General features: G+C 40.7%; 2 protein-coding genes across 32 annotated transcripts; both read left to right on the plus strand.

Moving 5' to 3' along the window:
- Positions 1-428: 428 nt before the first annotated feature.
- LOC104630423 (interleukin-1 receptor type 1) lies at positions 429-25,569 on the plus strand. Of its 30 annotated transcripts, none has more exons than XM_075738507.1 (14): positions 430-564; positions 2,016-2,097; positions 2,470-2,508; positions 3,641-3,910; positions 4,785-4,923; positions 6,616-6,847; positions 8,873-9,062; positions 10,099-10,273; positions 11,435-11,500; positions 15,464-15,584; positions 18,597-18,742; positions 20,306-20,449; positions 21,477-21,641; positions 22,722-25,569. In XM_075738507.1, exons 5-14 carry the CDS (start codon positions 4,836-4,838, stop codon positions 23,096-23,098), a joined length of 1,704 nt encoding a protein of 567 aa, XP_075594622.1. In that variant the 5' UTR covers positions 430-564; positions 2,016-2,097; positions 2,470-2,508; positions 3,641-3,910; positions 4,785-4,835; the 3' UTR covers positions 23,099-25,569. The 30 variants fall into 30 exon arrangements, with proteins under 30 accessions (XP_075594762.1, XP_075594622.1, XP_075594718.1 ...); XM_075738603.1 differs by lacking the exon at positions 2,470-2,508 and having other exon boundaries at positions 3,641-3,724; positions 3,825-3,910; positions 4,857-4,923; XM_075738500.1 differs by having other exon boundaries at positions 561-837.
- A 17,060-nt stretch (positions 25,570-42,629) lies between these two features.
- On the plus strand, positions 42,630-60,388 carry LOC104636595 (interleukin-1 receptor-like 2). 2 transcript variants are annotated; one of them, XM_075738660.1, is made up of 12 exons: positions 42,631-43,292; positions 43,734-43,920; positions 46,672-46,741; positions 50,015-50,258; positions 50,581-50,767; positions 51,575-51,737; positions 53,723-53,788; positions 54,363-54,483; positions 57,189-57,337; positions 57,783-57,926; positions 59,312-59,473; positions 59,964-60,388. In XM_075738660.1, the coding sequence occupies exons 2-12, from the start codon at positions 43,873-43,875 to the stop codon at positions 60,353-60,355; spliced, it is 1,746 nt and encodes a 581-aa protein (XP_075594775.1). In that variant the 5' UTR covers positions 42,631-43,292; positions 43,734-43,872; the 3' UTR covers positions 60,356-60,388. The 2 variants fall into 2 exon arrangements, with proteins under 2 accessions (XP_075594784.1, XP_075594775.1); XM_075738669.1 differs by lacking the exons at positions 54,363-54,483; positions 57,189-57,337; positions 57,783-57,926 and having other exon boundaries at positions 42,630-43,292; positions 43,734-46,085.
- The last annotated feature ends 10,839 nt before the right edge of the window (positions 60,389-71,227 follow it).

A 71,227-nucleotide genomic window follows, 5' to 3' on the forward strand; every position in this document is an offset into this window, starting at 1 on the left:
CTGGCAAGCTGAGGGGGCTGCAGGGCTCTTGTGCCTTCTGAGGCCAGCCTGGTCAGGGCTTGCCATGAGCCCTGAGGGCAGCCTGAGGGAAAACTGGTGTCTGCACTGAAGCCAACCCGGCCGCCTTGGCATCGCAGCCTGAAGGGGAACTAAACCCACGCGTGGCAGCTAAAGGAAGCGGGCTGGTGCCAGAGAAAACAGGGTGACCTCAAACTTTGGGGAGATGCCCCAAAGGAGGCCACACAGGGCACACAGGCCACCCTGAGGGCCAGCTCGCCTGCGTCAGGTGCTCGCACACCCTCGGGGATCGGTGGGGGCCGGCCGGCTCGCCGGGCTCCCCACAGCCATTCAGCCCACCCTGAAGCAGCCGGCCGGACTCCCACCGGCTGCCAGCAGACAGCTGGCCGCCATGCGGGCAGTGCAGGCGGTGGGGCGGCCGCTGGGAGGGGCGAGTCGCCGGCCGCGACCTCGGCTCTCCGGGGGAGGCGGGGCTTGCTGCCCGCCCCCCCGCCCGCTCTGTGGCGCGGGCCGTAGCGGCCGGCGTAGCACGGGGAGCGGACGGAGGTGAGGAAGGGCGGTGCAGGGGCAGCTACATCGCTCCCTCCCGGGACTCGGCTCGGCTTCCAGCGCCGGCGGCGGGACGGAGGAGGGCAGCGGGGCGCCCGGTCGCGGCGGGGACCGAGGGCGCAGCTGGGCTTTTTCCTTCCTCGCGTGTCTCCCGCTGCCCGTTTGCCTCCTGTTTGGCGGCGTGGGGAGCGGGCGGTGGCGGGAGGGCCCCCTCCGGCCGGTCAGGGTGTCCGCGGGTTGCGGCGAAGGCGGGGATCGGCTCCTCGGCAGGTAGACTCGAGTGCTGATGGTTCTCAAAAAATGAACCGCAACCCCCCGGTTTCTGTGAATGTCAGCCGTGTTTTGAGCCCGTTTGGACGCGCGGTGTGTTCGCACAGTCCCGCTACCTCGGCGTGGGGCTGCCGGTTTTCCTGCTGTTACGGCACCGAATCGCTTCCTTGGAAGGCGTTTTTTTTTTATTTTGCATTTGCGCCTGCTTCCTCGTTGTGTAGCGCCTTATACAAACCCAGGTGGGAAGGCACGGTATAAAACTGAAGACTGTAGGAGTGCCGAACGCTACCACAATTTTATTTTTTTTTATTTAAAGTACTTGCAACAGGAAGCAGGATAAAGTTTGGCGTAAATCTTCTCGACCCGGTAAAAGACTACAGAAACTATTGCATAACCGTGATCCAACAGGGGCTCCTTTTTAACTCTTCGTATGACGACAAAAGCAAAGCTTTGGGTGAAAGAGCTGCCTGGGGGACATCTCCGTCTCAAAGGTAGCGAGGAGCTAGCTGCTCCGGCGGTCCCTGTGCTGGTCCCAGCCGGCACGGTGCCGCCGGAGCTGGGGGCCCTGGGTGAGTGAGCTGCTGGTTGAAAGCTGCTCCGCTGCATCAGGGTTCCGGTTTGGTTCCAGCAGCAGCTCTTAAGTTTGGAGAGTTTTCATCGGGGGTTCGAGCAAAATGCTGGATGGGTTTTTGGTTTTCGTCTTCGTAAATTGATTCGACGCTTGTTCGAGTCGGGGTGTTTGTATGCGCTTGGATTCTCAAAAAACAGGTTGGGGTTGGTAAATGAACACGCTCACCTTTCATATAGATTGCAAAGTTGAAGTGCTGTAAAAACTGAGAAATTGGCATAAAACTCCTGCAGAAAAGTTGTTTTATAATGCAGAATCCTTAATTCAGATATTTTAAATTAATCCTGAAATGAGAAATAACCATTACTTTTTTTTTTTTTGTAAACAATATTACTGATTCTCCCACCCTTTTCCCCAAGTAACACATTAATTTTTTAATACTTTGCATCACTGTATTTTGGTACATACATTTTTATCTGCATGAGCCCTTCTGGTCCCTTTAAATGCCTCTTAACTCTACTCTGAAAATGTTAGTGGAAAAGTAATAACTTAGTTTGGACTTAAATAAGAAATATTCCACATTAAAGTCCACATTACTTTATATTGACAGGTATCAGGAGTTGAAATGACATAGAAGAGTCTTCGAAGCGCTGACTGCAAAATGAGCTCCTTCCACTTGATGCTGAAAGGAGGTAATGTTTTCAGTTGACTTGAATACTGATCAGATCACTTCTTTCAAGGTGCTCTGGATGCTCTCGTTGCCTCCAGTTTGATGTGAGGTGGAAGTGGGCAGATAGGTAGCTCTTCACTGTACTAGAATCAACCAGTGGTGGCTAGTTATGTAGAGCTACAGATATCCATCCTTTTTTTTCCCTTCCCCCCCCCTCCCCCCCGTTGCTTTGGTGAAAGTTGAGGCAGTACTTCTAACAAACACTTTGTTCAGATTCAGGGAAGTTAATACTTTGTCTCAAAGTTCAACTGGAATTTAGCTGATAAAGATTTAACTATTGCAGGCTTCTTTGTAAATATTCTTCTTTGATTTCTGTGGTTTTGTTTTGATGTAGCTTCAACAGGATGTCTTGGATAATGAGTTTTTCTTAAAGGTATGACTTTTCTGTAGTCCTGCAACTTGCAGGATTGTCTGGGAAGGAGGCACTTAAGGACTGAAGTTTGTGGTCATCACTTCAGTGTCAGAATACCACAGCTGATAACCAGACCCACTTCTAGAGGGTGCTTGTGCATCATTTTGTGTGACTCAGCATTCCTGCATGCCCCTATAAAATGATCAGCTGCATTTTGTTTAAATATTGAGAAATTTCAAGGAGCAGTAGTAAGTTGTTAACTTTGGGAAGATAAATATTAGGAAAGTAACTTGGAAATCAAACCTTTTCTTTTTTAGTAGCTCGAACTGGTGGTGTGGGGTTTTGTTTGTTTGTTGCTGCTAGGTTTTTTTCTTATTTCTTAGAAGACTTCACAAACATCTGCTTTTTAAACAAAGTTTGCTGTTTCACATTTGTGGATTTTGGGTAGTGTTTCTCTGTATATTCTGCTTAAGAAAAAGTGCAAAAACCTTGTGGGGTCACTCGAAACCGTACTGACTGAATAGAAATGCTCCGTATACTGTAAGGTATTGTACCTACAAAAGCTAGAGGCTTCTTTCCTTCCTTCCAGAGTTTTTAAGCTTTACCACCTCAGTATTTGAAGGGGAGGTGTGTGTGTGGGGGGGGTATGTGTGTGTGAATTTTGAAAGAGTAGAACTTTAAAACAGTTGAGCTTTAGTTTATAGTATCATGCTAAATACCACCCTTGGTACTGGAGACCAGTAATGGGTGCAAAATGTAAAGCTTAACCTGTTGGCTTGTTTAGTTATTCTTATCTTGCCCTAAATTTAAGTATTCTTTGTGACCTTTTAGTGGTTAAATCTGTCTTACAAAGCGAATACTTACGTCTGGTTTTGTTTTTTGCTTGACACCTGTGTAAAGTTATCTTGTTTTTGCCAGAAACTTCATTTTCCAAAGGTCTTTGGTAGAATTCTCAGTCAATCTTTACTGTAAGTTTTGTTATTGCTCTTTTGTTTTAAGTCATCTCTCAAGTGTAGGCAGAGGGATGATCTTGCTTTTACGTTTAGGATGTCTGTAGAAAATTTGGGTTTGTATGTGTATGCTGCTGTCCAAATGATATGTTTTGTAGAATCCTTTTTTCCACTTCTCCACTCCCCTTCTCCACTCTTTACAGGTAAGCTGAAACTCCAAGAATGATGATCAGCTTATTGGGAAGCTACAGGAAAGCCACGTACAAGGCAACTAAATAAAGACTATGGTATGAATGCTTTGTCAGATAAACTGTCCAAAAGAAGTATGTACTTGGAAGCTGTTACATAAAAGTGTTGAACTCTGCTCTGTGTGTCCCTTCCTACTACCCCAACACTTCTGCGAATGAAATGTTTCAAAAGTAGCAGCTCACGTGGCTTATTTGTCACTAAAGTGAACTACATGGGATATAAAAGTAAGTCAAGGCCACGTGTGTTTTTCAGGGAGTGCTATCTTCGTCCAGCCGTTTCTAGCTGGGTAGAAGGCAAATACTAGCTAGGACCTGTGCAATGGATGTTTTGCAATGGACTGCTACGTGGGAAACCAGATTGCTTTAGAGCGAGAGGGAGCAGCACGGAAAATAGTCGGGAACTGAGGAAAGGTGAGACATTAAATGCAGACCTTAACCTACAAGGAGCTGTCAGAAGGGAAAGGGGTTAAGTGTTTGCCAGCTAGCTGACACTAGAAGGCTTGGGAAGGGCTCTGATGACATCTTGCCAAGAAAAAGCAGGCACGTCTGAGAGGGGAGCAGGACTTGGTTAAGATTTAGAGGTTTCATGGAAACCACTTGCGGGCTGGGAGGGCAGTGGGTGTCTGTTCAGTCGCACCTTTGTGGGAGAAATTTGCAAAGAAGACCTGAGGTGTGAACTGAAACCACAATTCTTTAACACTTTGTTTTGGGTCTGACCACAGCAATTGACATTAGCTGTGGTTTCCACACACGTTTGACTTTCAACACTAATTTAAGTGCCAGATCACACTGGAGTTGGTGTGTGCTTGTCCTCTTGCAGAGAACTACAAGTTCATCTGCTCTTAAAAGCAGTGCTGCCTGAACTGTACAAGAACAGTTCAAAGAATGAAACCTCATACATCTGTGTGATTCTGTCTCTCGTAAACACGTAGAAAGAGGAGTAGCTTAATCAAGTTTGGCTTCTACATTGCACAGTGTAGCTTAAATCACTGTATGCTAGCATAACGTGTCTGTGCTAGAGGGTTGTTGGTTCTTTTTTGGCTTAACTATGCTTTTTTCCCTCCCCAAGATGACTAATGCTTCTCCTTATTTATTTAAGAAGTAAAGCAGGGTGCAGAGGACAGTGCAGCTTGGACACTCTGCTACACTAATGGAAAAATATTCTTTGCAGCAAAAGATGACAACTACACTTTTATTCATTGGTTGTCTTGTTCTACTGATACCTCTGCTCAGTGCTGGTAAGTTAAGTATGTTGTTGAAATTACCATTTTAAAAAAGAAAACCTGCAAGAGACAGTTTGTATGTATTTAATAGAAAAGAGTTACTGAGAACGAATAGTGGATTTGAGATTTGTTTTTACTTCAGCATATCGAAGACATGCTGAATGCCTCTTCTTGGATTGAAGTTGCACTGGGGATGGAATGGACATAAATATTTTTAAATCTAGCCACCTAATTTTAGGGTACCGAGGCTTTGATTAGCCTCTTCTTGATTCCTGTGAAGAAAGTCCAAAGAAATTGGCTTCCTTGACTTAAAGTTAACTGTTAAATGCCTTAAGAGACATGCTGTAGCTCTAGTCCTGAAAGCAGTAGGGCTTAGTTTCCTTTACAATTAATTAGTAATATTGTTAATGGTAGATCTATTTTTTCTGTGAAGTTTAGGACTACATCAATTAATGATGTTTCTCTTGCTGCTCTTGGCATAAGCAGTCTAATATTAATGCTTCAGAATTAGTTTAAGCTCCATAGGGACCTACTTGGAAGTCTTTAAATTAGATGATAGGAAGGTGGTGGGATTGGAAAGATTACTGGAGACTTTTTTTATTTTGAAATTAAATACATTAGCTTTATGTTTATACAGTCATTCAGCAAGATTTGTAAAATCAGTCAGATGTTTTGCAGTTTCACAGGAATTCAGTGTTGCATATGTATGTAAAAGTATGGAAGCTTTTAAAATTTGCTTTATAGCCAAATGGCCTGCTCTGTGCGAAACTGGTGTCCTCCAAGTAGTTTTTGCTTGCAGCTTTGGGTTCTTGATGACTTCTTGCAGTATCTGTCCTTCTTTCTCTGGTGTTTTTTTGACAGATGTTTAAAAAACTGCTCGTTAGGCTGCATGATTGTGTCTTGTCAACTTGTTACACAGCCATAATTATAAAAATTCTGTTTATACTTGCCTTTTATGTGATGTTTAGAATAATGTTCATAATTTAAAGGGCCTTCTGGATAGAGATGACAGAAATTGCAAATGTAGTAAGGAAATAACCCATTATAGTCAAGACTTCTTAATCTAAATACTATGCCTCTCCCAATTTCCTTTGTATTATGACATGTTGGTTCACAGACTTCTTTAATGTGTTGAGGTCTTGATGTGACTCCATACTGTCTTGTGCTTTAGGTCAAAAAGGTCTCCCCTCCCCCCCCCCCCCTTTTTTTTTTCTGATTTGTTTTTGGCCCCACAGTCATAATGGCCAGAACACTGTGAGGACCTCTGCACTGCTACTGTTTGCACTGTGCTTTTCATAGATAGTATCTACATTAAGAATCTGGTAATTCTGCAAAAGTACTAACATGCTCAAATAACAAAGGACACTACAGGTGAGTTGTGAAGCTTGTGTTGCCTGGTGAATGCCATGTATCTTCTTATACCCTGGTTGGCACTGAGGCTATTGGACTTGCATGTGCTTGTGGCTGACTACCTTGATTGAGGGAAGTTGTGGCTTAAGCTTTGTAAAATATGTGGTTTAGATCCTCAACCAGAAGGTGTTAAACGAACAAAAAATGGTAGCCTAGCAATGTTTTACTGGTAAATTGTTACAGAAATTTTATTTTTAATTCTGTGTAACTTGGAATGGATATTAATACTTCTAAACCATGAAAGTATACAGATTAAAAGCATTGTGTTTTTTTCTTTTTTTTTTTTTTTTTAAATAGAAGAATGCATTATTTGTGATTACTTTGTGCTTGTTGGAGAGCCTACAGCTATTAGTTGCCCAGTAATTACATTGCCAGTGCTTCACTCTGATTACAATCTGACGTGGTATAAAAATGGTAGTGCTACACCAGTGACCACAGAGAGAGACGCCAGGATCCATCAGCGAGAGGGCCTGCTTTGGTTTATTCCTGCAGCACTGGAAGATTCTGGGCTTTATGAATGTGATGTAAGGTAAGGCAGGGAGGAGGGAAACAACTGGGTTGTTAATGTTTACAGGTGTGATTAATATATTTGTGGAACTTGAGTGTAGAGAATTTTTTGGTTTAGGTAGAGAGCTTAAATCAGTTAAAAGCACTGTTTTGACCATGCTTTTTATTTCTACGTGCTGCCTTTTTTTTTTATTCTACATATGTAGCATTGCAAAAGTGGTTCATACAGAAGACTTTATCTTAAAGCACGATAATATTAACCATGATCTGTGTGGGTTGTTTGTTTTGGATGAAGTGTAAGGTCACAGGGAAGAGTCTTACCTGCTTCAGCTTTTCCTGTGTTCAAGTTGCTGTTTGATACTGACAGATCAGAAGAACATTTTGGTTTCTTCATTGGACATGGTTAAATGGAAGAAGGATCTAAGAGGACCAAACTCTGCATGTTATGCAGTATCACCACACAGAGACTTTCTGGAGAGCTTAGCAAATTTTTGGGGATCCTTTTGGAAATTCACAAATTAAAAGGCAGGAAACTATTCTTAGGTTTGATTTTAAAGCATTACTAGATGTTACTGGTCAAAAACGAGCATGCATGTGAAGAGCAAAGTAATGTGCTAGACAGTGAAAGTAATGCATCCCCAGTACTGCTCAAAATATCTGAGTGCACAGAGAAGAAGAAACAAGGAATAGATTCTATTCCCCTCTTTGGTACTTTAAAGCTCTTGCCATATTTACAGCTCAGATTAGTGCACTGGACTTCACCACTTGAGGTGGCCAAATCTTACTTATAATGGCTGAAATTCCCTCTGTGCTGAACAGGAAATTAATTTTGAGAAGGCTTACAGAAATTGATCTTTTCTTCGCCACAGCACAGTCAGAACAGCCAAGGCGGGCTTTTCGAGTGACCTCAGATTTGGTTTAGTAGTGTGTAGTTACGTGTACTGATGTGCATACAGTACACCAGTTGCGCTGAAGGGGTTTGGGTTGTGAATGTCGTGACAGTGATCAGCAAAGACTTCCAGTGTAGGCATAGGTCGCAGGTCTCTGCACCTTCCTGCTCCCCAGTTGATAATGAAGCTAAGTTGGAAGTCAGAAGAAATGTAATCCTTTCAAAGCTACCCAGTCAAATAATTTTAATGTAGTCTTTCCTGCTATGTTTCTAGTCACTCTAGCTATGACGTGTTCCTCTGGCCAGATCACATCCCTGACTTGCCTAATGGCAGCAGGACAAAAAACTTGCTGAAGTTCAGTTGCATTAACTGTAGGCTACATTTTGTGCATCAGCCACTTAAACCTTAATTACAGAGCTTGTCAAGCTGCAGTATATAGCAGTTGAAACCAGGACTGTCAAAACATGCAGTTCACTCTTCTGGAAACTTCTCCTGTAGCATAGCATTGAGAGATGAAGAGTTGAGCAATGAATTAGTAGAGAATATTCCTTTACTTCTGGCGTAGGCTTCTGGTCTCTAGTGCCACTTCACCTCTGCAGAGCTACTGTAAAAAAGGTTCTTGTGCAGTGGTTTCACATTGATATTGCACCTTGATGTACATGTTATTCAAAAGTTATATACTCTCTCTTCTGCTAAGAGTTATAGCCTGTTTTTTCTTGATATGTATGTCCCTCCAAGGAATGCTGAGATGAACCTCTCTTCTCTTGTTCATTGGGCACCGAGGGCATTCCAGTGCAGATATGTTTTTGATTATCCTGCCCTGCTGTGCGTTGGCAAACATAGTGCTGAAAACAGCGAGGCTGGGTTGGTGTGGTGGGCTCTGCAGAGCATCAGCTCTGAGAAGTCCTGGCATCCCCGCTGGCTCTTCCAGAGCAGACCCCACTTTTGCTCACAACACAAAATCAGAGCTTATTCCCATCTCTCAGTCTGGAAGTGGGGGCGGGGAGCTGAGGGTGGTGTGTAAGAGCTAGAGGGCTGTAGCAGGGGTGTTTGTTAGAGGCAAGGCTGGTGGGGATGCTCTCTGTAAACTCTCTGACTTGCTGGAAACAAGGAACCTTGGTGTTAATGACCTGACTTGTCTGCTGTTCTCATTACAGGAGCCTTAACCACTCTAACAAAAAACCTATATATTTAACAGTTTTTAAGAACGATAACAGCTTGTGTTTTAATGGAAGAATGAAATTTGAACAAAAAGTGATGAGCACAAAAACTGGAAAGATTATATGTCCTGATCTAGAACATTTTAAAGATGAAGACAATAATCAGCCCGAAGTATACTGGTATAAGGTATCGTGCACGTGTATTTCAGATGTACAAGATAGGAAATAGTCTATTTAAAATGTATTACGAAGTAACTGTGAAAAGCAGGTCTTGCAAGGGAAGGTTTATTTCTCTACAGTTTGAGTAAGCATCTATCTTGCTACACTGTTGGGGATGTGCAAGGAGGTATGGGAGGCATATTTAAAAAAACCCAAACAAACAACTGTCCATTTTTGGATTGCAAGTTTTTTTGGAGTAAAAAGCATGTGTTTTGGTTTGATTTGTGAATCTATTTTATCCTTTGATGATGTTATGTAGGTAATAAGTTTAAAAACTTGTATGTATCCTTAAATACAAGGCTCTGCATAGCTATTTCAGTTTCATAGAGTATCTGTTGATCATGTTGTGGTATTCTTATGCCTCTTGCTCTGATTCTGCCAAAATACTCAGTAGACTGTGCAAGCTTAGAAACATGTATTTTTGTCTGTGTTAAGGTAAAATTATAAAGTAGTTCAACTCTTAATTCTGATGTTGGTATTAAAGTAGCTACATGGGCTTATACATGTAAAATAACATTGGTGCTGCAACTATACATCTTCTTTTGAGATGAAGTGATTCTAAACTGCTTAGAGGTCAGGGAAGAGAAGGAAGTTTTTCACTGTACTTGCACTGCAACAGAAACAGCACGAGGCACTGCTACAGCAGCTCTCATTCATCTCGGTGTAACAGGAATGCAGGCATGTATTCTCATAAACTCTGCTACATGCGTAATAACTTTCATTACAGCTGAGTTAGATAACTGTCAAACTATTAAATGAAGGCAGTGAACTAAACCACAGCATTTGAAAACTTAAAGGATTGGCTGCAATGGTTTTTTAAAAAAAAATGCAGCAAGACGACATCAGGCTTTATGTTAGAGCGTAGTAATGCTTGGATAAGCACTCACATTTTGGCTTTCAAAAAAATCAGTATTTGTCAAGTATTTTAATAATCAGTAGAGTTCAGTAACTTAATTATCAGATTATTAGTTCCCTTAAATCACATGTACTTTTTATATATTTAGGAGTGTAAGCCTGGATTTCTTGAAGACAAGCGACTTCTTTTGGCAGAAGGTGAGAATGCTGTCTTGATTCACAATGTAACTGTACAAGACAGAGGAAACTACACATGCCGTATGGTGTACACATATATGGGAAAACAATATAATGTTTCACGAACCATAAATCTAGAGGTTAAAGGTGAGTGCATTGAGGTTATTCTCTTCTTTTTGGTTCTGCTGTAAGTACTTGTATGCAGGCATAAGTTCTCTGGCATGTTACTCTTCAGCTCTATGAAATTAGAGTTGCAAATCTTCTTTAATTAATTTTTTCCTGAATGTAAAATAAATACAATAATGCATATTGCTACCCTTGAGCATTGCTTCTGAGGAAGAATTGTCACAGGGAAATGAGAAATGCAGGATTATGAATGAGAATTGGAAGGAAGCAGTGATTACTGGAGTGGGTGTTGTTTTTGTTAAAACAAATAATGCATCATTAAATTAAATACCTTTAAAAAAAATTTTGCTGAGACCATCACAGCAAAACACCTACTTGTGGCTCTGGTGAACTTCCTTACAAAGTTCACTAGAATATCAATTGATGGGAATGGAGATGTGACAAGCTGTATAAATACTATAAAGTTAATCTTCCTTTAGAAAGGATTGGCTTACTGCTGGCATTTGGTTGTGCTTTTCTGCACAGAGAACTCAAAACTGGCTGTCTCACTCTCCCAGTACTGTCATGTATTGCTGTGATCATTGTGATTGCACCTTTGTTGGCAGTGTTGCTGATGACCTGACGAGTACCATGATAATAGTCCTATCAGAAAAGTTGGCTGGAGGTAGAGTGTCCATCTTTTTAGATTAAATCAAAATTCAGATAGATGATACAAGAACAGTGGGTTGTTAGCATTGTGCAGAATAATACAGTTCCAGCCCAGTTTAAGTGTGTGCTTCTAACTCTTTCACTTAAGTACATATTCACCTGATGTAGGTGGTTGTTGATGCAATCCTTCTTTCTCTTCCTTATCCATCCCTCTGACAAAGATAATTGCATTTTTGTTTTCTGGTTTTGTATTACTTTGATATCAAACACCAGTAAATTTAAGATTTTTAAAAAATAAATATTTTTAAGGTAAGCTAAAGCCTTTTGTAAACTTGGAAGCCAGAATAGAATAATTTGGATAGACTACAGCAAATCTTATGAAAGATTTTTCTGTTGTAAATTTGAAATTGGTAGTAGGTATATCGCTACAATAGTATCAAACAATAAAACAAAACCATTGTAAAAATATCAGTTGAAGTTAGTTGTGGAACTCTTCTTGCCTGAAGATCTTATTTTTCTCTTCGTTTCTGTTAGAAGGGCCACTGCAGGTGAGACCAGAGTTTGTTTATCCGAAGAATAATACAATTGAAGTAGAACTTGGTAAGTAGTGACTATGTAAGAAGTTGTTAACATTCAGTAAAACAAATAAGCTCCTGGTCTTTCTGAAATAACACATGGAACTCCACTAGAGTTCAGCAAGACTCGGAGATAGGCACATGGATTGAGGATATCTGAAAGACAGATGATAGAACATGATTCCCGCAAGTAATCTGTGGGGGACATAACAGTGTACCTGAGATTGGAGTCTCTTGACCAGCAGTGTCAAGTGGGATGGATTTTTTTTTTTTAATTATTGACACCTGTCCTTCGTACCACTTCTCAGTGTCTATGTCTTGACGTCATCTCAGTATCTGTGGAAATATGGTTACATATATGTAACATGTTAGAGTAGTTACCAGTTGACAAGTTCAATAGTTTTTCCTCCTGCCCTATGTTTCCTGTCTCCCTTTCCTCTCCACAACCTGGATTTTATTCGTTGTTCTAGGGTTTTGAAGTGTTTCAGATACAGATCTTTAGTGAAACAGTGAGCTGCTAGTTGATGGATATCCAAGGTATTGTTTATCTTAGAAATTTCTTAAGTAAGACATTCTGGATATGAGGAATAACTTCTTTCTAGGGAGGACAGCCAGGCGGTGCACCAGGCTGCCCAGAGAAGTTGTGCAGCCTCCGTCCTTGGAGGCTTTGGAACCTGACTGGATAAAGCTCTGAGCAGCTCTGGTCTGACCTCAGAGCTGGCCCTGCTTTGAGCAGGAAATTGCATTAGAGACCTCTCAAAGTCCCTTCCAACCTCAATTATTCTGTGATTCTATGGGCCAAGTATGCAAGTCTTTCCCTAAGCAAACCTATACATGTTAGATTGCATCATATATTGGAGAGAGTTGTGTTCTACTGATGTAGTCCAGAAGAATGAGTTTTGGAGCTGCTTGAACTATAACTTTTTTTTCTCATTTTGTACCAAGGAGAACTGTTTCAAACAAAGTCTTTGATTAAAATTGGCATTAACTGATTTTGGAGAAGTGTGATTGTTTATTTGCTAGAATTTCCTAGTACAAGATCTAATGGTTTGAAATCTTTGAGGAAGGATTACTACCAGTTAGCTCATTAGAAAAGCTCTGAGGAAAGGTTGCATCGGGGCTCTGGCACCATACGGGTCTTGAGGCAAGAGTATTGTGGATTATTCTTACATACATCATGCTGATGGTAGTCCCACATAACACAGCTACTTTTGCTGCTGCCTTTTCTGACATGGAGCTTGTAAATACTGTGTGTATCAGGAATTCTTTCCTCATGTTGAGGCTTCTTCTCACATCATGTGAAACATTTTTTCTGGCCCAAATTCTAACTTGGGGTATATGGTATTAATGTGAACAGTATTAAAATACTGGTGGGTTTTGTGGTTTTGTTTGTTTGGGGTTGTTTTTTGTTTCAGTTGTTTTGGGGTTTTGGGGTTTTTTTGGTGGGTTTGTTCGGGGTTTTTTTCTTCTTTTTTTCTTCTCTTTTTTTCTTTTCTTTTTTTTTCTCTTTTTGACCTCAGCAGCTTGTGAATGTCTCATTCTGAAGTTGCCAGGTTCTGGTGAGGATCAGTAGATTTTGACCAGAATAATGGGCTTTAATAGAAATGATGTTCCTCCAAAGTCCAGAAGGCTTTGTTTTAACCAGTGGAAATATCAGGATATGATAGAAACAGTATTGTTTTATAGACTTACAGTCCTGCAGTCTTCAGATGGTTATTTAATTCTGTTGGAAATACTCTGAAAATGGCTCAGCAGCCTCTTTTTTTTTCTGGTAATTACATCTTTTCTGGCTTCATTACAATTACATGCCTGAAGAGCTTTATTTGTGCTCTTCCACTAATAAGAAAATTTGTTCATCACATCTTAGAGTGGAATAGGGACACTTTCCACAGTCTTTTTTTTTTTTTTTTTACCTCACACAACCCTAATCTTCATGTGTGAAAACTTTTTCCTTTTCCTTTGTAATTGTAACTGTGGAAGAAATGAAGTAACATTACACTGGGGTTTCCCTGTACTGCATCTCCCACCCATTAAAATATCATCCCCAGTCCTGGCTGGTAATTAATTATGACTTTCCATTTAATTCAGAAAAACTCCTACCAATGCACCCTGTACTCAGAAGGAGTCTGAGCTGCATAGGCCCTTAAAAGGCTCTTGAATTTACTGAACATATCCTTTAGTATTTTCTTAATCCTTGATAGTACTTGCTGAGGAAATGGAGAATTGAGCAGTTATTAGTCCAGGGGCTGCCTGTGAGTCTCAGCCTACATTAAGATGTGCTATGGGACGACTTGTTTAGCTCCATATCTTAGAATAGTGTTTGGTCCATATTTGTTGTGCATGGGACACTGCATGAATTAAAAGTTACTCATGTATTATTGGATGCCTTAGACCAGATAACATGAACAAACCTTGATTGCCTTACAACCACTAGGAAAGTAGTCACATATGAGACTAGAAAGAGACACAAAGTCCACAAAGTAGGTTTATTGTGGCTACTGAACCGCTACGAATGTTTCCCTGCTATAAGGGGACCCTTTAAAGGAAGTTGGTGAAGTTTTTCTTTTGTTTTGAAAAGGCGCTACCATTCAAAAGTAATACTCTCTGTTCGGTACCTTTAATGAGTTGCTGGGAAAAAAAAAAAATAAATCTTTGCTCTTATTAAATGCCTGGCTGTGGGGCAGAACCTGGAAACACCTGCATGAACCTGGAAACACCAGTATGCTTTTTGAATGAGAAATGGCAGGAGAAGGTTGTGTAGAAGCTTGACAATACACTCATGAATATATGGAAATGGAGGGCATGGAACACTTGAGGGATTTTCTTCCTTTTGAAGAGCTGTGCGATGCACTAAACCACATCTTTAGAAAAATTCATTATTGTGGTGGAAGGACATGAGGGAAGAGATTGGGGAGCATCTGTGATTTCTATGTGAACTCTTGTTCAAGTAACTGCTTTGCATGTGAGCTAAAGATTTATTCCATACTTTTGATAGAGACTATCCCTTGGTGGAAGCATCTAGATGTGATGTGGTTCTAGGAAACAAAACACTGAGATCTTTACATAGGTGAACTAAGAGCCCACCTTCTCCTATCAAATCATAACTTCCATGGGTAAAATACAAAAGGAAAGGACTCCAAGAAAGCTGCTTACCTTCCTGTAAATGAGCTCTCTGAGGTACATCGGCAGTAAATATATTCTGCAACTTGGCTTGCTTTCTTAATACTGAGGTGTTCTGTAAGACCTGAACTCTTGGCAAAGGAGCTGAGTGACAGGTGAGCTTGCTTTGGGAGCAGAGTGTGAGAGTATTCAGAAGACATCCCAGTGGACAATGTTGGCCAAAAGACTCTGATCTGGAGTAAAGATGTACGTGGTCACTAAGAATGGGATTCAGCTCCAGGGTGTAGTTGTCTATACGTGGGTATCTGCATATGAGGTAGGGTCCTTAATTCGTGCTCTTATCAATAGGGGCTCAATTCAGTTGCCTAGACGTAGATGTCTAGTGCTGTTTTGGGTGGTCTTGGCTACTCTAGCAGTGCAGGTTTCTTGAAGATCTGTAGTCTTATCTGCTGGCTCCATATGGATGCCTTGAATGCTGGAGAGCATCTCAGATGTCACCATAATCTGTATGTGCAACTGATTTGAGCCCTGGACATGTTTCCATGGAGTCTGGAGAGTCCTTCAGTTGATAAGGTCCAGGTGTCTACTTTAAAGTGAGTGGACTTAAGCAGACCTGAGCTCTGTTACTAGCTTAGACATCTAGCTTACGTGTAGACGTGAACATTTAGACACCTACATTTAGGGTGGATTTTATATCCAGATCGGAGACTTCCAAATGTGGATTACAAATGGATGAGTTTGAGGACTCTGCTTTTCATAAGGTAAGTGGGTTTTTTCATATCCCTTCTTTTCCAAGCTCTTCCCCAATCACTTGATTCCGCTTCTGTTACAAGATTTTCAATTGCTGTATTTAAATGTTTTTTTGTAGGCTCTCATGTAGTTATGGAATGTAATATATCAAGTGGCATAAATGGCTTGATTCCATTCTGGCAAGTTAATGATAAGGATGTTGATAGCTTTGATAGCACCTACAGGGAACAGTTTTATGAGTAAGTATCCTTATACATTGAATTTTAAGTGCATTTGTAGGTGAAGTAATCTGCTGTAATTTGCAGTGAATTCACCATAATGTTGACTACTAGTCAAATGTCAGTAGTCATTGAAAGACTGACTAGAAGTCTGCATCAAGTACTTTATATTCTTATGCTTGATTTTTTAAAAAAATAAACACTTTATTATAAATACTGATGTATCTGATAAAAATGTAATGAAGCAACATACGTAGGTTTTTATAATGCTGTTGTGAAACATAATTTTGTAAGGCTTATTTATGCATTTATTCTTATGCAATCCTTTTTGCTAATAGTTTAAAGCCTGCCCTCTATCCTTAATATGGGAAAGTTAGATTGTTCCAAAACAAAAAATCACTCAACTTACTTTTATTTGTGAAGTCGATCCTTTTCCAAGTATAAACACAGCTGCTAATCCTCAAGAACACAAAGCAGAAGCTCTTGTTGCAGGACAATTAGGAGGTTTTTTTTTTTATGTTCAGGAAAATTAAACACAAATTAAGCTGTGATAAAACCTGCAATTCTTTCAAGACAGCAGGACCTTTGTTACTCAGTGACTGGTCTATGCTGTAGCAGAGCGTGGATGTACTGTTTGCTGTCTCATTGTATCAATCACTGCTGTTAAATATAACCCTCAAAATATAGTGCAAAGAAGAAAGAAAAAATCTCAGCTGATCAGTTCACACTCATGCAGAAGCATTGCCATCTCCGTCAAGTGCCATCATAAGTGCAAAATAAGGCTAGAGAGTTAGGTTGCAGCCTGCTTTTAAGATGATCTTTTTAATTCATCTGTATCTGGCCTCCAGAAGGAATCTTAGTTCTACTGTGTCACCAGGTTCCTTTAGGGGGAATTATTACCTTTGTTATAGGTCTGTACACTTGGTTGTTTACCTATAAATATCAGGGCCCCAACTTACGGTCTCCAAGGCACAATGAAGTCCATTATTCTTTACGGCATGAAGTTTCTCAGCTTCACTGGTTCAGACACATGTGCAGCTCTGTGTAGCTATGTTTAAAGTTATAATAACTGCAGCTTCTTCTGAAACCAACTTGGTACTGCTATTAAACACATCTTCCTGAAAAGCATTTAAGATATTTAACTCAAAGCAATTCTCTTTTAAGATTTTTGGCTTGCTTGGAAGTGATCTCCATTTCTAATCACTACCCTGCCTGATAATTTTCCCATGCGAGAGATGGAGATGTGTGAAATACATCCAGTGCAAGTTCTGATTAGGATTAATAGTTGAAAGCATGTTATCCAGTATTAGAGAAATGAATCTAATTGCAGTAATAATGTTTAATTTAAAAAAATAGTAGCAATTTCTCAGCAATTAAATTTGTGAAGCATTTGCTAGTAGCAAACCACACTGTAGGCATGGCCCACATTATGGACTTGAGGCTTACACCTAGGAAGTAACTCTTTCCTTGGCTGGGAGGAAAGTTAAAACTGACTTGAACAAATCTGAACGTGTTGCAAAATGATGAGATTTGTACTGGCATCCCATGACAGAAATTGCTGGCAATTATTTATGTAATAGAAACTGGTTCTTCAGGATGTTGTGCAAAGTGAGTTTTCCTCCTTGAGTACATAAGGTGATGCCACTTTGGTGTGTAGAGTAGGATGCCAATTTGTAGGTACCTTCCTGCTGCGGCTCATTCCACCTTACACTTGTAAATCTACCTTAGAGCAGGATGGTATTTAGTAGGATAACATATTATATCTACAAGCTTCTTGTTGCAATAGATATGAGACATAAATGCAATGTTTGTTGTCATTTGGTATTTGACCAGAGTCACTCAGCTTTTGTGAATTTTGGTCATCATTATTTCCCAAGTTGGTTTGCGCCATTGCCCATGGATAATGTGGGCTCAGGGAGTCTGTTAGTATGCTTAGAAAGGTCTCTGCTTCATCATCAGTGTAAAGAATCCTGGAAGATGATTTTTCTCTTGACACTTTTATTACTAGTTATTACTGGTTTGAATAGTCTTTCATTCACAGAATCATTTAGGTTGGAAGGGTTCTCTTGAGATTGTCTAGTCCAATTCCCCTGCTCAAGCAGGGTCAACTGGAGCAGGTTGCTCAGGGCCGTGTCCAGTTGGGTTTCGAATATCTCCGCAGGTGGAGACTTCACAACTTCTCTGGGCAGCCTGATCCAGTGTTTGACCACCCTGACAGTAAAAAAGTGTTCAGATGGAATTTCAGATAGGAAAGTGTTTCAATTTGTGCTCATTGCCTCTTGTCCTGTCAGTGGGCACTATGGAAAGGAGCCTGGCTCCCTCCACTCCCTCCTGTCAGGTATTTACACACATTGATAAGATCCACCCCCTGCCCCTGAGCCTTGTCTTCTCCAGGCTGAACGCCCCCTGCTCTCTCATACGACATGTTCCACTCCCTTAATCATTTTTCTGGCCCTGCACTGGACTCGCTTCAGTAAATCCATGCATCTCTTGTACTGGGGAGACCAGAATGGGCCCCAATACTCCAGGTGTGACCTCACTAGTGTTGAGTAGAGGGGAAGGATCGTCTCCCTCACCCTGCTGGCAGCACTTTTTTTAGTGCAGTCCAAGATGCCTGGGCACTGGTTATTCCTCCTCAGGTGTAGGATTTGCATTTTGCTTTGAACTTCATGATGTTCCTGTCAGCCCATTTCCTCAGCCTGTCAAGGTTCCTCTGGATGGCAGCATGACCCTCGGGTGTATCAGCCATCTCTCTGAGTTTTGTATTTGCACAACTGCCAATGGTGCATTCTGTCCCACCCAGCAAAACCAAAATCCAACAACCCAATGTGTGTGGAAAATGCCAAGTCACCTCTGGTCGTGAAGCTGTTTGTTATAGGGGTGATATGTACTGTGCTTCACTGGCTTCTTAAGTTTATAGAGATAAAAAAATGAATGTTATTGTATTTTTGAATAGATGAACCTATCCCATGTTAAGCACTGGTATTTCAGATTCTCTACAGATGTTTCTTTTTTACCCTTTTTTAATGACAGAGAGGTGACGTCTCATGGACTTGCTGTATCTGGAACAAAATTTAACATTTCACATGTGAAAGTAAAGGATTATGCTCATAAATTTTTCTGTCACTTCATATATGGTTCTCAAGAATTTGCAGCCTACATCAAATTGGAACGCCCAGGTGAGAGAGCTCATCTTGGTAAAATGATGATCAATGATGCTTACTTCTCAGTTAGTTTGACAACATGCTACTTAAAGCTAAAACTGAGTGATGGTCCATTGTGCAAAGTGGGCAATGCAGCTCAATACCTTTCTTTGTGATTTTTTTTTTGTTGTATTCTTAGCAAAATTTAAAAAAACAGCACTTTTAATTTGCTTTGTCTTTTCTCATTCAGTGTTTTAGGAACTATTAATGAAAGACTCCAATTTATTTGAAGCAAGTATGAGACCTCAGTGGAATACTGTGCTTCATTTTACACACTTGTACTTAAAGAAACATGTGGATCAGAGGAGATAATGTATCTAGAAGAGCAGTGAAAATGGCCAATTCTCTAAAAAGAGCCGGGGGGGAAGATATAACTAAGTGTGGAACAGATTGGCAAAAGAACACGAATGTGTATGTGGACCTGGTTGTCCTGTCCTTCAGTAACAAATAATAGACTCAGATTGCCAGGAGAAAAAAAAACCAAACCAAAACTATTTATATAGTAGGAGAAACTCTAACAGTGATGATAATGAGGGAATGAAATAGATTGCTTGGAAAGGTTATGGACTTTCCATTACTGATGCCTGTGCTGTGTTATCACCTTCTAGATATGCTCATGCATGTTGCTTGGGAGCACCCTGCCACTTGTTGAAGACCCCAGTCTTGCACTCAGAGACAAGCATAAGTTTGGCCTATTCATGGCTCCATGAAATTGTCTTTTTAGTAGATGAACTTAAATGTAAAGTGAGCTTTAAAAACTCAAATGCAAGGCTGAAGGACTCAATTCTTTTTATTTAAAAACAGATACACAGAAAAGCAAATCTCCAGATAGTATAAGTGCCGCCTTTTTTTTTTTTTTTAATTTAGCTGCAGAAGAGCCTGTGGTCTATTGAGCTTGTATTGAGCTAGCTTTGTCAACTGTCAGCCAATCCTTTGACAAATGTTGTTCTCACACTTCCCTTTAGCTGACCACATTGTAAACAAATAATTGACTGAAAGTGGATCTGAGCCCTAGTTTGTTATATAAGTTCTTCATAAAGGGTTGGATTTAACCTCAGAAATCCTTTAATATGTGTGAACTAAAAAATGCAGTTTGTGGAGGGTGTTTGTTTTAAGGACAGCAAATTAGTAGGTTCAAAGATCTTCGAAGAGGCTAGAGACAATGGAAAGCTGTTGATCTGGGGAGAATAGCATGGTCAGGAAATCATATCCCCACCACTGACCTTCTTGCTTTCTGACTGATAAAATTTGTACAAGAATTCCCACTCTATTGCTGCACTAGGAGATATGTCAATATTTTGGTGTTTCAACTGAAGAGTAGTCTGATTTGTCACATTGCTTAGGTATCCTTTCTCTGAAATATAAAAGTAGACTTGCCAAATAACAGTATTTGCAGAAAGCATACATGAAAAACTTTCAGTCCTATTAATTTTTTTTTAAATATTTTAATGATTAAACAATTTGGAACATCTCTTGTATTTCTCTGGTTCTGGTGTATAACTGTATTTTGTTTTTCTCTCTTATTCTACTCTACTGCAGCTCGGAACATTCAGGGTTTCTTAATTGGAGGAGGAGTTTCTTTGATATTTTTAGTATTTTTTACTCTTTTTATCTACAAGATCTTCAAAGTTGATATTGTGCTTTGGTATCGGGACTCATGCCATCCTTTCTTGGGTAAAAAAGGTACGTTTGTGTAACAGCGCTGCGTGGTGTAATGAGCCTCCACCTTCCCTTGCAGAGCAGTGAGTTAGACCAATCACAATTCATGAGGATTTCTCGCGATTTTTGAAAGGATGACATGTTTTTAGGATGTTTAGAATTAGTTCAGATAACAAGAGCATCTACAAGGGAAAAATCAGCAACTTTCCAGGAATGCAGTACTGTCACTACTTTCCCTGAAGACCCACTTGAGTGGTTTGAATGCTGTCCTGACAGCAGTTGTTCAGATTTCTTCTTATGACTGTTCTTACAGAAAGCAGTAATACAGTGGAATTGTTAGGTGTTTTTTATTTTCCATAGACAAACCAGGGCAAATTTCACTTTCTTTGGTTTTCTATTTGAGGGCACTTCTGATTACTTTCTGTAAATCCCTGGCATTCAGAAAAATGTCGATAGAGGTGCTGTCTATGAGAGTATGCAACATCTGAGCGGAGGTACATGGCTAGAGAAAGATGGAAAATACCTTCTAGAGGTATCGAGGTTCTGTTAAATTTATTTGAAGTCTTTTAAATTTGGTCTTTCTGAAAGGTTTGTTCCAAAATATCTAATACAATTCAGACCTGGAAACTTGCCAAATGCTTTGGTTTTATTTTCATGTCTAAGTGGTTGCTGTGTTTTGAAGGTCCGGGTTACAAAAATGACATACGAGTTATATGGCAGCTGGAATTTCAAGTATTCAGTTGTACTACTGGAACCAGTATTTTCCAGATAATTCAGTGATAACTTTTTTTTTCGTTTAGAGTTCAAAAAAGAATACTCAAATCTACTTAATTTTGCAGGTCTCTCTTGCCTATTCCGATCCAGCATACTGAATTCTAGAAGGCCTGATTCTACAAATATTTCAGGCTTAGTATAATTCTTAGATAATAGTAGGATTAGGACCTAAACTTCAACTAGGGAAAAAACAGAGTTTAGAGACTTGTTTGTTTGCTTGCTTGCTTTTTTGTCTTTAGAATCCATTTTTATATTATTCCTATTGCTCACTCTTTAGTTTCAGATGAAAAGATCTATGATGCTTATGTTCTGTATCCAAAGAACAGAGAGAGCTGCTTGTATTCATCAGATATTTTTGCTCTGAAGATACTGCCAGAGGTCTTAGAAAGACAGTGTGGATATAATCTCTTCATATTTGGGAGGGATGATTTACCAGGAGAAGGTAAGCTATCTGAAGACAAATTACACTCGTTTTCTCATTGGCAGCTGCAAATACAACTCAGAAACAGGCAAGCAATCAGATGTGATTCTAAATATAAAGCAACACTAGGTTAGCAGCAACGATCAGCTGTATCAAGGACTACTTATCTCTAGAGAAAGTTCTTACTAAGTGTTGCCTTCCTTGCAAGGCTTTAGAATCCTTGTGGAAGTTTCCTGTGTGTGCATATGTGCATCAAATTTAAATTTCTAGCATCTGTCACTGAAAATTGTAAAGTCTGTCCCACTGGCTGTTTATATGAGATGAAATGATGAAAGTTTTCTGAATCCTTCCTGGTCTTACGACTTTAAAAAGATAATACTGAGACTGAAGAAATTTGCAGACTAGGCCTTAAATAGAAGGTTTTGTTTAAAAATAAATAAATAAATAAAATTGGGTGTGAACAAACCTACATGAGGTGGTTCGTGGATCACTTTTTTACATCTGAAGGCTTTTGGTAGTGGTTCGAGAAGGAAGGATTCCCTGCGAAGTAGAATCTAAAGTACTACTTTATTTTTCCAGCTTGAAAAAATGCAATAGTCTGTTCCCAGGGTTAACCTGTCTGGTTTTTGTGTGGTATTTGCCATATTTTGCTGTTTTAGAATTAATTGTCTGGAACGCCATTGATGGGAGGATTCTTTGCTTTCTCTTCTGCTTACGTATAACTGGTTAAGCATATTGGAACAAACCATTTAGGGAAAAGGTCGTAGTTTTATCTAGGCCTATAGTTTTGGCACTTATTTGCAGTTGCACCTATGATGGTAATAAAATGGCATTAGCGAGATAAGTATTAGATGGTAGCTCTTCTCTGTTTACGGAAAACAAAAATATATAGCCTGATGGGGTTAGATTGTGTGGCATTCGCCAAATCTCTACTTATTGGCTAACCCAATGTAACTGCTTGCATGCTCTTATCCTGTCCCTATGGGTGAGGTAAAGTATGTTTGGCTGAAATATTGAACGGTGAATGAAGCATCTGCAACATGTTGGTAGCAAAAAATAGAAACATACAACCTAAATTTTGCACAACCTTTTTCTCTACAGCTGTGATCAGCGTTGCTGATGAAAAAATCCATCAAAGTAGAAGAGTGATAATTGTTTTAGTACCAGAACCCTCCTGTTACAGTGTTATAGAAGATGTGTATGAAAAGCAGCTAGCCATGTATAATGCTCTTATCCAAGGTGGCATTAAAGTAATTCTCATTGAACTTGAAAAAATACAAGATTACACAAACATGCCAGAAGCCATCAAATATATTAAGCAAAAGCACGGGGCTATCCGGTGGAAAGGGGACTTCTCAGAAAGGTCTCACTCAGCAAGTACCAGATTCTGGAAGAAAGTGCGCTACCACATGCCATCCAGAAAAAGCGCATCTTCGTCAGGATTGCATTTGTTACCGAAAAACTTTAATTCTTCCTAAAAAAAACAACAGAAAAATGACACTTATTGACGCAGTTCGCATAGTTGGTGATGGATTGATTGAAAGTGACATGTATCTGTTTTGTGCAGACAATCTCATCCATATTTTCTGGATTGAAGGTACTACAATTTCTTCTACAGATGTGAATCATCGTTTCTTCTGGCCAGAAGAGCATAACACCTTGTAATGTCGTCAGTAGCACAGCGATGACATGGAAACCGTGTAGGAAGCACATGAGGCCTTTTCCAAAAATTGCACTGTGATTTGGTGGAATTCTTTTGGTATTATAAATGGAAGGAAAAAAAAAAACCCAACCTATCAAAAAAACCAGAAAACTTGTTTTTTGCAATTAAAGGTTGAATATGAAGGGAACTATAATAATTATAATTGTGATATTCTGTAATGGGTATGGCTGATGCCAGTTAATGTTTTTATTTCAATTTTTTTAATGAAATGACACAAACCTTTTATTTGTTACAAGTTTGTTATTTGCTGCCTTGAGTTTGCTGAAAGAGAAACCTGTTACTGCATCAGTGTGTTATCGTCCAATAGAAAAGGTAAGAGGCAATCCGAGCCCCCGAAATCTGATACTGAATCTGACAAAGCATAAATACTCTTCCTTCATCTTCTTTACATTTTAGAGAACTGCACTATTTTTAGTCACTTGTCCCATGCAGACATCGTAAATACACCATTGTAACACTGTACTGAGTCAAAAAAATTAATCTCAAGAGGATTTTTTTTTTCCAGTTAAGTTGCTTAATATATTTGTCCTTATTACCGAAGTGGAACAATTTAGCTAATGGTACAGTCTCTCTCGTGGGGAGTACAGGATGGTTGGCTTCATCCTCATCAACCTTGAGGACCAGATCAAGGGGCTTCAGGGCACCTACTTCTTGTGGGTCGCTGTTGCTGAAGGAGAGCAGGTCTCAGCCAGGGTGCTGGTCCTAGCGTTTGTGGGCTTTGAGAGCTGAACCTGGCTGAACAGACCAATATGGCAGAAATCGTTCTTTTCCTTGGGATAGTTTTCTCCCAGATTAGTGAGTTTATCTGGTTCCCAGAGGGTTCAGAGTGCAATGGGAGAAGAAAGGGGGGCCGTGCTTTTGGGCTGCAGGTGTGTTTAGAAAATAGAGCTAAAATAGGATAGGCTTCTCTCTTGCAGCGCCTTTTGATCTCTCCCATTCAAACTCCAGCCTGTCTTTTCCCACGCAGCTCCCTTATCTTGGAACAAGCAACTTACTATCACATCAAACTGCATTACTTTCCAAGCTGACTTTGCACACTGTTGCTAATACAGTATTAGGCAGAAATTTTCCCTTTGAGTTGGTCTTTTGGTATCTCCACTTTTTCAGCAGAAAAAACATCATGTTCTGTATCCTTCAGAATTCATCTACTCATTTTGACACTGCAGTGTGGGCTCTTTCTTCTTTCATGGCTCAGGCATTTATCATGTTATGCCTCCGTCCTCAGCCAAACAAAACCGATGGTGTAAGGTGCTGTCCAACGGAAGAACTGCCCAGTGAACGTGGGATAGTGTGACCCTTGTGTTCTGCCTGATAAGTGACAAAACTAGTGGAAATAGGTTCCTCTCCCACCTAAAGTGCTTTGCTTACCTCAGTGTGTGCTGGAAATTTGAAACTGCTTCTTAGAGACTGCCTTCTGAGCTTTGTGAGTTGAGTGTGTGGCCAGAATGGAATAAGAATATCTTCATTTCAGGTTATGAGGGGTGAAAAAGTGCATTTGAAACATCAGACTATTTCAAACTGTCATGGTACTGGGATTTTTTTTGATGAATGTCATGTACACAGACCAATGCACACGCTTACATTCTGTTCTCATTCTGTGTTTTAATCAAGACTCAGGTGTCAAGGGAGGGACAGTTTGGGTCATGAAGTGCCGCGTTCACTTAGCTGTGCCACACAGCTTTTAAATACCGTGTGTGTTTGGTGGTAGCCCGTTGTAGGGTGAGAGCGCCTTGAGATTCATCTGAGGTGACTGATGTCCATCTGAGCAAGGTGAACTGTTCACATCGACAGAAGAATTTAGTGGGACAGAAGCTGTACAGTTTGGTCACAGAACTCTTCTGTAAGAAGATCCCTATATCAAATGTGAAGACTAGACACTGGAAGTATGGCATTTGTACTCTGAGGACTAGGGTGCAATACTGACTTTGTGCTTCCACCTTGACAGCTCGCAGTATGCAGGCCAGCCAACAGAGTTCCGGCGACCTCAGGCCTCCTGAATTGTTTTTTTGCTGACTGGAATAGACTGTATGAAAAACTGCTACTTGTTATCCCTACTTTTGGTGGAAAGTTATTTTACTGAGCCAAAATACTGTTTTTAAAAAATATTTGTTCCTTTTGATATATTTATACAACTGATGCTGAAGTTTTCATGTGTGTTACGTAAAGACAATTTGAAGAAAGGTCCATTTCTTAATTCAATAAAGCACTACATACTTTTTTCTTACAGCACTGCTTTTTTTTTTTTTTTTTTTTCTCTCATTCCTCCACTGGAGCATGCTGTGAATGGACAACTGCAAGCCGCAGTCTTGAAGCATCTTAAGCAAGACTGCTCTATCAGTTCTTCATTCTGGTTACTGAATGCATGTGAGGGAAAGGGTCTCGTTAACCATTGTGTTAATCTGGTCTTGGCACATCATCAGCACTAATCACTAATCACGTTGCCCTGCCTGGGCACACGGGAGCTGTGAGCCTCACTCAGTTGTGTCCTGTACTCTCCTTGCAGTGAGGTGAAGCTAGAGCAGCCCAAGGCTACTGCCTTGCTCTCTGGGACCAGCACGGTCCCCAGCAGTGTCACGCCAAGCAACCTCCTGCTGCAGCTTCTCCAGAGCTGGGGGAAATGCAGGAGACCTCAAATGGAGGAGATGTGAAGGGCTTCTCTGCAGCAGTAGAGAGGCAGCCTGCTCTGCTTAGCTCCTTGGGCAAGCCCTGACTTTCTAGTCCATTCCAAGAAAGCTGTAGGAGCTGGTCTCACATGGGACCTCGTTATTTCAGATGGGAGCTACTGTGCTTATCATAAGCCTTACAGAAAAATGTTCAATCCTAATCGATGAAAGGAGTTTATAAAAGTAGGAATTTTAAATTTGTTCTGTACTTTTCTGAATTCTGATGGTTTTGAACTTCTTGAAAGCTGTTACTGAGTATGTTTTCTGACCCTTTTTCTAGTATAAGTAATGCCAGCTCCGTTTACTTGCTAGTTTTATCCTGGGCTTGTTTTTACATGCAACATAGATAAGCAGATAAAGCCATTAGAGGAGTAGTTCTGACATGAGGTTTAATATACCTGTGCAGCTCTCGCTGTAGTTTTTCAGACTCAGAACTTTTGTTAACTCCTGTATAACCAGCAGCAATACATCTAATTTTACATTTAGACTTTATCAGCATTTTCATGTGAAATTTCCCAAATGAGGTATTTTCAAGACCTGTATTGATAAAGTTTTTGCCTTTTTTCAGGCCTAATGTATTCTATACACCTGTCTAAAACACAGGCAAGGGTTCAGGCTGTAAATTAATGAGTGTTTGAAGGTCCTATGCATTTGTTGCTTCCCCTTAGGAAAGGGATCAATATAAGTATCACTTCCATGCTGACAGCAACACAGCACAAATTCTGCTTAAACAGGAGGTGGTGAACAATTTCCTTCTGCTAGGGTGCTCTTTGTTCCCCACCTCTTCCAAGATATAACATCTTTGAACTATCTCAGTGTACTCAGCGATTAAAAGATTGCGTTGGAAAGAGTCAAGTCAGAGAAAAATCACTATTCCCTGTGACTGGATTCAGCATGATTTACTGTGAGAGCCGAAGCCAGCCTGACCAGCATGTTTCTTGCCTGGACTAGAGGAACAGTACCAATGGGGCCCTCCCATGTGAGCTTTTCAAGTCTTCTACATTACTTTAGTCCCATCTTCCTCAAAGCCATGACAAGCAAAGCTTGCCATTCAGTAGGGAGAATAAAGAAGATCTGCATGTGAGGTGAGTAAAGCTAATGTACTTCTTGGATGTCTTCACTGGTAATGAACTTAGAGGGAAGCAAGTTAACCAAACTTTAAGCCCTGGATGAAGCAAGAGAAGGAAAGAGGGGTGGAAAAAAAAAAAGAGCTGTTGACTTCAGGAAGATACTAAAGCAGACATCCAGAGTATCAGTCTAATTTCTGCATGTAAAGTGAACTCAGGAAAAGGATTTTAAAGAGAGGTTATGAGGCTTATGATGTAAAATTTACAACTTTTGTTTATTATATTTTGGGTTGTGCACATTCATTGTTTGAATGTTTGTCTTGCAAGAGTATTAAAGATGCTCTTCAGCACCTACGTACTTTTTTGTTCTAGTTTTCTGCTTGTGCTTTTTAAAATTCTTGTTTGATTTTGTTCCCATGAAATGGATAGTTGCACTCTCTAAAAATACATAGAGAGATGATTTCAACAAGGCATTGCATAATCCGTCTTTAGCGTTTGTACAGAATGCGCAGTCTCTTCTTACTAATTGTCTATTAACAGCAGGGCCCTGTGGGTGCTAATAAGCCTTACTGGCCCTGATCAACCACACCTTGGGCCCAGGAGGCCCATTTTAGCCCACCCTTTCCTTGCTGGGGACACTGGGATGGACCCTGGCTGGGAGGGAGCTGCCAGCCCACGTGGCATCTTGACAGGTAGTGAAGTGTCTCGTTATCAAACGAACCTTAGCTTGACTTGGTACAGAAGTAGAAGCCAAATGCCTGTGATGAGAGAGAGCCGGGCTGGAGCGCATCCCTATGAGAAGCTGCTTTGGGTTGTTCTTGCAGTTACAGATTTTGTTCCTAAATGCAAGAAAACAAAACACACACTAAAAAAAAACCCCAAAACCCAAAAAACCCAAACAACAACAACCCCAAACAAACAAACAAAACCCACAAAAAACCCACAACGAAAGGAATTCTATGCAAATCCCAAATGGCTTTTGTGGATGTAACTCAAGGACTTTTGTGTTCCCATTTCTAAACACTGGTATGAAATACACACAAAGTGGAGCTTTCTGTTCTGATTTTAACAAGGCTAATTTTGCTGCAGCTGGTACCCCTCAGAGATGAGCATCTCTGCCTTCGGAATTAAGCTAGCTCTATGGTGAGAGATGATGAATGTGCTCTGCCCAGGTCTCCAGCAGAGCCCCAGCATGCGTCCTGGTGACGATCGGTACTTTGAGAGGCTGAAATATTATGACAAGTTCCAATGCAAACACTTGATTAACATTGAGTTAATGGCAGCTAAGCACCAGGCAGCTGCTTGCTCACTCCTCCACTCCCGCAAGGGGATGGGGAGGAGAATGGAAAAAACAAACTTGTGGGTTGAGATAAAGATAGTTTAATAGCATAACAAAGGAAGAGAATGAGAATAATAATAACTACAACAGTAACTACAACAATAATAATACAAGTCATGCACAAATGTAATTGCTCACCACATGTGAAAGGAAAATAAAACAATCCAAGACCCAGTCTGTTTCTGAGAAGTGAGTCTCCTTCCCCAGTTCTATCTGGAGCATGACATCATATGGCAGGGAATATCCCTTTGGCCAGTCTGGGCCAGCTGTCCTGGCTGTGCTCTCCTGGCTCCTTGTGCATCTGGCAGGGCGTGAGAAGCTGAAAAGTCCTTGACTTAGTGTAGACACTACACCTACCCAGCAACAACTAAAAACATCAGTGTGTTATCAACATTATTCTCATACTAAATCCAAACCACAGCACTATACCAGCTACCAGGAAGAAAAATTAACTCTCTCTCAGCTGAAACCAGGACAGAGTTAAAGTTGCCAGCCCACATTTCCCACTGACCCCAAAGGAATAAGCAGCAAAGACCCATTCTGTCAGCTACCGATGCTTCATTCTTCAGCCCCTTTTTTGAGACTCAACTATTGCTTTATTCACCCAGCAGCCCTGGAGGTTGTTCCTTTCCTGAGCAATCTCAGTTCTGCCTAGGCTACCAGCATAAATATAAATATTGTTACAGTTTGTGATGTGGATTTTTTCCAAACAACCACTGCTATGACAAGCTTTGCACAATAACTAACATAAACCAGCTGTTAAAGGGAGTTACAGAAGTCTCCAAGTTGTATCAGTACCATGCTAGTCCTAAAAACATGATTATTCAAACAGTAGAGAGTGATGGTAAAGGTGCATGTTTGTTTCTGGCTTAAAAAGGAAGTAGTGGAAAGGCAGAAGCTGGACTGAGATGATGAACTGATGAGCAGATGAGGTACTAACCAGCCAAAAGGCTATTTTTTAGTTTTCCTCTTTTTTTTTAATTGTCTGAATAACTTCAATATGTGTCTGCTACACGGGATAGGTATTTCACAAGAAAGCTTTATTTTTATCTTAAATAATATTGTTCATGTATTTCTAGTAACATAACAATGTTCTCTTCTTCCTTAGTCCATAACACTTTTGTTAGATCTCAGGGATTTTTTTGGTCAATGCTACGTTCAAACACAGCAGCCCAAACAAGTAGAAAGAAACCCCTAAAAAAAAAATAAAAATGGTTATACCAGGTGCAATGAACAAGAATTCAGGTGCAGACCTGCTTTTTTTGCAGTTCATCAGTGGAATGAAATGTCAGTATCAGCTGCTGGTTATATTTCTAGGCTACTGCTATCCCACTTGATTTATAGATATTTTTAGGCTAGTGCTTTTTTCAGATAGCATTTTGTATTTGCGGCTTGTTCTTTTGGTTTATTCTTAGAAACACTCCCCTCACACCCTTGGGAAGAAAATAAGCTTTTTAAAAAAAAAACCCAAACAAGCCCAACCCATTTGATTGAAATTAAACTTGGTAACTAATTAACTTATCTCTTCCATCAGCAGATTAAGTTAAATTTATTTCAGTGATGCACTCGATGCATATATTGTGATTGTTCAGACTTGTTAATATTAGAAAACATTTTCCATAGTCTTCCCAAATTCTTGGATTTCCCTTTGTGTTCATGGATAAAAAAGCTTTCTTTGATTATGTATCTTGTGACATACATACAAAGATAGGGGGGTTGTATAGGCCTCTTGCACAGCAGAAGTAATTTGTAAGTTTTTCCTCAGTGAAATATTGGGAAACTCAGAGTGAGGAGCATAAGGGGAAAATGCCAGAGAAGTGACGTGTCTGATGGGGAACACGCAAAAAGATTTCTGTAAAGGAAAATTAGTACAGGCTGGCATCCTGTGGAAAGGAAATTAACAGAAGATGTGCTGAAACATCTTACCTTTTATTTGCTCTCTACTCATTCTTCTTTAAACAGAGTTTTGCCTTCAGAAGTAGAGGTATGCCAACCAATGCATGAAATCTGCTGGATAATTTGCTACATCTCACGTGGAATGCACTGGGAGGCTACAGTGATGAGTAAAAAACTATGGTGCCAGCATAGATAAAAATAACAGCAACAGTAAACGGTACAGAAGACATGAACTGAGTTTGTTTGAATGCTAATATTCACAGTGATCATGACTGATGACATATAATCATGGAATGGTTTGGGTTGGAAGGGACCTCAAAGATCATCTAGTTCCAACCCCCCTGCCATGGGCAGGGACACACTCCACTAGACCAGGTTGCCCAAAGCCCCATCCAACCTGGCCTTGAACACTTCCAGGGAGGGGGCATCCACAGCTTCTCTGGGCAACCTGTGCCAGTGCCTCACCACTCTAACAGTAAAGAATTTCTTCCTAATACCTAATCTAAATCCAGTCAATTCCTTATCCACCGAGTGGTCCATCCATCAAATCCATGTCTCTCCAATTTAGAGACAAGGATGATGGGTGGGATAGTGTCAAATGCTTTGCAGATGTCATTTGCTCTTCCCTTATCCACCAACGTTGTAACCCTGTCGAAGGCCACCAAATTTGTCAGGCATGATTTGCCCTTAGTGAAGCCATGTTGGCTGTCACCAGTCACCTCCTTATTTTCCATGTGCCTTAGCACCACGTTGGCCATCACCAATGACCTCCTTATATTCCATGTGCCTGAGCATAGTCTCCAGGAGGATCTGCTCCATGATCTTGCCAGGCACAGAGGTGAGACTGACCAGCTGGTAGTTCCCTGGATCTTTCTTTTCTCCTTTTTAAAAATGAGGGTTATGTTTCCCCTTTTCCAATCAGTGGGAACTTCACCATATTTCTAGAAGACAAAATTTCCGTATTTCAGACTTTGCCTATCCCCAATCATTAAAAAGAGTGAGGTCCGATGCAAGTGCTCAGTTGTCCTAAATCTGCTTCTTCCAGTTACTAAAATTCTCTCACAATCTTTGTCTTCCATACAATGTACTTTTTTTCTTTGCTATGTAGTGTTTGCTTAAAATCATCAAGGCCAGTTTGGGGACAAATCCAAATGACTTTTTGTTGTGTTGTGCAGTCTGCTGGCTAGGGCACTTCTCTAAGACATGGGACATGTAGTTTCATCCATCCCCTCCTTACACACAGAAAAGGAACACCTATGATTTTTTAGCTTTTAAAAAGTAATTAAAAACTACAAAAAAATGCAAACGTTGTTGTAGCTATCTCCAAGATATCCTTCCCCTTATAAATCCCCTTTAAATGCCAGATTTAATACTCAAACATGTTAAATAGGCTTATTTGTGCATTAACTTCAAGAACTGGAGAATGTTTACCTGCATAGATACTAAACAGAAACAACTCTAGTGATCTTAAAACAGCCCAAATGTATCAGATGCTGAGCCTGAGAACTTAGTCATGCAAGTAATTCAGGTCATGTGCTACATATTATTTTGGCCAAGCTTCAACAGGAGTTACTTGTACTAGGATGCTCCTGTGTGCACAGAAACCCTGGGTTAGTCATGTAGGATTAAAGGACTGCAAGGATTAAAGTTCAGACTAGAGAGCGTTGGGCTTTCTCAGTGTCCCTTTAACCCTTAACTACATAAATGCCATTGGTTCCGGCTTAGGTGCCAAAAGAGGCTTTCTGACTCTTATGTTAAATAGGGGAACAATTTGCAGGACTGGCGTCTTGAAAAGCAAATATAGTCTGACAGGGGAGCTAGAAAAGACTCATATTTCTAAAAAAATGGTTCCTTTGTTCTGTCAAAGTAGTCTTCAGCTTCTTGTTGTTTCCTATCACTTGAATGGCTCAGACTATGTAAAATTAAATAATTTTTAAGACCACACTCTAATGGTACTTTTTAGAGTATAGTATCATCATAGACCACAATGTATCAAGCTTCAGAGATTATTTACCTGCTGTACCCTGGAAAGTCAATAATACACTAGTCAATTTTTTTGTAGAATGGAGAGACAGAGAGGAAGATTTGTAACTGTATTTGTATGTGGTTATCAGCTGTTTCTGAATAAAAATATTTTGCTTTTCACTTTTCTCTTTGTTTCACAGTGTTTGAACTGGAGAAACACCATCTTGCTGATTTATAACAGACTCCAGCAGAAAACTAACATGATGATACTTCAGAAAGGGCATTTCATCAAAAAAGAGGATGTGATCTCTGTGCATTATCTTTCTGTGTTACCTTTACCCTTCTCACTCCACTTGCCCCCCACACTCTGTTAGGCTTTAGCAGCCTGACAATCCTCTTCATTTAAGGATTTGGTCTGACATCTACAGGCACAACTCCTGTGTGCCATGGGGCAGGCAGAACAGCATTGGTATCACCAGTTCTGGCGGTATTATTTACATGAATGCTGGTAGCACCAGCATGCAAATTAATTTTAATCTGAACTAAAAAAAAAAAAAAAAAGTTTAGTGTAGATTTGGATTCTTTTCTTTGTCTTCAGGTTAGGGAGAATCAGTTGTCCCTCAGCTTATTTTTTTTTTTTTTTTTTAAAGGAAAATCTGGACACATTGGGTTGTCTTTGAGAGAGATGAAATTTTTAAGAGCTGGACATGTGGTGGAATCCCAAGAGTTGTCAGTGTTGCACAAGCCAGTTTCTCAGTCTCTTTTATCACTGGAGTATGATAACATAAGAATTTTGTCTGTTTTGAATGCACTCTCTTTGAGACAGTAACTGTATGCAGCTATGGAGTTTCTAGCCACAAAAAGCTCTGTTTATGGTTAATTACTTATGGGTATACTACTGTAATAGAAATATTTAAAATTCATAATCTTAATGCTCTGTTCTCGGTATGTTGTGAAGAGTTTTGAGTGATTTTCAAGTACTTAAGATGATAAAACATGTCTTCCCCATTGTGCTTTCACAACAGAGCCATTTTCCTAGCACCAACTTCATTGCTTTCCTTTTTATATACACGAATCTCTTCTTGATGGATGCTTATTCTCTGCAGTGAAGCTCGATATCACAGAAGTGCGGATAGAAGGCCACAACCATTGCTTTGTGCCATACTGGCCATGTTGCAGCACATGTTGCTATAAAATGATGAAGTTATTAAAACAGTGAACACTTCTCTAGTTAGGAACAACAAAGTTACCACTAATTGCACTAGTGTAACCAAGAACAATTTATGTGGAGACTTGGACAACTGAACCTCTAGAAGGAATATTAATAAAACCCGGAAAATTTTAAGTAAAAGTCATGCATTTCAGAATAAGAATAGAAAGAAAGCATTGAAGTTGTACCAAGTACTTGATTCTATCTAAGACTTTTTTTTTCCCCCAGTAAGTGAACTGAAACATTCTGTTCCTTTGCTTCTACTGAAGAAGATCACATATTTTAATGACCTATAGTGAAGTTCTTCCAAAGAAGCTGGAATAATTTCTTGACTAGTTTTAAATAATACAAAACCCCACCACAAGTGGGAGATTTGACTCTCTATGAATTGCCCAGAGAAATCCCTTTAGGCAGCTTAAGGAGATCTAAATTTCTGTGTCTTGCATTTGCTAGACAGTTCCAGTGACTGATGCAATATTTTCATCATGTCTTTCTTTTCCTTTGCTGGGTTAGTTCAAAATGCTCGTGGTTGCCTGGTTGCAGGACTTCTTGTACCAGCATTTTTACATGTTGCAAGATGGAAGTATTACTCTACACATTTTTAAAGACTAATGCCGTGCCTGGGCATTAAAACCCCTGTCACCTTTGCCTGCAGAAAGGGAGTTTGCTTGCATAATCACACAGATAAAGCGCAGTGTGCACTCCTAGAACTGCTAAGAACTTTATAACAAAGTCAGGAGTTGTGAAGACTTGCAGGAGACAACCTCATGGGAGAATTTTATTTGGACTTTCCTGTGTTATCTCTTCACCAGCTAAATTGTAACCCCCCACTGTGCCCTCCAGTTTTTAGAGGGCTTCATCTCAAGCCCCCTAGATGCAACTTTCTGCCAGTGAGTGTTACGTGTGTGTAATTATAAATGCATTTTTTTTCCTTGTCTGTGACCAAGAACTTGGTTGTGTATACTTGTTCAATGTATATATAGCATCTGTATATAGGCCTGAACTTGGGAAACACAAGATGGGAAGGGGCTTCCCCCTTGGCTAGTTCATTCCTATCTCTGGTGTTCAGTTATATTGTTCTCTCTGTGATTTATCGTGTTTAATCCTAAGAAAATAGTTAGGTTTCCCATCTCCATTATTGCTGTTCAAGAATCTCATTCAAGCTGATTCTTAGAAACTCATAAATTTGTAGCTTTAATGTACTATTTGACAGCTGAGACATATTCTTCTCCTTCATCGCTATCTGCTGGATATATTACTTATAGACAGCAGTTGTAGTCTGTCTTCAATTTAACCTGGACAAGCCAAATTAACTTAATCCTTCCTGAAAGGTAACCTTCTCATTTTCCCTAGTTCATTGTAGTCCTCCTCCCATGAGAAGTCTCTTCAAATTTGTTGACTGGGACAGCATAAAACATTTCAGAGGAAGGTGGGCTGGTACTCTGAACAGTGTTGCCAGGGTCCTAAACAGAAGATACATGTATATGCAGGATTTAGTGATCCACGTGAGAGCCGGTGTGAGTAGGTGCAGGCCTGAGCTGTGCTGCACGTACCACGTGGCTGCAGGACAACCTGACCCAGCTCACCCTAATGGAGAAGCCTGTAGGCAGCTCCCCCTTGGCAACTGGTGATGACTCTGGCTGCATGTCTCAGCTTACCTTGAAGAGAAACAGACTGTTTTCATACAAGACCCTTTGCTTGACAGTAGAGATGATGAATACTTCTAAGGACACCTATGTACTGGGTTTGTGTAGCAAGGTTTTGGTAGCGGGGGGCGGGTCTACAGGGGTGGCTTCTGTGAGAAACTGCTAGAAGCTTCCCCTGTGTCTGACAGAGCTCCAAGACGGACCCGCCGCTGGCCAAGGCTGAGGCCATCAGCGCCTCCGTGATAACATATTTAAGAAGGGAAAAAAGTTACAGAGAGCTTTTGCAGCTGGAAAGAGAAGTGAGAAGATGTGAGAAACTTTGCAGACACCCAGGTCAGTGCAGAAGGAGGGGTAGGAGGTGCTCCAGGCGCCAGAGCAGAGATCCCCCTGCAGCCCGTGGTGAAGACCATGGTGAGGCAGGCTGTCCCCCTGCAGCCCATGGAGGAAGGATGAGGGGATGTAGAGATTCCACCTGCAGCCCGTGGAGGACCCCACACCAGAGCAGGTGGAGGCACCTGAAGGAGGCTGTGGCCCATGGGAAGCCCACGCTGGAGCAAGCTCCTGGCAGGACCCGTGGACCCGTGGAGAGAGGAGCCCATGCTGGAGCAGGTTTGTTGGCAGGGCCTGTGACCCCGTGGGGGACCCACGCTGGAGCAGTCTGCTCCTGAAGGACTGCACCCCATGGAAGAGACCACGTTGGAGCAGTTTGTGAAGGACTGTAGCCCATGGGAAGGACTCACGTTGGAGAAGTTTGTGAAGGACTTTCTCCTGTGAGAGGGACTCCATGGTGGAGCAGGGGAAAAGTATGAGGAGTCCTCCCCCTGAGGATGAAGAAGCAGCAGAAACAACATGTGATGAACTGACCGTAACCCCCATTCTCCGTCCCCCTGTGCTGCTGAGGGGGGAGGATGTTGAAACCAGGAGTGAAGTTGAGCCCAGGAAGATGGGAGGGGTGGGGGGAGGTGTTTTAAGATTTGATTTTATTTTTCATTCCTCTACTCTGTTTTATTTGATAATAAATTAGATGAAGTTCAGTCTGTTTTGCCCGTGACGATAATTAGTGAGTGATCTCTCCCTGTTCTTATCTTGACCCACAAGCTTTTCATTATACCTTTTCTCCCCTGTCTAGTGAACGAGGGGAGTGATAGAGCAGCTCTGGTGGGCACCTGGCCTCCACCAGGGTCAACCCACCACAACCTAGTAAAACCTTTAAAGGCTTCAGTGCTGGCAAATCTCCCCACAGACGCGATTTGCGCGGCATGCCATGCCCTGACTAGAGGGCTCGCTGATGCTGCGCAGCTCCGCATTCCCAGCACATAAAGAGACATCAGATTATCTGTGCTATCTCCTTTTACCTTCTCGGGTTATCTCTAATAAAGCAAGTTTTAATCAATATCCCGTGGAGTCTGAGTGCCTTTCTCACTGGGATCTATAATGAACACTTGTATCAGTGCATTACAGGTCCCTTAGATACTTCTCTGGAAATAGTTCACCTGATTTCCTGATTTAAGACAGCATTTGCCTTTTTTTTTTTTTTTTTTAATAGATATACCATATTGGTGAGTCATGGGAATCTTGACACCCAGTTCTTCTCCTTAGTCTGTGATTCTGGATGGCAAGCTGCTACTTTTGTGGGAAAAAACAAGACAAAACCAGAAAACCACCAGTGGTGTAAGTCCTGAGTGCACGAGGAGCATGTGAGTAAACACCATTATGAGCCAGGCCTCTGGGTCACATACTTCTCTTCCAGCTGTAGTGCCATTGGTAAATTACATAGGAAAACTTCAATTTTTTTTGTGTGCTGACATCACTGATAAAAACATCGATATGAAGGCAACGGCTGATCCCCTGGTGTGTTCCCTCCATGACAGTAACTACTGCGACACCTTGGCTCTTCCCTTTTCAAGTATCTGCTGTCATCTGTCACTAGCTGGCTTCCCAGTCAGCCTTGCAATTCTGGTTTTGCAGCATAGCTCAGCTTTCTCCACTCTACCATGATAATCCATTTCCAAGATGAAGGTGATAAGGATATTGAAACAAAACAACACACTAATGTGCTGTAACCGAACGCTGCAACATTTTGTATTTTCCATTTCCAATTTTCCACTCCTATTTTAACCTTTCTGAATCAAAATTTTTTACGTACTCTGCAGCTTACAGTTTGTTTTTGAATATTTCTTTGTCAATAGAGGATTTTCTGTTCTCCAATTGTATAATATATACATTTTAAAAAAATACTGTAGAATGCTTTTTTCTGCAGAAAAGCTTGTCTCTTCTTCCAACTATTTTAGATGGCCCAGAGAAAGATATTACCTCTTGCAGCAGCTCTCGCCATGCTTCTGGATTACTAGCTACTGGGTCTACAACTTCATACACCAGTTACTCTGGAGTTTAGGATAGAAGCTGCTTGGCCTCTCTGAATGAAATATGCAGAAAACTTAAGAATTTTGCTTTCTTCTTAGTTACTGTAATTTCCTGATCATATTTATTTCTATTAGCCTTGCTGCCTTTTCCTCCTGTAGTTGCCATTACATTTCTCAAAGGAGATGAGAGGATTAATGTGGTTTTGTGGCCACATGTAATTCTTCTGCTCATTCTGATTGCACTGAATTCCTATTTCATTGGTCATTGACATTGCTAAAGAATATTTTACTAAATGTTTTAATTTACCTTGTGAAACTAAACTCCATCCGACTTTTGCCAGGGCTCGTGGTTATGACCTTGAAAACAGATCTTTGCTTGCCAGTCAGTCCCACGTCCCATTTCTCTAATGTCTTTTGCCAAGACAGATTCCCCCAGCTGAGTTTTAAGCCTTCCAACCTGCAGGTAAAATAGAAGAAAGTCCATTTGTTGGAAGCATGAAAAATGATGAATCATTTTTTTGGAGGGAAGAAAGGATAGATTTTGCCATAAAAAGTGTGCCTGGCTTTTCTACTAGAAACCTCCTAAAAGTACAGATTACTTCCTATGCTCTACCAGTGAATAATTTGTAACTGAAAGGCGTTCGTTTACCACTCTTACAAGTCCAGAGAAATTCTTCTAAGATGGATGTCTGCAAAATGTAAATGCTAAGCTAGCTTGCTCAATGTTAACACCGAAAGTGGGATTGCTCAGTAAAATGGAATTACACATTTTCAGCACTGCAAGCACATTTAGATGGTCTTGACATTCCTAGTATTCTGGTTTGGGATGATAAGTATCAAAACAGCGTGTTTTATGCAGCTTTAACTGTATCAAAATAATTACCTGCAATTACATTTCTTGATATTTTGTCTTGTAGCTTTAAAAGTTTGGTATGTACAACAATATTCTTAATGACCTCATCAAAGTTATCTTGTGCAACAAAGCTTAAAGTAGAAATGGCAGAAAAATATACATAAAGGGCTTTTTAAAAATTTGTTAGGTTGTTATTTGCCCTGTTTAGTTTCAGACAAAAAAGATATATGATGAATAGGTATTACAGCCAAAACAACAACAACAAAAAAAGATTGTGGCTACAAACCACATAGGTTTGCCCTAAATATACTTCCGGATGTCTTAGAGACAGTGCGACTATAGTCTCTTTTAACGTAGGAGGAATGATTTACCAGGAGCAGGTAAAGCACGAGATTACTGAATTCTATCACTTCCTTTACAGAAGTAGCAATTACGTTTGCTTGTCATTGTCACTTGTCCTAAAAAAAATCAGGGCAAGAGTTGCCCTGATTTTTGCAGGTTAAGTCAGTTGGCGTGGAGGACCTGGTGTCCACACAATGCATGTTTCAAGAGATTTTATTTCAGACTCCTGATCCAAAGAAAAATGTTAATGCAGCCACATGCCCAAAGGAGATGAATGTATGTGAAAAGGGCAAGTTGTCAATATTATAAATTGGGGAAGACAAGTGATCTTGAAAGCTGGAACAAAACTACTGGAGGATGTAGAAAAACAGGTGGTTTATGCTAATGAAAGGCAATGGTCTAAATTCATCCCAGGCAACTTCCATCCCATCCCTACCTAAGTGAATGTGCTCACTGTGATTTCCTTCTATGCATAATTCAAAAGGATTGAATTATTTATTGCAGGTAACATTCTCCCTTCATTGCTTATATAACGTTTATCAAATAAATCAAGCAGATGCATGCAGCCATCCAACGGAAGAAGGACTTCACAGTGATACCTTATTTAGCAAATACATTTTGGAAAAATGCAGTATATCAAAAGTTACCCCCAAGTCCAGTCTCTTCATTTGCACAGAAGTAGCCTTCTTTGAACACCTCCTCAGCTGCAGAAAGATAAGCCACATCACAATCATTGCTCTGCTGCAATCCACTTGCAAAGATGGCACTGATGAGTTGTGTTAGAGCCCCCCTGTGCTAATTACAACAGATTATTCTACCTTAGAGCTTTATGAAACAAAATACTTCTGAATGTTCTTGCAGATTTAAAACAAAAAAGGTAAATTCCACTGCACAGATCTGATCAGGAGGACATCTGGAAAACCCTTTGCTTAGCATCACCGTCATTGCTGGAGCAGGTGGCTCTTGGTCTGCTTTGAAGTGTTCCTGGTGACCACATCAAATCTTCAAGCACACTGGTGTCAATGTCTGCTTTCCTCAGACAACCCACTTCTCTGCTCTTCCATGCAATTTTTGTCTTGTGACTGCCATATTCTGTGTATTTTGTTGTCTCATGAAACATAGTCATTTCAGTCGATATTCCTTCAGCTTTACTATAATGTGGTTTTTCTAAATTCTGATCCACATCAATCATTGGATAGTTGAATGATTGAATAGTTCTCATTTTACCTATTGATTTTGGTAATCACTATCTTTTATACCAGATACATTTTTACCAGAGACAGTTTTTCACTATTAGTGGTATTATAATGAAGAGATGAGGGGAAAAAAACCAAAAACCAGTGCTTCTAGAAAAAAGTAGTAGAGCAGATCAGAGAACACTTCACTTGCCTTTATGATTATCATATCACTCAGAGATGCTTGGTGGTGGTACAAAATAACAATCTAGAAAATAGAAATTTTGCATAAAAATTATTTAACCTAATGCAGTGAGTTTGTCACCGAAATTCGGGAATGAAAGAAAACTCCTTAACACCAATTTAGCATGAAGAAGCAGGCATTTCCTTTATTGCAGCGCTGGGTGTCAGGAGGATAGTTCCTCAAATCAGGCACACCTAATGCTGGTTCTCTTGTCATATTTATACACAAATGTTACAAAGATTACAAAGTGGTACACTCCCCGTTCCAATAATTGGTTCATATTTCTTCGCCTAGTATGCGAACTAGAACGCATGCTCAGTTCTGTTCTCCGCCTCTATCTTTTGAGTAGGTGGTATAATTTGGGTAGGGGTCTTATGGGTCTGTGGTCGTGGGGACCCTGGCCCAAATTACCTTTCCCCTAGTTTCTCAGTATTTCGGTGTTGGTAATTGTTTGCTATACGCCTCAGAAAGATAAGGATGTCACTGGAGGCAATTAATGTCCTCCCTTTCTGCAAAGTATGTACATAAGGACCTTGAAGTGTCTTGTAGCTCCTCCTTTTTCTCATGATGTGTAGCAGGTGTTCATTCTAAGAATTGTTAGCCTTCTACCTAAAGTAATAATGAATAGTTTCTTATCACATATAATACAAGTAGGCCTTCATTACAGGCCTTTCTTCTTGGCTACATTTTCTTATTATGTATAATATAAGCAGGCCTTCGTTACAGGCCTTTCTTTTTGGCTACAAGTTCATAACAAACATTTCCAAACTGAAATATGGATATAATTGCTGACCAAAGAAAGACTAGCTGACTGCATAAATCCTGCTGTGTTTGCTGAGCCAGGAATGAATTCATTCTCAGTGTTGCTCAGAGCAGCATGTCTGGAGCTGTTACAAAGTGTCTCCATCCAGCACCACATACCTTGCATTGATGGAGGACGATATATGCAGGCATAGCAGGCCGTAGTCTCCCGTCTTTGCTTCTCTGTGTCCACCACATGGTGGGCAGGATGGCTGAATGTGTTTCCCTTTGGTAAACACAATGGTACCAGAAGGTGGAATGAAAGAAGTACCGGAAGTAAAATAAAAAATCAGGGTGGAAGTAGAAGGACGTGTCTGGATTATTCTTCACAATTTTTGCAGAATACTTGTCATTTGCTTAGCAAATGTGTTTATGATGTATTTTTAACAATAATGAGAACATTTACCTTGATAATTCTAAAATGTCCATGATTGCTGCCCACTTTGGGAGGAACCTAAGAAAGAGCTTTCTTCTACCTTACTATTTTAGTAGCTAGCCAACAAGTCAGTCAACAAGTATGCAACAATGCAGACTTAAAAATGCCCATATCCAATTCTTTGTTCACCAGGCTACATTTAAAGAACTTCTGCTTTGAAGAACTCTGACTCCAGCCGTGATGTGCTAGTGAACTGGACAGAACTAAGAAACACCTGAGTATAGCGAAGGTACTGTTCCCACAACAGCCCCAAGCTAAGTAACCGCTAAAAAACATCAGGGCTACTTAGTAGCTATTAAGTTTGTAGGTAAAAATTTAGGGGTTAAATGGGACTAAACATGTATGCTCAAGCTTCAGAGCCAAATATCTTAGTGATGTGTGGCTGTTTGGGGAATTTAGACCAAGCTTTCAAAGTAGTCTGGTGAAAAAGCTCGTAAAACTGCCAGTGTCCCTGAAATGCTCCTGCCAACAGGGTCCGTAGCCTCGGCGGGATCTTTCTCTTGCAGTGACACGGTCTCTTCAGCTAGGGAAGTCTGCAGCTGCCCGTACTACAGGGGAGGAAAAAAAAAAAAAAAAAGTCACCCCAAATCTTGCCATCCTTACCGGGAGGATTTCCTGCCGGCTCCCCCCGCGCCTGCCCTGGGGCGGAGGCCGAACCCTGCCCGCGGCAGCGGAGGGCGGGGTGGGGGATGGCGGCTCAGGCGGCAGGGTCGGGCGCTGGTTGAAGTGAGACGACCGCCTGCCCTAGCGCCACGGCCTGCCTTTTTAAACAGAAAATGGGTCTTGCTCAAACGCTTTATTTTTCGCAGCCTGGGTTTAATCAGCACTGCCTGTCTGCGCCGGGACACCTGCCGCCCTGCGCCGGGGAGGGAGGGAGCCGGCCCGGCGCCACCTCACCGCCGGTGCGAGAGCTAGCAGCAGCGCGGCGGCTCCCAGGCTGCCCGGGCTTTCTAGGATACAGCAGCGGGGGCTCCCCCCGCCTCGCTCCGCCCCCGCAGGGCCGGGCAGGGCCGGCAGCCGCGCAGCAGGTAGGCAGCGGTGGGGATTCCCCTGGGAGCTGGCCGGTCCCGAGGGAACCCGCCTCCCCTCAGCGCTGGCCGCCTGCCCGTGAGGGGGGGCGGCGGCGCTTTCCCCGCAGCGGCGTGGCTGTTTTGCAGCGGGAGCAGCCGGCGAGGGTGGGGGCGACCTCCGTGGCAATGCCGGCCGGGGGGGGGGGACACACGACACCACACCACACGGGACACACGGCACGAGGTGCCGCGCCCGCCCCCAAAGCCGGGGTTGGCCGAGGGCAGCAGTGGGTTGGGAGGGGCGGGGAACGGTCAGTGGTAGCGGGGGCGGCTTGCCTTCGTCGGTCCTGTAACAGGGCGGATGGGGTCTGCCGGCTTGGGATAATCCGGGGGGAAAGTCCGTAGAGATGCGGCGATAGTCGTACTTTGTTCCGATGTCCCGTTTTTGGGGCTGTGAGGTGGTATCTCTTGGGTGAACTGAGGGCTGGGGACAGTTTAGGAGTGGAAGTGCAATCTATTTTAAAAGGTCAGCACTTTCCTCCGCAAGCCGTGCGTGCGGCGTGTGGCTCGGTTTCTGAGAGAAAGCGTGAGAGCACCTTCCCTTTTATCAAGTTAAATCTTGGCCCCTGGGTCTGGTGAGTCCCCTGCGAGCGCACGGCCACCGGTACCCCTGACGGGGCGGCTGGCAGGCAGCGCGCCCGGGCACCGGTGGCTGGCAGCGCGGTTCCTGCACCGCTGGGGAGCTACGGCCCCTTTCAAGTCAATGTTTGCAGGAATACGTAAGAATTTAAAAGAATATTGGAAAATGTTTTGCTGTGAATCACTGGCATCACTCACCAGGTATGGCAGCAATCGTTTTTCCTAGATCAAAAGTGAGACACTTGATTAAGTTCTCTTGAAGAGGCATGGCGTACCTTGCAGTTAATAGAAGTGTTTAAGGTAATATGAATATATATTTTGTTATGATTTAAAATGTTAATGAGTTTATGTAAAAGAAATGGTGTGATACTCTGACTTCCTGTCAGTTCTCTCAATTCTGAGAACACAACTGTTGTATGTTTTAATCTGTCCATGTTTTTGAATAAGACATTGAAAGAAAAAGTGCCACAATTGTGAAAAAATTAGTGAAAGACTTGATTCTTCAAAGTTCTGAGGAGACTAGTTTTTTTTTTTGCATGAGTAGATCAACTTTTAAAGGACTATAGAGCAGAAGAAAAGGTGGCTGTACCAATTTAGTGACAGATTTTAATGAGACTTATGCTTTACTATGTGCTATCATGGATGCTGTAATTGTAATTCAGATGCATGTATCATTGAAGACCTCTTTCATACACTTGTGGTTTTTTTTAGTCTTGAATTGATACAGATATTTCCTTTCAGGGTGAAACTTTATGGACATGGCGTCAGAGAAATGGAATCTCTTCCTTTCTGGAAAATTTGGGCAAAGATAACTCCAGATGAATTCTGTCCTGAGTGGTAAAGCTCCAGAGATTGATCGCAGACTCAAGATGTGGACAAAATGGCTGGGAAAAGGGAGAAAATTAGCTGTTTATCATGGTGGAATGTGGTAGGAAAAACATTTGCACTTGACTCTGCAGTCATATGGTTTTTATCATGAATTATGTGAATACATGCACAGAGCAGAGCCTAATTTTGCTGTTGGGTATACCTTCCACAAAAATGGAAGTTTTTTTCATTGTGAAAAGTCAGAGACAAGGAGGAGTCTCCTCAGAGACACAGGTTTTACACAGGTTTATCTGTATTTGCAGATCTTCCATCTTGGCAAAAGGCCAAGTTATAAATTTAAATAGATGGAAAGAACGTTGAATTTATAGAGAAGCAGGATTCTGGAAGACTTTCCTTCAGAACATGGCAAAATATTACTGCTTCATGTACTGAATCTACTGATAGGGGCACAAAACCACTTGAGAGACCATGTGTGAGACAGAACAGTAGAGTAAGGTAACGCTGTAATGCAACAGAGCTTATGAAAAAACAGTGATTCAGAGAAGTCATAAAGTAAATACCTAGTCACAACTGGAGTCTATTCAGTCCCATTTTCTTTTTAAATTATTCCCATTATAATAGTTTCATCTTTAAAATTGAAAACTAGAGATTTTAAGAGTTACTATCTGTCACAATTAGCGAAGAAAGTTAGAGCTTTTCTACAAGCACACATAAACCCCCTCGAGTGATTTTAAAGTTTTGTGTATTTCTGTTTATGCTCACCATTCTTGCTGGGACTCGTTCCTTCTTACAGCTAGGCAAGAAATGACCTGCCTGGTAATTTGAGCGGAAATTTGCAATGAGGGAGGAGGGACGAGAAGGGGAAGAAAGGAAGAAAGCAGGCACTGCAAGAAGCAGTGTGGATGACGCAATATATGGCATGCTTCTGAGTCAGTTTGGTAAAGTAGGACACAGCAGCAGGAAGTGTCATGTTTGACTATTGACGAAATTGGTGAGCAGCTAAAGATTCTTCACAGAAGGATGAGGTTCTCCTGCTCATCCTTCAGTTTGAATAATTGCATTTGTCCTTTCACAGTGCTGTAAAAACTGTGGTAGGCTGAATAGAAAAAAAAAACAGTAAGGTAGCCCAAGTTAAGGAACAGCTTGTCAGAGACATGCAACTAATAGATCCTTATCCAAACACGTTAGGGATAAGAAGCTGACCAAAGAGTCCTGAGAGCCAACAGATCATTCAGGTATAAAAAACTCCTATGGGATGGGCTATGGGAAGATACAAACATAGCAAGGGAAAAAAGAAAAAAAAATAAAAATTTGCATTTCTGTTCATCTTGGAAGAGCATGGATTTCAGTGCCAGTAGCTTTTCTTATGGCTAATCTTCCACGGAAGGGTCTGTCTCAAACTTAAAAGTCAGTAAAAGGCAGTTATAGAATGAAATGATCTGTAACAAAGCACCATGACTGGCTCATACTCATTCTTGTGTTCTTTTGTTGTAAGTGTCTCATTTAAAGCAGCTTTGGGACCAAAAGATCAGAAAATGATAAATGTTTTTTTATCCTCCCCAAGTGATGAAAAGAGAGCCAGGGAAGTGGAGACTGGTGAGCCTGGTATCTGCAGCAGGCAGCTGGGTAGAAACTACTTTGAAGAATGGAACCAGTGGAAATGAAGATAAATTATGTAGGGAAGGAGTCAACAGTGACTTTTCTAAAGGGAAGTCATGGCTCTCAAATATTAGAAGTGTGTTAGAATTGTACGGATGTATGTGAACACATTGGATGCAGGAGGCATGGTTGATACAATCTACGTTAATTCCCAAAAGGCATTCAGCAGACGCTGTCAAACGAAGCCAAACTGCTATAATATATTTATTCTCACATTTATAACTAAGTAGGTAAAAGATAAATGCTCAGTTTTTCAGGTGGAGGAAGATCACTACTGGACTCCCAAACAACTCTCTTCCTCTCAGCATACATTTTTAATGATCTGGACAGCGGGGAAACTTGCAGTGGCAGAATATGCCAACAATACAAAGCTATTCAGGCTAGAACACAGAGGTGTTAATTGCAAAGAATGGCAGAAGGATGTCATAATAGTGAATGGTTGGGTAAAAATAGAAGAAATTTGTTGTAGATAAATGAAAAATTAAAATGAAAACATATGGACAAAATCCTAACATCATATGCTCAGCAGCTGACTGGGTTTACCTGATTTTAACACTCAGTGATGAAATCTTGGGATTTTACTACACGGGCCCATGGAAATATCAGGTCAGTACTCAGTAGTACTCAAAGAACAAATAGATTGTTATAAATTATTAGGAAATTATCAGGACAAAAACCCAGAAATATTAATTATTTTAGTTTATAAATGAAATTATCAGGAAAAAAATTTAATTAGTTTATAAATCTGTAGTGCACCTATGTTTTGAAGACTGTATGCAAGTTCTGTTCTCCCCTCCCTACCTCAGACAGGCTGTAGCATAACTGGATGTGGTACAGAAGAGGGTGGCAAAGATGGTCAGAAATATGAAATTGTGTTCCATCTAAGGGACATTTAGAGAGACTAAGACTGTAGCTTGAGAAAGCAAGAACTGGGGAGGAGTGTGCTAGAGATGTAAAAAAAATCCTAAATTCTTGACAAGTTGAATAGGAAATGTTCACTCATTTTTTTCCTTCTGGTATAATAATTAGGAGCTGCCAGATAAAACAAGCAGGTAACAGACTCAAAACAAGCCAAAGACAATTGCTGTATTTCCTGTGTCCTGTAATAACTGTGTAATGCAAACGTTGACTTTAAATTGTAGAAGTTGATATTGGAAACCACTAATTGAAGGTTTTCTTTCCATTTCTGCAGGGAAACATAACAGCAAAAACATTGTTTTTGTGTAATATCACAACAGCATTTCTGTCTTTAATTATTGCAGGTAAGTTTATTGGTGGCTATGGAGGGTCTTGTTCTGAAACTTATTTTTTCACACAAGTGAAAATGTCTGTAAAAGTCAAATTTATATGAATGCCAATGAGTTCTTTTAAACAGTCCTAAAAGCAGGAACCTATAAAACATATAATATGTGATATTTTATGTACTGTCTTATCACAGAATCACAGGATCATTTAGGTTGGAAGGGAGCTCTTGAGATCATCTAGTCCAACCTCCCTGACCCCCCAGGGTCAGCTAGAGCAGGTTGCCCAGTACCGTGTCCAGTTGGATTTTGAATATCTCTACAAATGGAGACTTCATGACCTCTCTGGGCAACTTGTTCCAGTGTTTGATCACCCTAACAGTAAAAAAGTGTTTTATTGTGTTCAGATGGAATTTTTTGTGTTTTAGTTTGTGCTCATTGCATCTTGTCCTGTCAGTGGACAATACTGACAAAAGTCTGGCTCTTTGTTCTTCAGTTATCTCCCATCAGGTATTTACACACATTGATAAGATCCGCCCACACACTCCCCAAGCCTTGCCTTCTCCTCTCCTCTGCTCCTCTCCACTCCTCTTCACTTCTGCTCCTGCTCTTTCAGCCTCTCCTCATGTGAGAGATGTTCCGCTCCCTTAATCATCATTGTGGCCCTGTGATGGACTTTCTCCAGTAAATCCATGTGTCTCTTGTATTGGGGAGCTCAGAACTGGCTGCAGTACTCCAAATTTGGCCTCACCAGTGCTGAGTAGAGGGGAAGGATCACCTCCCTTGACCTGCTGGCAGGTCCTAATGCAGCCCAGGACATTGTTAGCCTTCTCCGCTGTGAGGTAGCATTGGTGGCTTATGTCCACCAGGACCCCCAGTGTTCTTCTCTGCAGAGCTGCTTTCCAGCTGGATGGTCTCCAGCATGTCCTGGTACCTGCAGTCATTCCTCACCAGATGCAGGACTTCGCATTTCCCTTTGTTTAACTTGTTTGGGTTCCTGTCAGCCCACTTCTCCAGCCTGTTGAGGTCCATCTGGATGGCAGTACGACCCTCTGGTGTATAAACTGATGCGATGAGTTGTAGCTATTTGTAAAATAGCTAGGCTACTCAGTTGCAACTGCATAGTTTCTGCTCTTCAACTGTCAACCAATAATCCATTTCATGTTTATAACATTTCAAATGGTTCAAATCAGTTGTTGTCATAATCTTGTCATTCTACCTGGAATCTTGCAGCAGTGCCAGACTGTTAAAATAAAAACATAATGAATTTCCATTCCTTGAGTTTCTAGCAAGTCATTTGGTTGGAAATGGTTTGGTTTTGGTTTGGGGTTTTTTTCCCATGGATGGACAAACTGCAAGGTTCACCCATCCATTGGTTAGTCTGGTTTTTGGCTAAGTAAGTAATCATATGGAAAAGTGATTATTTGGCTGCCCTCCCCCTCAATAGCAGAGAGTTCTGTTGTCTGCTTAGTTATGTGTGTACCTTATAATTCTTTCCTGCTCCATGGAAATAATGGAGGACTTTGGGGGAGGGAGTTTTCAGAGAAACTGAGGCAAAAGGTATATAAAAAAATGACATTATTTCAGAGTATTAGCATTTAGTGGCAGAAAAAGGTTATCGGTTCCTGTGGCCACAACATTTCATAATCATCAAAATTTTTATGGGACATTCAATACAGATATTTGAGCAATTCAGTGTTTTGATAAGTAATTTGGAAAAGATTTATAGCAAAGTGGTGAGAACTGTGGGTGATATGTAATTATCCCTGGTGGCTAAAACTAATGCTGACTATGAAGAGGATATCTGAATATTGAATGTTTTAGCAACAGCATGTCAGTAAGTAAAATTAAATGGATGTGTAGGGGCATGGAAGGGTTATACATGTATAGCAGAAACAAACATACTGTATGTGTGTGGTGTGAACATTAAGTTAATTAATAACCACTTGGGAAAAATGCTACTTTGACATCTCTGGATGTTCTCTGGAAGCATTAGGTCTGTCATCAGTAGTGGTCAGAAGAGCAGAATTTTTGGGAAGCAGAATACTCTAGAGCAGAAAACAGAAAGCTTCATTATACTACTCTATAACACCACGGTGAATCAGAATCAGTTGAACTCTGCAGTTCTGGTCATTCCATCTCAGAAAGACTATATCAGAAAAGGTAGAGAGATGAGTGACAGTGCTGTCAGGTATGTGATGTCTTCTATATGAGAAGCCATTAATGAGGACTTTGAGGTAAAGAAAAAAGGTGATGGAGGCAAGGTGGGATGGAGATCTATAAAGTTGTGAATACTATAGAGTAGGCAGATGAGGGAATGTTTACTTTGGCATTTCCCATCACAAGAAGTACATGATACCCAAAGAAATGATAAAAGCCAATGAATAGTTTTTCATGCAGAACATGAGAGAAAAGAAAGGGGCCAAAAGCAAAGCATTACTGTACGTGTTCTGTCCTACTCTCATATTTTCCACCGGTTGTTATCAGAGATGGGGTTTTGGGCTAAACAGACAGTTGCTTGACTCTGTGTCGCATTTCTTATATTCTAATGAAACAAGGAATTTTAGGTAAATGGAATACTGACTTTGGATAGCAGGGTCACATTCCTGAGTTAGTGCCTTTTTTGTCATACTGACCAAAAAAAAAAAAAAAAAATCTCATGGTGTTGCTCTTTTCCTGTGTGAATCTCCTTGGCTCCAGGGGAAAGAAAATGAGCTCATTGGTAAGTGCTTGTAATAATTCCCCTCTAAATGCTCATAAAATGAAGGGTGAGTTGAAATTTCCATAGCAAACTTAGTGTTTGTGCAACAGCAACTTTAACTGCAGTGTCCTCTTAGGACATTTGGGTACTGAAAGCGTGATCTGTCTTGAAGACTTACTTTGACTACAGTTAAGTGAAGTTAACAAATAAAGATGTTAAAGGTAAAAATTTGTGTGTGCATGTGTGTGTTTGTGTGTATGCACATGAATCATACTGGAGAAATACAAGTACTCTAGTAACTTGCATCTGAACTAAAATGTACAAATGACAGTCTGCTGCAAACGAAGAGATTCTGTTAGGTGTAAAGTTTGCATTCAAAAATAGCATTTCATCAGTGGCATAACTACAGTTGTATATCACTGAGTAGTCCTCTGAACTGTAAAGATAAGGGATTATAATTGTATTTTTTAGTAGATGACTTAATAATGGAGGTGGAAACTTCAATGAACGTTGTAAATGTATTCAAGAAATGAGTTCAGTATATCCTTTTACAGTGTTTGAGATTTTCTTTAATGTTTATTTCTTTCCTTTAGAGAAATGTGATGCCTATGATGTGATGCTGAGGCAAAGTCTTGTGCCTGATGGGCAACCTCTTGCTATTAAATGTTCACTGGAAAAGAGTTTGAAAAGTGAAGACTACAACTTAACATGGTATAAAGTTGGTAACCAAACAGCTGTGCCTAGAGACAAACTTTCTAGAATTCATCAGCAGAAGAATTTAATTTGGTTTCTCCCTGCAATGCTGGAAGATTCTGGAGATTATGAGTGTGTCATAAGGTGAAAGTTAAAAAGCAATTACATTGGTACAGAAATGAGTTGCAAAGGGAATAACTTTTAGAAGACAAGTAGAATTTGGGGGATAAGAGAAATACTAATGAGGAAGGGAGAGTGTGTTCACAAAAACTAACTTTAGTTTGGGGAAAATAAGTCTAGTTTTTTTGGTTTGTTTTTTTTTTTTTTTCCTAGTAGGCAAAAGTAAATCTATTAGAGAAACTGTAAACTTCTCAAGCTCTCTTTCTTCTCCAGAAACAATACCATATTTTTTCAAGTTGGAAAATATGCCAAATAGGTTAATTTAATTACGTTATATTAATTGCAGGAATTTGACAAGCTGCAGGAAAATGTGTACAAAAGTAACAGTTTTTGAGAGGATTGATGGCTTGTGCTTAAACAAAAAATTTGCTGTAGAGGAGGTGATATTCACATTATCATCTGCAAAGGTTGTATGTCCACACTTGGATTATTTCAGGAATGAGAAGAATATTCAGCCTGTTCGTTGGTATAAGGTGAGAATGCTGTGTTTTGTACTGTCTTATAACTGTCCATTATTTAAAATATAAATCACTGATATTTGTGAATTTTAAGAGAAAAACTAAAGATTTAATGTAAATTGGAGAAAAATGCTTTAAAACAAACTGGGACAGGATTAAGACTTTTTATCTTTTAAAGGTGTTTGATACAGGTTTTTGATTAATGGTATAGATATTCAGCTTTGATGTAGGAGACATTGACCCACGTATCCACCAGGTGGCATCTTTTTACCTGCTAGCAAAACAGTCGTGAATGTCTTTGGTGCAGAAGCAGCTTTAGGATATGATTTGTGAGAGATGGCATATCCATTATATGCTCAATATTGTTCAGTTAAATAAATGCCATTTCATATTTTTCATGCTTATTTAAAGGCTCTGTTACAAGATCATAGTGCCTTCTGCAGCATTCCTGCCTCATGCCCATGCAATCCATGTAGGTCCAAGAGCATTTAAATACTTTCAAAAATTAAGTCTAATTATTAAGCGATTTCTTCATTAATGAATACGTCTACAAATCTTGACACTTGCATTTCACTTGCTTATTTCTCTAAAATTGAAAGTTGTTTTCTATAGCAAATGAACTTGAGTCTCTTTGAATTAAAAACTCAGAGCCAAAATGAACTATGTTTTGCTTTTTATTTCCCCCCCCTCGCTCTTCCTCAGCATCTGCAAGGCATCCATCCTTATGCTGTGGTGCACTGAAAGTTCAGATTGCATTAAAGAGATACAAACCATGGAAAGAGAGAGTTATATGAATTAACAGAGTTCTTTACGTGTGTTTAGGACTGCCAGCTGCTGGAAGGGAAAAGGTTTGCCTTCTCAAACAGTGATCTTATAATTTTTAATGTGACTGTACATGATCAAGGAAACTATACGTGTGAAACAACATATGCCTACAATGGAAAACAATATAACATTTCACGAGATGTCAGTCTGACTGTAGAAGGTAAGTAGGTAATTTCACTGTGTTTGTGTTCATAACAATGACTCCAAATTTTTGTCCAAGTTTCTAAAGACTAAAGCTAAAAGACCAAATTTGTGGATAGACATGCTTAGGGCTACTAGTTTTCACCTAAATGTGCAGGAAAGAAATGCTGACTGAGAGCTGATATACTTGTGTCTGTTGTTGCCACTGTGTTGAAGATTGGTTCTCCTGTTCAAAGTTGCAACATGTCAAAGCTTTGCTGGCCAGATGAGGTGCCAAGATCCCTCAACAGGTGCCCTGTAAGGCTTGATAGGCACAATCCTTTCTGCTGTAGCTGCACCCTCTGTCCTGTCCATCTTATTTCTCTCTCTTTTACATTATCCTTTTGCTGCAGGAATGATGAAATAAACCAGCCCAAATTGTAGCAGTATCTTGACTATGTGAGCCCTATTTCTTTCAAACCTTCTGGTTTTGGTTTTAAGCTCCTCAGCACAAGAACTGCTGATGCCTGACATCATGTGTCTAGCTCAGTAGACCCTGATTTATGCTGAGGGGCCACCAGCACAACAAAAGAACATAAGAGAAGGCCTTGCTGTAAGACACGTACCCCTTTGCTAGCACAGCATTATAAGACTGTTATTGGATCACTGAAAAGGCTATGCTTTATCAAGGTTTGAAATGCCAGTACTGTTTTTACTTTCCAGCTGATGAAAGACATTTTCAGGTTTACTAATAGAGTGCATTACTACTTAATGGTCTCTTGTGCTTGCCTGTGTGTGAATATATATGCGCATATATATATATGTATGTGTATATGTGTGCATGTATATATGATAAGAATATGTATCATAACATATAGGACATAATCCTGTAACATCATATTTATATGGTGTGGATAAACACAATATGAGGAACATAAGGTCAGATCAGGTGAATTTATCATTCTGGTCCAAAAAACTGTCCCTAGAACTTCTCTCAGTGTAACTTCAGCTCCCACTATGCAGTAGAAGTGAAATCATACCATTCCTTTGCCGTAAAAGACTGAAGGCCGGTCACTTGTTTTTAAAGTCTCCAGTTAAGCAAGTTAACACTCAAATGGGTGATTTGGGGTCCAAACAATAGTGCAGGCCCAGTTTTGAGCAAGGGAAGGATATATCTGGGGCAATCCTGTGTGCTTTGTTAAGGGTCTCAGAAGGGACACTTTATGATTTCTTTGTATTAATTTGTGCTCTTGGGGAAACTTTCTTGAACCTGATAGGAAATATTCTCAAACGTCCTACAGCTACATGAAACAGCTGGAAATGGTAAGTGTGTTCAGTGAGGGACCTCCAAGCTGGGATTCATTTAGCTGTACTGAGACATTTTTAATGTAAAGTCTACATCTCCACCTGTTAATTACTCTCCCTTTGTAGCCTGTAGAGAGAAGTAAGCTTTCTGGAGTGTCATGCATCTACTCCTAATGTAAATATCTAAAAGAGACCACTGGTATTGTACTTCCTTACAGACAGTGCTGTGGGAAGAATTTTAAGTCCTTCAGCTAGAGTACAGAAATTAATTTTCCCCTCTATAATAGTAAAAGTCTAAAATAGATGAATTGCACTCCTAAGTATTTCGCTCCAGTTTGTATCCGTGGGATGCTGGGTGACAGACTGTCCAGATTGTGGAGGGGTAATACTGTAGGTATTTACTCATATCCTTCTCAGCGCCTCTGCATGCAATATTATAGGACTTTTATGCCATGAAACAGCCAGGCCACCATGAGTGTGTAGAGATTTGTGGCACTACATTTTGGAAGAGGTGGAGCAAAGAATAGCATAGCTTTAAGTCAGAAGTAGCGACTACCTGAGATACTGTACTTTCAGTATTGAGTGATGTCTGTTATAAAATTGCTGACAACCTTGTCCATAGGACAGGGGTTTTTTTTAGGTTGTATTTGGGTTATAGAGCATAGAACAGGCTACAGCTGCCCCAGGTTTTCTGAAAAGAACTTTCTTTCTTTTGATTAGTGAGCCCACCAAAAAAGCCTCCAGAAATATCTTATCCAAGAAACAACTCCATTGAAGTGGAACTTGGTAAGTAGTTTTCTCTATAAGACAATATGATTTTGTATCCTAGTGAAAAATTATACCTCCAGAGTGCGATATTCTGTGTTCGTGTTTTTTTTTGGTTTGGACAAAAACTAGTTCAGTGGCCAGCTCAGTTTCTCTATGTTGATCTCCTGGAGGAGGAGTGTTTTGGGGGTGAGAGGGAAAAAGACAAAGCATGTTGCTTCCAAAGTCCTTGGAAACCTGTATGGGAGTTTCTCAGATGCGAAGAAAATTACAGGGAACCCAAGTGATTCTCTGTCACATCTGTTGTTTTCCATCACTCTGGAAGAGTTTCTAAGAACAGATCCATCCTTAAACCTGCAGGGAAAGCGATGCACGATAGAGAGGCATCTTGTCTGTGGATTCAGCCTCTTCCATCCTACCAGTCTCTTTCTGAACCTGCAGATCACTGACTATGTAGACCCTCTGTTAGAGTAACGTTTCTCAAAGTGTGTGGGACCGTCCTTAGCTGGTCTGTGTGGGAGTCTGTGAACAGAATTGTATAGACTTTAATTAGAGTATGGAAATTAACTTTTCACTTTGTAACACAATTTTATAGGCTCACAGGTTACAGTGGATTGCAATACAACAGGTGCTGATGGGTATGAGGTGTTTTGGACAGGCAACGGTGTGTATATTGATGTATTTTATGTGAGCAGAATTTTTGCAAGTCCTTATGAGTAAGTATATTTTCAGATTAGAAAATATCATGTTAGCAATCAAAGTGGAACTTTCTCCCTTTGGCATTAAAATGTTTAGCAACATTTTTCACTTGTTTAAATAGCTTTCTTTTTAAAAATTCTAATGCTTGCCTCCTCCAATTCACTTTCTGCTTTGAAGTAGAAACCTGAAACATAGTAGGCACATGGACTTCACCTGTGATTGTGCTCTTTTTGGTCATCATAAAAATCTGTCTTAATTTCCAAGCATGGGAAAAGGTGTTTTGTAGACTTACAGTCTCATAATTGTAACACAGTTTCTATTGAGTGGGCTCTGGTGGGGCAGAGACTTCTTTCAGTTGGATCAAGCATGTTCAGGCACATGATCTTCAGGCTGTCTCTTTCTTCTGTGTTCTCCTTTCCTCTCACATCTGCCTCTCTGAAAGGTTGCAGGAGGTCAAACCTGTGCTTTACAGGAGAAATTGAGACCTACAGGTCTAAGAGCCTTGAGTTAGAGATGTGTAACTGAGATCAGCTGAAGAGTTAATGGAAGACTTTCTTGAGTACATTTGTACTGAAGTTTAGTGGGATGAGAGGTGAAAAGGAAGACAGATTTCCAGTGATGAATTGGGTTTGGGGAGGAAAACGGACTTGGACTGAGTAAAGCATGAGAAGGGCAACTGGGAGATAAGGTGAGGGTGAAAAGCAGGTTAAATTAAGTTAGGAGAAATTAGACCTGACTTGAAAAGGCAAGTAAAATTGGAGCAGAAGGCAATCTGAAAGTTTCTTAGATATGACAGGTTGGGAACTAAATATTGCAGGTTTTTTGTCAACCCGCATCTCATAGTGGTCCTATGAAGAAAAAATGTGATCATTTTTGTAAATTGTCAACCACTATGTGTGAGCAAGAAACTGATGAAGAAATGAGAATGATATCTCCAAAGTAAGAATATAGTTGTGAGAAATAACTCCTCATCATAAAACAAAAGGGGAAATAAAATGCTGAATTCTTTGAGTACTCACCCAGAGAAAACCCTATACAAAAGTAATATATTGTACTGTCTTAAAGAACTGTAATGCTATAAACAATTGGGCCATAATGCAGAGGGACTTGGTCAGTGAAGCAACACGATTTTTTGTACTTCCTAGCACTTAAATGGTTGTCTTTGCAACCATTAGTCATTTGTATTAGTGATGTTGATTCATTCATTCCTTGTTACAGTGTTCATATTTCTGTAACTTTTTGCTCAGAAAATTATTTCTGTGGTCCTATATATGCCCTTTATGATATACTTCAAGCTTTTATTTGGCATTTTAAATGATAACTAGAATAAATTTTCAGGAAAGAATAGTGCTTGGATAAGTAGACTAGTTAGTTAATTTTGCATTTGCGATCTACTGTTAACAAAGTAGTGGTATCCCTCATTTTGCTAGTGGTTAAAAAGTCATTTACTTCACATGTCATGGTACAAATGACTAACTGACTGTGCAGCATAATGAGCATTTTTGTGCCCTTGTAGAGTGTATGGGGGATAATCTTCTTCATTACCAGCAGAGATAGAGAAGTCATTATCCCACTCTACTCAGTGCTTGTCAGGCCACACCTGGAATACTGTGTTCAGTTTTGGTACCCACTATACCAAAAAAGGTGTGGACAGGCTGGAGAGGGTCCAGAGGAGGGTCACCAGGGTGATCAAAGGACTGGGAAGCCTGCCATACGAGGAAAGGCTGAGAGCACTGGGTTTGTTCAGCCTTGAGAAAAGAAGGCTTAGGGGTGACATCATCATCATGATCCAGTACTTAAAGGGTGGCTAAAAAGAAGATGGAGACTCTCTTTTTACAAGGAGTCACATGGAAAAGACAAGGGGCAACGGGTGCAAGTTACTCCCGAGGAGATTCTGATTGGACACAAGAGGAAATTTTTTCACAATGAGAACAATCAGCCATTGGAATGATCTCCCCAGGGAAGTGGTGGATTCCCCAACACTGGACACATCTAAGATTCTCCTGTACGGGGTGCTGGGCCATCTTGTCTAGATGGTGCTTTTGTCTAGATGGAGCTTTTGCCAAGAAAGGTTCGACCAGATGATCCTTGAGGTCCTTTCCAACCTGGTATTCTATGATTATGATTTCTATGATTAATCTGTGACTTGTAATGGTGTAGCCTGACATTTTAGCTGTTACAAGTTTGTTCTGATCCATGGGGTGAAGCAGCAATTCAGACTCAACACCCTGCAGCTGGAATTATGCTGTGAGTTGGTGTTCTCTGCTGTGGGTCACCACCTCTGATGTCTTCCCTGTCCCAGAGCTGCTTACCACCTTCTATCAGGGCCTCTTTCTGTGTCATTTCACATTGTGGAATTTCTCTTTCACCAAGCACTGGGGCTCTCCACCTCCTCTTACAGGGGCTGGGAAGCCCATAACAAGGGTTTGCTTAGGTTTGTAAGGTATATTTTTGTACTTAGGCTATAGAAACCTTGTATTCCTTTGGGGAAACACAGTTCCATATAAGATAATGCCTTGATGTTTTCCAACATCTGTGCTAAATGTCAGTAAGAGGCCTGACTGTTGTTTGGCTTTCCATCATATAATGTAATTGCTCATCTATTCTGAAGTGTGGCTGACAGTTGCAGATGGAAACAACCATTGTTGTGCTGCAGTTGTTAGTGATGAAGCCATTCCAGAAAGGGCTGTGGTTTTATGGCTCTTTGTTGCCTTTTGGACAGGGAGGAAACTTCTTATGATGGACGCCCCATGCATTCTGTGAAACTAATAATTTCAGAAGTGAATAGTGAAGATTATGAACAACCGTTTGTCTGTCAAGCTTCAAATGCATTTGGGCAGGTTGCATCGTATATTATATTAAAACACAGAGGTAAGAAATACTGTTATTTTTGAGGCCTGTGTTTGTCTTGACTTCCCCAGAAGGAGTTTTGATACCAAATGCTCATATATCACGTTGATAAAAGACAGATGGATTACAGTTTGCTGTATGTATGCATGTATCTGTGCATAGGGGAGAAGTCACTGTAGTACATATTTATCATTATTAAAATGATAGGTAGATGGAAGTGAAGGCATTTTTGCTTTTTGCCCAAAGCTTTTTGAGGCTTTGGGCAATGTGGTCTAGTGGAGGGTGTCCCTGCCCGCAGCAGCGGGGTTGGAACTAGATGATCTTTAAGGTCCCTTCCAACCCAAACCATTCTGTGATTCTATGATTCTATGAAAAATATGATACTCAGATTTGTATTACACTTGTGTGAAAGATCAGATTTGGACAAATTCAACATTACAAAAAATGTTCTTATATTTTTGTGCAGTTCCTGATATACAAAGATGGCTGACTGGAGGACTTATCTCTTTCTTAATTTTAACATTTATTACTTTAATTATCTACAAGATTTTCAAGATTGACTTGGTGCTTTGGTACCGTAATTCTGCCTGTGCCTTTGCAAGTAAAGAAGGTATGTGAATGTGACCAGGTATGTTAGTATAACAACTAGCCTATTCATTTTTTTCACTTGCCATTACTTCTAAGCAATAAATGTGATTATTTAGTAGAATGTGTGTGGAATTTCCTTGAGGAATTTCCAGATACACACGAAGACTTTTTTGGGGATATTTTTTCAGTCATATGGGTAAAACATATAATCATAGTTGAGGTAGTAAACACTGAATAATACTGAAGGCAGTTATGGTGAAACAGGTCAAAAAGAACTCCAGGCTTTTCCCAAATTAACATGTTGCTTTTTACTTTTCTGTTAAGTACTTTCTTTACATGTAAATTTATGGTCACTCTTATGATGATCTATAGGTGTCAGCAGAGCTACATCCTGTAAACTAGCTGTTTAAAGATGTGCATTAAATATTTATATTGAAAGTCACACTCTCATTTTCTCAGAGATTAATTTTTTTTTTGCAGCTTCTCTCTTTTATCCAACACTTCTAAATCCTGTCAGTTATGATATTTACATGCCAAAGAGAAAAAATACTACTAGTTCTCTATTCTGTGATTATTCTTATGTGTTTTTATTGCTGTGGTGTAGACAAATACATTGGACAGGTGTGAAAAAATTGGAATAAGTGCAATGTTACAGATATTTTGTGTGGCAGCCTTCAGAATTGGATTGTCTGAAGTTGCCCATAGGCTGAAAGTAAATAGATTACGTGCATTGAGATAGTTAACATTTACTCATGGCCATTCTAAATGTTTTCACAGAAAAGTAATTTCAACTTCTGATTAAAAGTTCAGTTTTCCCAGAACACTTTAATAGAGTTGTAATAAAAAAACCCCAAAAAATCAAAGAAACTATGTTTTGTAGCTTGTTGAGCTAAACTTAATTTGTTGAGTTAAATCTGATTTTCATGTGGTTTCTTCATTCCTGTTTATTATGCAATGTTAACTCTCAAAACCTCAGCTGCTTTCTGGCCTTTTCTTCTACCTCACAGAATTATTACAAGAAAAAATTGTCATTTTCCACCCTGTCTTGCGGTTAGTCAGAAGTGGAGATAACCACTGTTGAGTTTGTTTCAGGAGAGGTGGTGAAGAAAGTCCTTCAAGAGGATGCTGTCTTAATGTCCTGGCACCTCTGGGGTTGGGAGCTCCTTTCTGCAGGTCCCAGGTCCTGCACTTGTGGCACATCCATCCCCATGATGGGAAAAGAGATCAGGTTCTGTGGCTGATATCTTTCTTTTGATTTGTAGAGCATTTTAGTGCTCTGATGTTATTCTGTCAGATAGGTGAATCAGCGCCCCACTACTTTTTTTAAACAGTCCAAAATGAAACCTTACAATAAAGGCATGTTGCTGATTTTTAGGTTTTTAATAGAAACATTTGTGTTTGCTTTAGATGGGAAAATCTACGATGCATGTGTCCTGTACACAAAAAGCAGCAGAGGCAGAAGTTTCTATCGTCTGGAAACCTTTGTTCATAGAATACTCCCTGATGTTTTAGAGCAACAATGTGGATATAATCTCTTTATATTAGGAAGGGATGATTCACCGGGAGAAGGTATGCTTTAATTAGTAGAGTTAATAGGTTGTCTTTTGACACATTGTTCTCGGGTTAGAAGATTATATATACAATTAGAAAACACCTAGTTTTGGAAAACATAGCTATATTTGTTTATTTGTAATGGATAATTTGTCCATTTGTCCAACTGACCTTTTTTTTATTTTTAGAGGTTTTTTGTTTTTTATGAAAAAATCTGTTCTGATGTTATGAGAGTCTACACTTTCTTTTTAGTGATGAACAATTGAGAATTCAGCAGCATTAATATTTTTGATGTTCTTTGAATGATATCTTGTCCTGGGGACTGAAGAAAACAATTTTTATCAGTAATTTCATGCAATGGATCACGAATGACAGTTGGGAGATCTTAAGCCTACCTGCCCTCTGAGCTAGCCACTGCTCCATGTATATGCAATTTTAAAATTAAGACATATTTTGCATCAGTTGTAAAGTTTCTATGCAAACTTTGATGTTCCTTCGTTGCTTGCAGCTGTGGTCAGTGTTGCTGATGAAACTGTTAAGCAAAGCAGAAGACTTATGATTATTTTGGGGTCAGAAGCATCTAGCTGCTGCCTGTTAGAAGACACCTCTGAACAGCAACTAGCTATGTATAATGCTCTCATCCGTGATGGGATTCAAGTGATTCTTATAGAAATAGATGAAATACAGGACTACACAAGCATGCCGGAGTCAATCAAATACATTAAGCAAAAACATGGAGCTATCCAATGGAAAGGGGACTTCTCAGAGAAATCTTGTTCAGCAAATACAAGATTCTGGAAATATGTGCGCTATCAAATGCCATCTGGGAAAAAGGTATCTTATTCTGAAGTGTATTTGTTACCGCTAACTTTGAACAATTCTGCAGCAAAGGGAAGTTAAGATGCACTTATTAAAATAAAACTGAGAAGGTAATTCTGAAGTGTGGGGTTTTTTACACAAATTCTTCATGTTACAAAGTAAACGTTTTCTTCAAGGAGTAAAAACTACTCATTCCTTCCCCAAATTACACCCTAAAAGAAAAACTCTGTGCAACTTTATTTTCGTTCTGGGTTTTGGGTAGTGACACAATTTGTTGTGTTAGTCTCACACAGATATGAGACGTAAACGTTGCTGATGGTGGTAGACTATGAAATAATCATGGTCCATATAAATGTAATACCTACTGAAGAAGCAGCTGTGAAGTCCATTTTTTTTTAATTGAAACTACAGCCGATAAATTAAAAATCTGTTTCTATTGTCAGCATTTTCCTAGTCATTCTGTTGTTCTTGGTGCCTCTCCATGATTGTCTGAATTCCTCATTACTGTAAGATTCTGGAAGTTTTGGGGTCCCCTCCTGAGCAACATGCCTTATCTTTGCTTCTTGAAGGGGTTGGGGAAATACATGACATAGCAGGTATATTTAAAACTCCTCACAATGCTTAAATGTGTTTCAGCTGAACAGCTGGTACCAAATGTGTTCAGCGAATGGAATGCAATCCATGGCTTTTTAGGCATTTGTTGAATAATTCTATGATATCTGGTCTATGGGGTGTTTCTAAACTTAGTCTCTTGAAATGGTCAGGAAACTGAAAATATTTCAGATTTCTTGCAAACTGGAAGCTTTCTAGCCTGTGCTGCTGCTCTGGAAACCAGGTGTTCTCATTCTGTGTCTCAACTGTGCTAAGTACAAGCACAGAAATTCACTGAGAATCTATCAAAGGACTGTGCTTCGGCCAGGTATCCTGCAGAGAGTGGAAAATGGCCAGTTCTGAAACATGACCAGGTGCTAATGGCAAGAAATAGCATCTTGTCTACTTGTAAAAGAAGAAATTAGTGGCATGTAGCTATATCAATCTGCTTGGAGTAGCTTGGTATTTCTGGACCCCAATCCAATTGTTCTGTGTGCATCACCATGAGAAAATGACGTTCTGCTTCCTTTTCAAAGTGGTCTGAAGTGGCAAGAGTTTCCACCCTCTGATCTTGAAGAGCATCACCTGAATGCAAATGTGAATTCTGCTTGCTTTTTTTGTTCTTTTCTGAAGTTAAGTGGGTTCTTATATTATCTTTATTGCCAGGATAGCATGTGTCACTGAATTCCTTTCAGCTTATTCTCATAAGTGTGTATGCTGTAGAATATACTCTTCCTTGGGCTGTATTGATGGGAGAGAAAGCAAGGTCGAGGAGTGGGACATATGTTTAAAGTGAAAGGTTTGCCATAGCATTTCATGATACCTTTTTCTTTGAGAAGGTCTAGCAATACTCCTTATGAGCGTTGTCTCATTCTCCTGGCTGTGAGGTTCGCAGCAGTGTAATTTTTCACAGCGTCCATTGACTAGAGACGACTTCTGAGATGCCACCACGAAAACTGAGAACAGAATAGATCCATCAGATGAGGTGCTGTTGTTCTAGTAGATGTTGAATCAGTCTTCTTTGGAAATGCGTAATGTTTAGGCTGGAATCTTTAAAAAATAAATTTAGGAATCTAGAGTTTAGATAATCATTATTGTGGAATTTTTACATGGCGTTTAGACTCAAGACTTGCTCAGAAAATGTTGAAAACTACGCTTTCCTTCAAAGATTTTTTTTTTTTCACTTGTGTTTAAAACCAAACCCCTCTTATTTCCATGTACAGTGAGAGAAATAATAAAGATGTTGAAACTGGTAGATTTTTTTTCTTCAACTTCCTAATTTCATATGCTTTGAAATAAAAAATTACCAATGACTCTAGGATTTGCAGTACTACAGATAAGTACATTGATTTGCATGGAGTTGTGCTGGTATTTTTTGTTTCTTCTGTGCCGTTACAATTTCTGACCACTTTTCAGCCTCTTTTCAGAGGCTTGCTACAATATTCAAGACAAGCATTTTCCAAAGACTGTTAAGTGAAGACAGATGATTGTGAGTCAGCTTTTATCTACTTGATACTTTCTTTTAAACAACCACATTTACTGTGATTATTTAGGCATTTTAGTTTTCTTGTGTGAAAATGAGTGTGGGAGAAAGGTTTCAGTTATTGTGGTTAATTGTTAGCTAACTGCTTGAATGGAGCATGACACTAAGTGGCTTATCCTTTTATCATGGGACTTTATTTTGAAGCTGAATTTTGTTTCTGTTTTCTCCCCTTGGAAACTTTTTTTTGCAAGTCACATAGGATAACACACTATGGTTTTTTTTTGTGGGACAATAAAAGAATTCCCCATAGAGACAGATGTACTGATTGTTCTTTATTTTTAAAAAAAAAACAAAACAATGATTAGTTGGCCAGAGGCCTGCTTCTAGAAACTCGGTAGCTTCAGAAGGAAAAGGCAAATGCAATGTAATCCATGAAAAAGTATTTGTTCACCACAATGTGGTAGATATATTTCAGTTTATTGTATAGCTATGCTGACAAACAGTCTGAATGTTATATGCTATGAGATACACTGAAAGCATTCTCTGCACCATTTTTTTTTAGTTTTCAACCATAACTATGTGATACTTGCTCTGTTGGCTTGTTTCTGTCAATTTGTTTGGCACTCCAGATTGCCCCTTCCCTTTCTTGCCTAGTGATGAACTTGTCTCAGATTTTCTAATTCCGCTGCATCTTTCCATCCATACTGTGCGGCTATTTTTATCTGGGAGACTTTCCTCCTTTCGTAATTTTCCTCCTATATCTCACTTTCTTGCCTTTATGTCATAGAATCATTGAATGGTTTAGGTTGGAAGGGACCTCAAAGATTATCCAGTTCCAACCCCCCTGCCATGGGCAGGGACACCCTCCACTAGACCACGTTGCCCAAAGGCTCATCCAACCTGGCCTTGAACACTTCCAGGGATGGTGGTTTAACTACTCCATCTCCTTCCATAGCGGCAGTTAGCTTGAAGATGAAGCGGGCAGAATACAGTTAATGGTTATAAAAATCTGGGCTAATGAGATTCCTAGAAATACTTAAGGATGTATTACATCATTGTAGAGCTTCAGAATACATCTAAGTAAAATGAGTGGCGAGCAGCTTTACTCCAGAGTACTCCCAGGTTTAGTCGTAGGTGCTACAATGTATGAACATAGGAGCAATAGTGTTTCCTCCTCTCATCTCTGTGGTCATTATTACCGAGAGTAAAGGCAAAGTACACCACTTGATGTGTATGCTTGTTCTCTTTGAAGATGGGATAATATTAGCCAGGACTTGATGCATTTGTTGAGACTAACTGAACATTAGTCACTAAAAGTGAGCTAGAAAGTAGTACAAACCACTTGTGTCCTCAGCCCACTCTAAGATTGCTTCCCAGTTGAAATCGAATGGAAAAATCGATGTCCTCTGGGCATCAGGGGGCACAGTTAGAAGTACAGCTCATGTGTGACTTCCTCTGAGAGAGCGTCCAGACACCGTGACATTACAGCTGGAGCTAGAGCTCTGCCTGGCAATGATGGTGACTATCAGGAGTTGGTATTCCACCCTGAAGAAAGGTAGAAACTCATCAAGTCATTATGGTCAATTTTCCGCACCAGAAAGATTGGTTTTGAATTACTGCTCCAGATCAGGTGACTTAAAGCTGTAAATTCTTTTTCTGATTCATTTTTACCCCCAGCCACTCATTTGATCTTACCCTAGATTTTTTTGGAGCACAGCAGTGGCTGTAGTAGAGGGGAATTTTGAACACTCATTAGAGGTTTGTTTTTTTTTTTTTTTAAATTTCACTAAGCAGTTTCCTTGATGGGCTTTATTTCTGTTGGCAGTTATTAAGATCTGTGTTCTCTCTTTCCCTTATCTCACCAGCATTATGTATCAGGGGAATGCTTCCTTTTCCTGCATTGCCCGTGGTAACACAGCCCGGTGCTGCCTCATCTCTCCTCCAATCTCTAGTACTGATTTTGATCTTTTGCACTTTCTTGCTCAATTTATGTACTGTGAATAGATGCAAATTCCCTGAGAGATAGCAGGGGCCACATTCAAGTCCTTAAGAAGATTTTTTTTCTCTCTTTGAGCACATTGTTTCTAATACCCATCCTGTTTGTTTGTTTTCTGTTTTTCAAATATGAGTAACTATTTCTTCTGTGCCCTGGAAATGGGTGGCTTGGACAAGCAGCTGGATTTGGGAAGAAATTTGAGCTATCTGCTCATATCCTACCTCTCACTGGTGGGAAGCACATTCAGACCGTGTCAGCTAGGTCTGTACTTTATGGGTAAGGTCTGCCACAACCACGTCGTTTCAAATGGAGCGTAGGAGGAGTGGCAGGACAAATGCTTCTTTGTAGGACTAAAGAAGTTATAGACAGGTAAAGGAGGTTATAAATACTCCCACTTCTGAAATGGCAAATAAGCAGGATATTTGGGAGTTACAAGAAATAAGATTCATCTGTCCCTTTAAACAGAAAAAAAATTGGCAGTTAACTCCCCTACATATTGCCTGCAGGAACAAATAGTGAAAAGCTAAAGAGCTGTCTTGACAGGGACACTCACAGTGGGAAAGAACTTGTGTGCCATATGTCCCCCCACCATCTGTGTATGCTCGCTTCTGGGTCGTGACATCTGGTTCTGCTTGATATCTGGCTCTGATTCCTGTATTTTTAGAGTAAAAGGGACTTGAGTCTCCTCAGAGACTGAGGAGAATAGAACACATGCCAACTTCTGCAAGAAAAGCCAAGTTTTTCATAAAAACATGTCTCCTCAGCCTAGATCTGAATGGCTTGATACACGTATGTATTTAAATGAGCCAAGGATGTGCCAGCACCGTCTGCTTTCGCTTTTTAAAAACTGCTAACTTGGTGTATTTGGCATTTTTGGGAGGCTTGGGCCTTATAGTTACCTGATTTAGGAGATGAACTAGCTTATTACCGAGGAAATGGTCACGTCAGATAGAGCAAACAACTAAGGATGGGAAAAGATCAGGGGTGCCAGGGTGAGGGCTGGTGAGGGAGTAATACCTGCCATAGGAGGTGGCTGTGGGGATCCTGAAACCCCGCCGCAGTGAGCTGCACCGGCCTTGCGCTGTGCAATACCTCCACCTAGTGATGCTTGAGAGCCGGGCGGAGTGAAGCTCTCCCCCGCTTTTTAAAAAAAACAAACAACCCACTCTTTACATAAGAACGTAACGAAATTCCATTGCTAATAATGCCAAGGCACAACACTGGGGAAAAAAAAAAAATATAATCAAGAGGCATTCATAAAAGAGAAGATTTTCTGATGGCTGCTGTTTTGAATTATGCTGTAATTATTATTTGTAGTGCTTTCCCCATCCCTTGTAGGAACTAGCAGGGAATTCAGTGGAAAATGAGATTTTTGGCCTTTGAGTGTCTACATCTGTTAATTCAGTGCCTCAGAATTAATTGGGAAATGGGGAGGAGTTGTCCTCTGTAGGGCTGTGTTTCTTTATCAGCCTTCAGCATATGTCTGTTAGATCTGACTGCTTTATGTTGAGCAACAGTTCCCACTCATTATTCCAAGAAAAAGACTACAAATGGAGACCACTTCTTCTAGGATTTGCATTCCAGGAGATCAGCTGTGCGAGATGGCTGGAGGACCACTACCAGCTGTGTGCTCCCTAGGCTATTGAGAGTCACTGTGGAGAATTTGTGTCTAATTAAACTATCTAGCCCACTGAGCTGGGAACAAATTGATCCAATGGTCACATGGTGAGAAAATCTTGGAGCCTGGGATGCTGAGGTGTTTCTAGGACCCTGATCTGCAGATGGACTGTAGGTAAGATTCAGGGGTCCTGGAGTCCTTGAAGAATTGCCTCAGGGTTGCCATCAGAGAGGAGACATTGGGTGCATCATGAAAGACTATCCAAAACTGAACATCACAAAGGTCCTGGGAGGAGGAAGTACTGGCCAGTTCTTCCTGGCTCTGAAGATTTGGGACTCTAATTTCACAGGCAGTGTCTCTGTCACCTGAAATGATCAGTCCCCAATCCTTGCCTTGGAGGATGTGCCCAGGTCTCAAAGGACCCAGCAAACCCTTGTTTCGGTGCTGTAGGTAGCCTTTTACTTTTTTCTTTTTTTTTCTCCTTTTTTCTTTTTTTCTTTTTAATCTACAGCCATGTGATTTGTAAGTTGAAGAGACTTTTCAAAATGGAAGTGGTTGGGTGATTTCAAAGCCTCTCTAGTACCTTCGCCAAAATCTCTGTGGAGCAAAATTTTTTACTTGGATTAATGCCTGTCTTAATACTGCTACTACTGATAATGATAATACTAATAATAGAATTAAAAATGCAGCCAAATCAAAAAATCCTGCCATGGCTCTGGCAAAACATAGATTCTGAATTCCAGCACTAATGAGACTTTGCAGAAAATTATTAAAGCAGTTAGCAGAGGATGGCTGGGGCGGTGTGGTTCATAATGCTGTCATCAATTCAAGGAGCTCTCAGTAGCAGTTGGATTTTGTAGTGAGCAAGCACTCAGATGGCAATTCTTAAAGTGTTATAGTAATATACGCATTGGGATACATGAAGGTCATCTAATGACTGAAGGGTCTAAGAGCAGCCCCAGGCATGCTTTGTGTGGTCCTCAAATGCACAGTGCTGCCAAAGCTGACATTTTCTGCTCCAGCTGTGGGGAGGCTATGAGCAGTCACAGGTATTCTGGGGGAGGCTGGGAGTTATGGGAGAGAGGGACTCAGTGGGTTTGGTAGAGCTTCAGGAATCCAGGAGTCAGGCCATGCACTTGTTTCTCTTCTTCTTCAGTCTATCTCTCTCCCTCTTTCTTCCGTGAAACCCACCAAAAGAGTCTGTCTCTTGCTCACCTCGTATTCAGTGCCACACAGCTGCTTCTCACAAAAAAACAACTCCCTCCATTATTCATACGGTTGCACTTGCAAGTTACAACACGTCCTAGCTGGAATTGGGCTAGAACCCATGAGAAGGGAATCACTAGACACCTTTCTCTCAAGGATGTGACTAATACAGGGCAGTGGCTATTTCCATTTACAGAGTAGGGTCCTGGTGGATAGCAGGAGATGGTCTTTCACAGGAAATAGAGAGAGGTCCTGGCCATATCACAATGGGGGGGTGGGGGTGGTGTAAATCAAAGTGTGTATTTTGCCAAAAACCCCATGTCATTTTAAAAGATAACTGTATGACTTCTTCTTTGGCAGCTAAATACCATCTCAACTGAGTAAGAGGCTAATTGGAAAAGAAATCCTTGTAATGCTGTAGAAGTGTTTAGCCAGTTTGACCTAGACCTGGCAACATTATGAAGTCTTTGTGGCCTTGCCTGTGAGAGAAGAAGGGAGCATGTGAGGAAGAATAAAGCCAGCAGCACCCTACTTAATTACTGATTAAGATCATGTGTAGCATTTAGAGCTACTTGTGGGACATGTGAAGCAGCAAAGTGCTGTTTTATCTTTGTATGTACCTCTCTCTAACCACAAATGTACTTACTATGGTCATATTTCACTGCCTTTGGTTTTTCTCTTTGAAGACAACTCCAATCAGCCTGGTGATCTTTTGATTTCCTGAGCGAGGCCACCTCCTAGATCACCATGTTCCTCTCACAAGACCTGGCCTTGTGGAACTTCCCTTGCCTTAGATGCAGAGCAGATTTTTTTCTTCCCCTAAAATCTCCCAGTTCATTGTCAGCAAAATCTTTCCAAGAAGTGAGTACAGAGCACTTTTGAGTGGGAGGGGGGCTGTGGAAGCAGTTATTTTTGATCTACACTGAAAACCTGCACCTGTATTTCATAACAGAGTGCAGGATGTACCCACCTGCAGGGGATCCTGAATGCCTTGAGGAGGAAGGCAAGGCTTTTGACACGTGGTGAAGTTTGCCTACAGATGCTGCAAGTCTGCGTGTTCCTCTGGCTAGGGACTTGTAAGGGCTGGAGGGAGACATGCTGGCTGCAATAGCTCCAGTTGGCCAATTCCTCTGGCCAAGAGCTGTCTCACAGCCAAAGGACCCAGTTTACTTACAAGTGCTGCTGTGAAGAAAGAGGAACAACAAATGCTGGAGAAGAGCACGAGAAATGCTCTGCAGAGTCAGGCCAACAGCCAGCCGAGCCAGGCATTTAATCTTCAGCAGCAGCAAAAGGAGCTGCTGAAAATCTGACCGATATCTCAACAGCAGCCCAGGCAGCTGTCCCGAGCCAGGGCAGACAGGCAGGTTTGCTGCTACCTTCTCCCCTCTGCCCAACCTCAGGGTGCACCAGCTTTGGACAAGATGTCTGAGGGTTCTGGTGGGCATCCAAGCCAAAGCCACCCTGGCTCTGGTGCTGCACCTGCATGGGCAGTCTCATTGCTGTCAGCTGAAGCCAGGTTGGCTCCCATGCTATGGCCGTGTCACTTCTGTGCTGTGACCATCCTGTATGCTACCCATGCAGTGTCCCAGCTCTGATTTTGGGCCTGTCATCCTTAGTGCTTCCTGGTGTACTCCCTCAAGGCCAAGGAATGGAGCCAACAGCAGGCAGGCCCCTAAAAATAGCCATTCCTTTAGACCAGAGATGCTCCCACATGAATTCTCTCTCCTCTTGCTTGATCCAGCCTTACCAAGCTGCAGCCCTGGCTGTAGAGGCACCTTGTGCTGGCAGGCTGATGGGCTTTGCACATGTGCAGCTGCTGGGCCATGGCTAATTCAGACTACATGAATTTTATCTCCAGCACTCGAGATGTGAGATCTGAGCTCCACTAAAACCCTGGGATCAGGGTAACAGACTGGTGTCTGAACCCTGAAGTTTCTTTAGTATTTTGCTTCCTTTCCCTCTCTGTAGCAACAAACAAAAACCCATGTGAAACCTGCTGGGTTTTGTGTAGCTTGTTTGGCCTGTGTTACTCCAATATTTCGTGGCATGTTGCCACTGCCTGTAGCAATAGGTGTCAAATGAAGCTATATATTTACAATGAGATGTTTTTATCATGCTTACTCTGCAAATATTTAGACTCGGGCAGGCTATTGACTTTCTCTTTTGAGAATGAAAAAGAGTCTTTTGTGCTTCCTGCAAAGTCCATTGCTATTGGTGGAAAAGAAACTCCCTGGGGTGAAGTATCAGCCGCGCAGAGTGGAGCTTATTTCCATTCAGATGTAATAATGCTGAGTTGTTCTGTTGTTATTGCATGACACAATTAACCACATCCTCCCCAAGAAAAAAACAATAGAGCTGTCTTTCCTTATTAAGGTGAGTTTGGACCCTGAGAAGTATCAAACCAGTAAAGGTTTTTCTTGAAGAAAAGAGTGTTCTTTGTTGGTTCGTGGTTAGCAAACACTCATGCAACATGGAATTACCAGAGAAATATCTGCAGGCATCATGCTGGTTTGGACTGTCCTGCTCCCTCTGTCTGCCTGCAGCCGCTCCAAGGCTGCCCTTTCTATTGTGCCAGCACAGCTGCCTGTCCGTGAAACCTGCCCAAGAACCAAACCAGGTGAAAAATAACTGTACTTTTGTTGTTCCTCTTGGCCAGTTATTTCTTAGGAAGATCTGTTTTCTGAACTGTCTGCCATCTAGGAACACAAAATACTTTTTTCTGGCACAGGAGAGGCAGGGAGGGCAAGGGAGGATGATTAGAATGACGTGAGAAGCACTGCTCCTAAAGCACGGTCTTGGGTTAAGCAGCTGTTTGATGGTCTGTGTTTTTGTGGCTATACCATTTCCAGCACTCAAGTATGGTCCTTTGGAGCCCCCTCTGTAGATTGCAGTACCATGCCAGGAACACATTGAGATAATGTCTCTCTTCTCTGGCCACATGTCTGGGTTTTAAGCATTTTTTTTCTATTCACTGCATCTGGTGGACTTTCGGTTGCCCTGGTCAAGGGATTGAGTGAAAAAGGTTGTATCCCACAGGGAGCAGCATGGTCCGAGACACAAGCTTCTGATGAGGGGCATTTTCTGCAACCAGTGCAACTTTTCTGGTGTTTTTAGCCATTCCTCTACCAAGCTTCAGCACAATCTCAGTGCTGGCCATCTAGCACATTAAAGAGAAAAAGACGATGGATCTTCAGGAAAGAGACAGCAGCCCTGTGCAACTCCTTGCCAGAGGACGCTGCAGAAGTAGGAAGTCCCCATTGGTTCCTGGGGAGATGAGACTTGGAAGAGAGATCCAATGGGAGGTGAATAAACAGACAAAACATAACAGGCTCAGGAAATTCCTGGTGCTGAGAGCAATTGGAGGCTAGGAAAGTACTGAGGTGGACTTACGGTGTGGATGTGATTTTTACTCTTTATTTTTCTTAATAGTCCTTACTACAAAGAAGTACTGACCTAGATGGTCTGAACCAGCACAGCTGTTGTCGTGTTCCTATAACCTGAACTATATAAAAAAAGCAATACAAAGCTTTTATAGTTCAAGTCCAAAGCTTTTTTTTTGGAGTTATTCCATCAAAGTTTGCTACCATTGCTTTTGACAAGCATTCTTCCACGTCTTTTTCCATGTCATTTATTGATGGATTAATTCAATAAATGGTAAATCTTGGAAGGAATAATCTTGTCTGAATTGTAGTCTCTTCAAAATTCATCATCTACTTCTTTTGTCTATCACTACCTGTTCCTTCTTGTCAACAGAGTTTGTTGTCATTGTGCATTACATTGCCTCAACAGGCTCCACAGTTGCTTTTTTGTCCTTCTGAGATTTTGCCATTTTGCCATGATTTCAGTAACCCCAACGAGCTGTTTGTTGGTTCAAGATCTGGTATTTCCATTGTTTGTCTCAGTGAATGTATTTTATGTCTTTTCAAGCTTTAATGGACCACCTGAAGGGACCCTGTTGATGAAAACCATCTGGAAACATTTTGCTAGAGCAGGTTCTACTTCTTTTGTCGTCACTGTTCTATTGTCTTAGACTTTGGAACATAAATATTTATTTTGTCT

Source organism: Balearica regulorum, chromosome 1, assembly GCF_011004875.1.
Source record: "Balearica regulorum gibbericeps isolate bBalReg1 chromosome 1, bBalReg1.pri, whole genome shotgun sequence".
Classification (NCBI taxonomy): Eukaryota; Metazoa; Chordata; class Aves; order Gruiformes; family Gruidae; genus Balearica; species Balearica regulorum.

Bases quoted from the DNA above. Each gene is read 5' to 3' on its own strand.
- LOC104636595 (XM_075738660.1), top strand. From the start codon at position 43,873: ATGGCTGGGAAAAGGGAGAAAATTAGCTGTTTATCATGGTGGAATGTG. The intron at 50,768-51,574 runs GTGAGAATGCTG...ACGTGTGTTTAG, and splicing joins AGCCTGTTCGTTGGTATAAG to GACTGCCAGCTGCTGGAAGG. The intron at 51,738-53,722 runs GTAAGTAGGTAA...TCTTTTGATTAG, and splicing joins TGTCAGTCTGACTGTAGAAG to TGAGCCCACCAAAAAAGCCT.
- LOC104630423 (XM_075738507.1), top strand. From the start codon at position 4,836: ATGGAAAAATATTCTTTGCAGCAAAAGATGACAACTACACTTTTATTC. The intron at 4,924-6,615 runs GTAAGTTAAGTA...TTTTTTAAATAG, and splicing joins GATACCTCTGCTCAGTGCTG to AAGAATGCATTATTTGTGAT. The intron at 15,585-18,596 runs GTAAGTATCCTT...TTTTAATGACAG, and splicing joins TACAGGGAACAGTTTTATGA to AGAGGTGACGTCTCATGGAC.